Source organism: Salvia splendens, chromosome 15, assembly GCF_004379255.2.
Source record: "Salvia splendens isolate huo1 chromosome 15, SspV2, whole genome shotgun sequence".
Classification (NCBI taxonomy): Eukaryota; Viridiplantae; Streptophyta; class Magnoliopsida; order Lamiales; family Lamiaceae; genus Salvia; species Salvia splendens.
The window spans coordinates 27854475-27925733 of NC_056046.1; the positions used below are offsets into that span (position 1 = coordinate 27854475).

The window sequence follows — 71259 nt, forward strand, 5'->3', positions numbered from 1 at the left end:
GAAGAGCTAGATGCCTATACGAGTCGTGAGGTTGATCGATGGATGCAGAGTTATATGCAGCCGCCGGTACCTCGCCCACGACCAGTTGTCCGCCGTCGACAAGTGGTTGATCGTGATCATGTAGCTGCACATCAGAGCCTGTTCACAGATTACTTCGCAGAGGAGCCGCGTTTTAACGCCAACCATTTCAGGCGTCGTTTTAGGATGAGGCGGGACTTGTTTATGCGTATTGTTAACGGTTTGGAGCAGCGATATCTGTATTTCCGCTTCAGGCATGATGCGGCTGGCAAACCCGGCCACACCCCTATTCAAAAGTGCACTGCGACAATCAGGCAGTTGGCCTACGGCACTTCGGCAGAGATGTGGGACGAATACCTCCATATCGGTGAGACGACTGCCCTCGAATGTATGAAGTATTTCTGTCAGGGCGTGATTGAAGTATTCAGTGATCAGTATCTCCGAAAGCCTACCCCCGAAGATTGCCAGGATCTGCTGCGGATGCACGGGAGCAGCATGGGTTCCCAGGAATGTTAGGCAGCATAGATTGTATGCATTGGGAGTGGAAGAACTGTCCCGCTGCCTGGAAGGGGTTCTACACGACCGGCTACAAGGGAAAGAATCCCACGATGATCCTCGAGGCCGTAGCTGATTACCGGCTGTGGATTTGGCATGCGTATTTTGGGATAGCCGGTTCGAACAACGACCTAAACGTCCTCAACTCGTCGCCCCTTTTCAACGAGCAGTGCCAGGGCGTCGGTCCGGCCATCAGTTTTGTCGCCGACGACAACCAGCATGATATGGGCTACTACTTGGCGGATGGGATATACCCTAGGTGGCCCGTCTTTGTGAAGACGATCCGGTGCCCATCAGATGTGAAGAAGGCCTACTTTGCGATGCGGCAGGAGTCGGCGCGAAAGGACGTGGAGCGCGCATTTGGTGTGCTTCAGGATGGGCTGCAGTTAAGGGACCAACGCGTTTGTGGCATGTCGACTGCATTGCTGATATAATATACGCCTGTATTATCATGCACAACATGATTGTCGAAGATGAACGTGTACAACTGACTGATTGGGCCAATGACGATGATGAAGCCGGTCCAAGCCACGGCGTCGCCGCCGCCAACGTACGAGGTGGGGTACCTCACGATGAAGAAGCCCTCCTCCAAGCACATGCCGACATGCGTCAGACGGAGGCTCATATTCGACTCCAAAAGGATTTAATTGAATAGTTGTGGGCGCGGAGGATTGGAAGGCATTAGTTTTTATTTAAATTTATGTAATTTTTTTTAATGTATTTTTTTTAAAATTATTGTACTTTTTGAAATTTTAATAGTATTATTCAATTTTCCTGTATTTATCTCGTAAATTAAATTCCGTATGTTGCTACAATTGTAAATTAAATTTATATAATTGTTATTAGTGATGTGGATAGACTATGTGAGGGCTATTTGATGTCCAGTTGCATGTCCAGATGATGTGACAGGAGGATTTTAGTGCTGGATGATGTGGCAGTGGGAAGGCTATGTGAGGGCTATGGGAGATCCTAGACCATTGTGGATGCTCTTAACATACCCGAGCTACTTGCAAGTAAAATTAAATTAAAATTTAAGAAAATTGACGAATTGCATAATTAAACTAGACACTCAGTCCTTTTTAAATAAATATTATGAATAGAATGAGATATTTATATAGTACTATTAGAATAGAAGACATTGGATGATATAATACTGGTAGGAATTTTTGGTTAACAGATATATTTGAACAATATATAGTAGATTTTTTAATATAAAATTACTTATCCAAATTTTAAAAAATTAAAAATGCCAAAAAAATGAAGTCCACTCACACTTTCACAGTAAGCTTCACAACTAACTCCGATTGGCCGAGTGGGGGCATATGGTGAAAAATGACGCATGACCGTTGTGAATGCTCTTATAAGAGACAACTTATAAACACCAAATAAATCACAAATAAAATTAGATTATAATATTTCTTTAATTTTCTCTAAATATTCCTCTCTTTTTAATTTGAAATAAACCCTCTCGATCTTATAAGCTTAATTATCTGAATATTATGACAATTTAATAAACTCTTTACACATTTCATTTTATATTCTCTTTAAAATAAGCTTGGTGAAGCCGTGAAGCACCACCTAAATCTTGACTTGAAAGGAATTAAATTAAGAGGTGAATTGTAGGCAATGGAAAAAGTACATTACGCTAACATTAACACGAAATGGATTATAGGCTGAAAATAATGCAAATGACATTAAAAACCCATAGCCTTCCACACACAAGTAGTTAGATTTAATAGCTATAAATACAGCCACCCAATTCTAACTCCAAATTATACTTGAGACATTTAGTATTACAATGGAAGGAAAGGGTTCCATATTGATCATCCTATTCGTGTTGTATTCTCAATCATTTTTGTGTTTGTCTCAAGATTTCGATTTCTTCTACTTTGTTCAACAGGTTAGGAAAGACTATGACTTAGTACATAAGTCGATTTTCGAGAAGTATTTGATTTTAGAATATTGAATATATATTTGGTTATTGATGATGTAGTGGCCTGCTTCATATTGTGACACTCGGAGAAGCTGCTGCTATCCGACAACCGGAAAACCCAATGAAGATTTCAGCATTCATGGGCTTTGGCCGAATTACAACAACGGTAAATGGCCTCAAAATTGTGACACCACAAGTTCCTTAGACATATCTCAGGTAAATCTAATTCAATATATATTCTATCAACTATGTCAGGCTGTGATCAATTACTAACTAATTAACAATCATAAATTTAAATTATTTTTTAGCCATTAGATTAGAAGATTAAGTGGTTGAAATAATGTGTGCATATATTTTATATTTACAAAAATTATTAATAAATTATAAAGAATAACAATATCAATTTTTATATGGTAATTAAAACTATCTATTTTGTCTCTCCTCAAATCATATCAAAACTTTAAATTAACATAACTGTCAATTTAAATGATTTTTTTTCACGAAAAACATATCAAATTAAAGATAATTTTATAAGAATTCTAACGAGATCTCAATTGCATAGGTTTGGATGACGTTCGGATGATGAAATTTAAAATATATTTTTTTTTTGTAAATGTTGATTAGCAGCTTTATATCAACAAAGGCATCAAAAAATTTTCAATATAATGCATGTAAAATACCAATAAAATTGTGTTGATGTATTTGTAATACAAAAAAATTGATATAAAAAACTATGAAAATTAGTATATTATAACAGATTGACTATATTACCATTTTGTTGATATTTTGTCTACCATTTTTGAAATATGTGAGCTTTAATTTCATCCACTCATTTTAAGGTCTTAGTTTTAAGATTATAAATATGATTTTCGTGACGAAATTATACACAGATCTCGGACCTGAAGAAGAGGATGGAGAAAGATTGGGTGACCTTAGCCTGTCCATCGGGTGATGGGATGAAATTCTGGGGTCATGAATGGGAGAAGCATGGAACATGCACATCATTGGATGAACACACTTATTTTGAATCAGCCCTTGACCTCAAGAGCAAAGCCAACTTGGTCCAACACCTCAAACATGCAGGGATTCAGCCTGGGAATTTTTTCACTATGGAGAGCATGAAAAGGGCAATTAAAGAAGGGGTGGGTTATGAAGCTTACATAGAGTGCAATGTTGATACACAAGGGAATCATCAAATATACCAAGTCTATATGTGTGTTGATAAATCTGCCAAAAATTTCATTGACTGCCCCATTCTGCCAAGTGGAAGAGGATGTGGCTCCCGCGTCGAGTTCCCTTCTTTGTCCCACCATTCCGGCTCCAGCCATGAACTCTGATCTCTTTCATTTGTTTGATTTATCCGTTCTACATTTAGTTGCTCCAATAATAAATGGAACTTGATTATTATTAGTTTGAACTATTATAGTCTATAGTTATTCTTCTTTTAAAAAATCAATTTATTTTGGAGAGCAAGCCCGCACATGTGAGACTCATTTATCATGTATATTTACATTGTGGAGAATAATTCAATTCAATTGATAATCAATTTATGGAAAGTAGCATAATACTATTAAATATGGAATTACTATATCAATGAATTGGCGTGAAATATACTCCAATATATAGGTATATTAACTTCATAATATAATAGTACTAATATTTTACACATAAAAAGTTAATCATATTCATAGAATTCTATTACTTTCAAGAGAAAAAATTATACTACTCCCATAAAAAAATATGTGCACCTTCCATTTTTATCTATCTCATAAAAATATGTGCATTTCATTTTTGGAAAGTTATCCAAATTTATTACCCTATACATCAACTTTTTTACAACTTATACCACCATTAAACACTACTAATAATGTGGGTCCCACTATCCACTAACACTATTTTCTAACCTTCTCATCATCTCTCTTACTTTACCAATTTTATCTTAAATCTCGAGTCATACCAATTGCCTATATATGGGACGAAGCGAGTATTATAATTGTTCAATAGTACTCTTTGGGGATTTGATGGGTAAGAATTTTATCCTTTGTTTTATAGTTATAAACAAAAAATTTATATTTATATATGAAGCCACATGTGATTTGTGTGTTGCTGCTGCTGCTGCTAAGTAAAAGTAAAATCTTAGGTCCAGAGGATTCACTAGAACACAAGGTCTAGGAGATCATGAACTTTCAGAATTCAGTCGTTGTCACAACAATCCCGCTTCAAAACCTCAACCCTCTATACTATTGGCTAGTATAGGGAAGTCGGGATCGAATCCACGAGGACAGGAGGGTTTCGAATGCATTAAGAGAACTTGGGAGGGGTTAGCTGCTGCCACGCAACGAGAGGGTTGAGTTTTACTACTAGACCTGAGAAATTAAAACTAATCTATTCTATCTACTGGATCCAGAGAACTGAAGGTGCTTCAAATGTAATTGCAATCATGATTTGAAATTGAAAATTAACTTTAAATCATTCACCAAATTTGTAATAGCCGAGACTTAGATTCTCGAGAGTTATGAAATAAAATGCGATAAATTTTATTAAAGAATGAATAAGCATTTTCATTTCTTGAAAATAAGTACAAGTACATTTTATATATAAATTATAAGCCTCGACGAGGGGAATAAATGAAACGAGATCCGTCAACTAGTGAACAATACATGTGTTGAAAATAAAACAAAAGAGAGTTCAAAGTGAACTACTACAACCGAGCGTTCCTAGAGAACTTCCTCGGCCTTCAACGTGAGCCACCCAAAATCCCAGATGAGCCAAGAGGGTGAGGCCACGAGGAGAGACAGCCTCGGCACCACAGCCTTAGCCCAGCCAAGAACCACGAAAGGGGATTAGAATGCATGAATTAAAATGCAACTAACATCATATTTTAGCAAAGGAAAGAAAATCAGTACCTTTCGAAAAGGTAAGAGAAGGCTAGGCCGAGAATGGCAAGATCAGCCAGCCAAATTTCCCCCTCCAACTGCAGCACTGCGAGGCTGCAGATAACAGCCTGTACCATCCCTTTCAAACCTGTTATGGTCAAGGAAATCAGCCACAAAGGTTATCTCCGATGTGCACCTGCAATAAGAGACAACAACCCATTAATTCACCAAGTACTAGACCCACATATGGAGCTAAAGTTGGTTAGCATGCTGCAGAGCGCAGCAGCCACACCAAGTCCACGAGTACGCCCCATAAGCCACCAAAATCGGTTATGAAAAGAACTGGAGGGCCAGAGTACTTGCACTGCAATGCCACAAACAGGTCAGCTGCTTTGTGCAGCCTAAAGGCCAGTAACTGCACACACCACAGCCTTGCAGGCTTTCAGTTACACCCCCCCTCTATATAAGAGATAAGCACTCAGCCTCCTCCACCCTCACCAGCACCACAAACAGACAATACAGTGAGCCAAGAGAGGGAGTGGCCGAAGCAACAAGTGGAAGTGAGGGAGACCAGGAGCCGAGTTACAGATAACAGCTAGAATCAATACACAACAGGTAATCTCCCAACAACTCAGTTTTCATCATATAGAGCAAACCAATAGCTAGAACATGAGAACTTAGGAACACAAAAGCTCAAGAACATAGGAGCATGCATTAGAACCCCACATCATATCAGATCAGTAAGTGAAACTTAGGATTAAGAACTCAGAACCACAAAACAATTGATCCACAATCAAGTTTCGCAAAGAAATCAAATAATAGATGATTACAGGACTTAGCTTCGGGTGGGCTTGAGAGACGACGAGAAATGAGCTGCGGTAAGGCAGCTGGAGCGAGCCAACGGTCCGGAAGAAGACCGCATGGTCAGACGCCGTGCCGAGTGCACGACGACAGCAGCACGGTCGACCGCGGCCAGGCTCGACGGTGACATTCCTCTTGCCTGCTCCAATGGCGTTGAGTCGACGGGAGAAAGAGATGGTCTCGAGCCAGCAGCACGAATCGACAGCGACGACTGAAGCCTCGCGAGGTGACGGAGAATCCTGCTGCTCCAGCAGCTCCGAGCACGTGCCGAAGGAGGGACGTCAGCGACGTCGTTTCTTCCTCCTATTCAGACCCCACCACAGATGGGAGCTAGGGGGCTTAGCGACTCGATTCCTCCTTTTGGAAGTGTCACGAGAAGACGGAGAGAGATGGTTCGCAAAAGGGGAGGGTCACCGAGAGGAGGCTAGGCTTCCGCCTCCATTTTCAATTGGAAATGTGGAATTGAGAAAGAGATGGGGGTGGGAGCTCGATGGATTAGGGGTGAGGACTTGGGCCTTGCTCATTTATTTTGATTTTGGGCCTTTGCAAATTTTAAAATAAACAGTTGGGCCTCAGTTTAAGAAAGTAAAAGAAGTTGTTCCATAAAGTTTTGGGCCTGAAGAAATAAAATATCTGTGCCAGATTAAATAAATCCCCTAGCTGGACCCGGAATTTAGTTGAAGCCATTTCCCTAGATTAATTCTAAGAGTTAATGGAATTAATGCCTTAAGCCACGGAAGAAACGAAATGTTAAGCCGTGTGAATTAATATGCGAAAAATATTTAAAGCAGACTTTATTAGTCACAGAAAGTATTTTCTTAAAATACCTAAGACAATGTGGGAAATGCTAATACCCGAACAGTTCGGCCAGTTCCGAATAAATTAAATCGCCGATTTAATTAAAGAATTTAGATATCTAAGATTTAGAAAGAAAGAGATAAATTAAAAGAGCACACGCTTAGGCATGCATTCATGCAAGATAAGCAATTATTTTAAAGCATTTAAGTATATTAATTTTTGTAAAGGAACGTCGTCGCTCGACGCGTAATCTCAGGAGAGGAAAGCACCCGTTTTGCAAGAGTTTAAGCAATTGAGGTGGACCCTTTCTCTCCTTTCTTTTAAAGCGTGTTTTATGTGAAAACATGATTTATTTTGAATGAGTTGTCATGCCATGTTTTGTTTTTTTATTACCTATCTGTTGGCTATGCCAAACTAGTTTAATCGAATTCGGGTCCCAGTAGGTCAGTAAATCCTTCTCGGACTAGTGTACACATATGGACCGTGAGCTAGCGCCAGGTTTGCTGGTCCAGGGGTCGTGAGCTAGCGCCAGGTTGGTCGGCCCAGTGATCGTGGAATATGGCCACATTCCCGATTCACGCATTGAGATATGGTATATCATCAGAAGTTTAAAAGACTGCAGTCTATTTTCAGAAAGAAATAACAGTTTTAGTGACCGGGACTTATTTTCAGAAAAACCCCGTGTTCACTCAGCTTGGCTGACAACTAAAAGAAAATAGTTTTCGGCATAAGCCCACTGAGTATATCAAGTACTCAGCCCTGCATATTATTTTCCTTAATGTGCAGGTTGATCAGTCGAAGCAGAGGAGGTGTTGGGACAGAAGACCACATAAGTAGGAAGATAGCTGGTGTAGTATGTCTTCATACATATCACATCTGTCTTGGTACTCTTCCGTTGCGCAAATTTAGAACTTTCATTTAGCAAAGACAATTTTTCCATAACTACTCTGATTCAGTATGATTTGTACCCTCAACACATTTCAGACATGTTTCCTTTGATTTAAGCATCCTATGATGAGTTCAGACAGTTTCAGTAAGTTTTAGTCGCGATTTAGCTACACTTTCTTTGACTAGGGAGATGTGGTTGTGACAGAGTGGTATCAGAGCACCTTTCTTTCGCTCTGACCCAAGAACCTTCCTTCTAAGCCCCAGTCCAGAAAAGATAGTACTAGGCTAGAAAGTGAATAGAATGTTAAGTACAAGATCCCAACACCTCAACTCGACACGATCAACTGCAGCAGAAACAGGGGTCGACGCCCGCTCGTCCAGAAAAGAGAATTTTAAAGAAAGAAAAAATATTTTCCATTTGAGAATGAAAATGAATTTTATGAGATATTTAGAAAAAGAAAAGAATTTTCACAGCCCTTTATGGGAACGAAAATGTTTATTCGAAATGTTTGCGTGATGCAACGTGATAGCTGATACTTTGCACGAGATATGCTTAATGCATCTGTGATTTTTATCAAAGAGCTTGACAGAAATGTATAGCTGTTATGTGGACTATGTATGCGAACCAAGAGTGCTTTAGAAAAGTACCATAGGTGAGACATATGTGACCAAGTACTAGCAGAACGAGAATTTGTTACCGCCTTCCAGGGTGACGAGACCAACTGAACTCATCAGTTAGGGAAAACCCCTAATTCCACGGGAATTTCGAGCAAGCAACAACGAACTAGAAAGTACCAACGTACGATCTTTAGACAGCAACGAAAGGAAGTCCATTCCTTCGAACACAGATTTTACGCAAATAGATATATATGTATACTAGCCGGTTATAAGATATAGCCACAGACAGACCTAGTACAACCTCTTCGAGAGACAGCGACTCAGTTCATACCATCTTTTACACAGCTTTGCATACTTGTATATATATACTTTCTTTTGTGAGCCGTTTTTGAGGGCCTTCTTTCTGTTCATGTAGAGATGGCCCGACAGCGCTATACCCACCGACGCCCTCTCCAGACAGGAGCCGATCCCGATGCAGTTGTGCGTTACTACAGGACGTACCGGCGCTGCCATGGGGACACACTCGCCGAATTCGTCGCCCACTATGGCAAGCTTTGGGACGAGGCGAATCGGCATAGAGTGAAGCCCTACGAGGGCATAGTCCGACTTGTAGAGTTGTAGAGTTGTTCCCACCGGAGTGGCAAGGGTGGATGGCGGCCACAGCACGGCTATACACTTCTTCACAGCCTCCGACCTATGAGCCGACAGGAGACATGCCGGGCATCCTGAGTGCGGTCTCGGCCGGGTGTTTCCACTTTGGGAATGGGCCTCGCCAGACACGCAGGCCCCGGGAAGCGAGCAGTTTCGTAGCCTGCCACCTCTGGCCCTGATGCGAGCGGCAGATGAGGTATTCGAGGAGGGACAGTCGTCCCGAGTTCCCGGCCATCGCAGAGATAGGGCAGAGATGGGGGGACATGTCGGAGTCCAGCGACGAGATTGAGCCGATGGAGAGTGGCACAGGAGGTGGAGAGAGCGAAGAGGATCCCAAGGAGGATCCAGAGGAAGAGGATCCCGAGGAGGGTCCAGAGGAAGAGGATCCCGATGAGGATATGGTAGGGGATGATGACGACGACAAGGAGCCATAGACTGGCGGCCTCGCGGACTTGATGACGGAGGTCAATCCACCACAGCCTCTGGAGCCTCCACCAGAGATTCCTCCACCCCCCATGGAGCCTTATCATGAGGAGCTGCAGCTGCCACTCCATCCGGTAGACCAGGCTTTCTACAAGGGCCTATATCTATACGCAAAGCATGTGGATCCAGACTTTGCCGCCGACCCCAGCGTACCTGTGGCGCCCTACGTGACCCCAGTAGTACCACAGCCTGTCGTCGTTTCCGAGGACGAGGAGGAGCTGTGGTCACCGATCGAGATGCCTTTCCCAGGGACGAGCCACGGCGACCCAGTATGGATCAGTAGCGACTCGGAGTAGGGTCGGTCGGACGGGTCATAGCCATGATAGCATAGTAGATTAGTTTCCCTTTCTTTTGTAGAACTCTGATGTCGTCATATGTAACAGATATTAAGTCCTCGCGAGAGGTAAATTTCCCTACTTTATGATGAATGCATATGAGGTTACTCAAATTATGACTCCTACTTGTTTATTTATGTATATGCATGAAAGAAAATGCATGAGATATGAAATGAATCCTAAGAAAAAAAAACAGACTGTGCGAATGAAGAAATTGAATAACTAGTACTGATATCGTCTTGTAAACAGAATGCCTCCTAGAAGACAAGCGGGCAGACCAAGAAGGTACGCGCAAGTACCAGAGCATGTGCCCCGGAGAGACCAAGCTGGGGAAGCAGGAGCCCCACAGCCACCTCCTCCTCCACCACCTCCTGCACTGTAGTAGAGACGAGTGGAAGAGACTTTTCTCAAACAGAATCCACCAGTCTTCAACGGTCTGGGAGACCTAGCCACAGCAGAGACCTGGATGCGTGCGATTGAGCGCATCTTCGATTTTCTTCGGTGCACCGACCGGGAGCGACTCTCATGTGTGAAGTTTTAGCTGGTTGAGTCCGCCGACTTCTGGTGGGAAGCCAGGCGAAAGATTATGACTCGTGAACAGTTGGAGCACCTGACGTGGGGGGAGTTCAAGAATGAACTGTATGGCAAGTACATTCCCAAGAGCTATCGCAAGGCCAAGGAAGTGGAGTTTTACAGCCTCAAGCAGGGAAAGATGTCGGTGACCGAGTACGATAGGTTGTTCTGCGATATGTCATGCTACGCGCCCGGACTAGTGGACACGGATGAGAAAATGGCAGAAAAGTTCTGCACTGGCCTGAGATCAGAGATAAGGATGGCTCTGGCCAGTCATGGAGGTCTGTCCTATGTCGAGTCACTGGGCCGAGCCCTGGACATCGAGGCAGCCATGCCCAAAGAGAGGCCGACTGCGCAGGTCACCACCGCCCCACCGCTGCCACAGCAGCAGCTCCCTCGAGAAAAGAGGAAGTGGGAAGGAGACCGAGTTTCGACTGATGCTAAGAAGCCACAATTCGCTCCAAGGCCACAGCAGAACGGTTGGCAACAGATTGCCCCAACTCAAAATGTGGAGCGCCGAGCTCAACCACCTCGATGTGCAAGATGCTCGAGGAAACATGACGGCGAGTGCAAGGCCGGGATAGATGGATGTTTCCACTGTGGGCAGAAGGGACATTTCGCCAGAAACTGCCCGAGCAAGGCGATCGGGACTGGAAGACAGCGTTCGCAACTGCGAGCACTCCAGGCTGAACAAGAGAAAGAGAGTGCAGCACTCCCTGCACCACAGCCTCAGCGACAACTACGTCCGAGACTCCCTCCACAGGCAAGAGCCTTTGCACTGCAGCAGAATCAGGCCAAGGCCGATAAGGGGAAACAGGAGCAAGGCAACCTGGCAGGTATGGGAACTCTCCTCAACGTACCTATTGCCATTTTGATTGACACTGGTGCATCGCACTCGTTTATATCAGCATCTTGTATGGATACTTTGAACTTGCCTACGGATGTGATGGAACATAGGATGAGGGTGTCCTCACCCGTAGGAGGCCTTATAGACATCACACGAACGTGCTCGAACATAAAATTTTCTATGGGAAACCTGAACCTAGTAGCTCATAACTTACATGTGATGTTGATGTGGAGCGTCGACATCATACTAGGAATGGACTGGTTAGCCGAGAACCACGCTACCATCCGTTGTAAGGAGAGACAGATAGCATTGCAGTACCCCGGGATAGAACCCGTAATTTTCCATGGGATCTCCATGAGGAAACGAAAGTCGATTGTTTCTACCCTACAAGCAACAGCCATGATGAGGAAGGGGTGCCATGCATACCTCGTCTACTTGAACGAAGAAGAAAAAAGGGACAGGAAAATCGAGGACGTAGCGATAGTACGAGAATATCCTGATGTCTTTCCAGGAGAACTACCAGGCTTGGTGCCATACAGGAAATTGGAATTCACCATCGATCTAGAACCAGGATCAGCTCCAATATCAAATGCACCTTATAGAATGGCCCCAAATGAGTTAGAGGAACTCAAGATGCAATTACAAGAACTACTAGACCTGGGTTTCATCCGACCCAGTGTGTCGCCGTGGGGCGCACCAGTACTATTCGTAAAGAAAAAAGATGGCACCTTGAGAATGTGTATCGACTATCGAGAGCTGAACAAGATAACCCTCAAGAACAAGTATCCTTTACAGAGGATCGATGACCTTTTCGATCAGCTGCAAGGAGCTGGAGTTTTCTCGAAAATGGACTTGAGATCGGGTTATCATCAGCTAAGAGTTCGACAAGACGATATACCAAAGACTGCGTTCCGCACTAGATATGGCCATTATGAGTTCACGGTAATGCCTTTTGGACTCACCAATGCTCCAGCTGTGTTCATGGACCTAATGAACCGCGTGTTCCACCCGTATTTGGACAGGTTCGTCCTAGTCTTTATAGATGATGTGCTCATCTACTCGAAGAACGAGATGGAACACGAGGAACATTTGAGGACCACTTTAGAAACGTTAAGAGCCAAGAAACTCTATGCTAAGTTCAGCAAGTGCGAGTTCTGGCTTAACGAGGTGAACTTCCTTGGACACGTAGTGACAGCAGAAGGGATCCGAGTGGACCCTGCTAAAGTTGAAGCCGTGCAACGTTGGCAGTCACCAGCGACGCCCAATGATATTTGAAGTTTCCTAGGACTGGCAGGATACTATCGAAGATTCATTGAGGGATTTTCTAAAATAGCGAGGCCAATGACTCAACAGCTCAAGAAAGGAGTTAAAGTCAATTGGACCCCAGAATGTGAAGCAAGCTTCCAGTTACTGAAGGAGAAGTTGACCACAGCGCCAGTCCTAGCCGTGCCAGAAGCGGAAGTTGACTATGTGGTGTATACAGATGCATCGAAGGTCGGACTCGGGTGCGTGCTGATGCAGAAGGGCAAGGTGATAGCATATGCGTCACGCCAATTGAGGCCGCACGAGTTGAACTACCTGACACACGACCTGGAATTAGCAGCAGTGGTACATGCTTTGAAGATTTGGAGACATCACCTCTATGGAGTCAGGTGTGAGATCTTCACAGATCATAAGAGTCTCAAATACTTCTTCGAGCAAAAGGATCTGAATATGAGACAACGTAGATGGCTAGAACTAGTCAAAGATTATGACTGTGGTATAAATTACCACCCAGGCAAAGCCAATGTGGTGGCAGATGCTTTGAGCAGAAAGACTGCACCTCAAGTGGCTACTTTCCTCACCCAAGAGAAAGAACTTATCCGAGAATTCGCCAAGATGCGACTGGAGATAGTAAGAGCCCCGGAGACCGTGGACAGCAGAATTTCCACCTTGGTCATAGAACCAAATTTAAGAGCCAGAATCATTGACGCCCAGAGATACGATGAAGCCCTAGAAAAGGTTCGTCTCCGAGTGAGGACCGGAAAAGGGGATAGTTACCGCGAAGAGGCGGATAATGCTCTCACTTTCAAAGGGAGACTGTACGTACCCAACGAGGAGGCACTTAGGAACGAGATCATGAGTGAAGCTCATGAGACACCCTATACTGCCCATCCTGGAAGTACGAAGATGTATCAGGACTTGAAGAAGCAATTTTGGTGGGATGGTATGAAGAGAAGCATATCATCGTTTGTAGAAAGATGCCTGACTTGCCAGCAAGTGAAGGCTTTACATCAACGACCCTATGGGAAGTTGCAGCCTCTCGAGATTCCAGGATGGAAATGGGAGTATATAGCAATGGATTTTGTGACAGGATTGCCAAATCACAGCGAGGAAACACTGCCATCTGGGTGATTATAGATCGCCTCACCAAAAGTGCTCACTTCATACCAATTCGTATCACATACGGATCAGACAAGTTGGCACAGATTTATGTGCGAGAGATCGTATGCCTACATGGTGTCCCAGTAACGATCACCTCAGACCGAGATTCAAAATTTACTTCTAGATTTTGGATAAGCCTACAGCGAGAGTTAGGCACTCAGCTGAACTTCAGCACAACATTCCATCCACAGACGGACGGACAGTCCGAAAGGACGATTCAGACATTGGAAGATATGTTAAGAGCCGTAGTGCTCGACCGTGGGGTAAGCTGGGAACCAGTACTTCCACTTATAGAGTTTGCTTACAACAACAGTTACCAAGCAACTATTGATATGTCCCCATATGAGGCACTCTATGGGAAAAAGTGTAGATCACCACTCTACTGGGATGAAGTTGGTGAGAGAAGGATTCTCGGACCAGACTCGGTGGAGGAAATGATAGAAATTGTCCGACAGATCCGAGGGAGAATCAAAGAAGCTCAAGATAGACAGAAATCCTATGCAGATGCTCGCAGAACGGATTTACAGTTCAAAGCAGGAGACAAGGTCTTTCTGAAAGTATCCCCATCGAAAGGGATAACCAGATTTGGCGTCAAGGGCAAGCTGAAACCGCATTTTATCGGACCTTACGAGATCCTAGAAACAGTCGGCCCTGTGGCGTACAGATTAGTGCTTCCGCCAAGCTTCGGGAATGTTCACAATGTGTTTCATGTATCACAGTTGAGGAAGTACGTGTTTGACCCCAAACACATAGTACACCAAGAGGAAATGGTGTTAGAACCAGATTTGAGCTATGAAGAAAAGCCGGAAGCAATTCTGGACAGAAAAGTGAAAGAACTGAGAAATAAAAATATTGTAACAGTGAAAGTCCTATGGAAGCATCACGGCCGCGAGGAGGCGACGTGGGAGCTCGAGGACCAGATGAAAGAGAAGTATCCACAGCTTTTTGCCTAACCGAGAATAAATTTCGGGACAAAATTTTTGTTAAGGGGGGTAGAATGTAATAGCCGAGACTTAGATTCTCGAGAGTTATGAAATAAAATGTGAGAAATTTTATTAAAGAATGAATAAGCATTTTCATTTCTTGAAAATAAGTAAAAGTACATTTTACATAATCTCAAACTAATAAATTATAAGCCTCGACGAGGGGAATAAATGAAACGAGATCCGTCAACTAGTGGACAATACATGTGTTGAAAATAAAACAAAAGAGAGTTCAAAGTGAACTACTACAACCGAGCGTTCCTAGAGAACTTCCTCGGCCTTCAACGTGAGCCACCCAAAATCCCAAACGAGCCAAGAGGGTGAGGCCACGAGGAAAGACAGCCTCGGCACCACAGCCTTAGCCCTGCCAAGAACCACGAAAGGGGATTAGAATGCATGTATTAAAATGCAACTAACACCATATTTTAGCAAGGAAAGAAAATCAGTACCTTTCGAAAAGATAAGAGAAGCCTGGGCCGAGAATGGCAAGATCAGCCAGCCAAATTTCCCCCTCCAACTGCAGCACTGCGAGGCTGCAGATAACAGCGTGTACCACCCCTTTCAAACCTGTTATGGTCAAGGAAATCAGCCACAAAGGCTATCTCCGATGTGCACCTGCAATAAGAGACAACAACCCATTAATTCACCAAGTACTAGACCCACATATGGAGCTAAAGTTGGTTAGCAGAGCGCAGCAGCCACAGCAAGTCCACGAGTACGCCCCATAAGCCACCAAAATCGGTTATGAAAAGAACTGGAGGGCCAGAGTACTTGCACTGCAATGCCACAAACAGATCAGCTGCTTTGTGCAGCCTAAAGGCCAGTAACTGCACACACCACAGCCTTGCAGGCTTTCAGTTACACCTCCCCTCTATATAAGAGATAAGCACTCAGCCTCCTCCACCCTCACCAGCACCACAAACAGTTAATACAGTGAGCCAAGAGAGGGAGTGGCCGAAGCAACAAGTGGAAGTGAGGGAGACCAGGAGCCGAGTTACAGATAACAGCTAGAATCAATACACAGCAGGTAATCTCCCAACAACTCAGTTTTCATCATATAGAGCAAACCAATAGCTAGAACATGAGAACTTAGGAACAAAAAAGCTCAAGAACATAGGAGCATGCTTTAGAACCCTACATCATATCAGATCAGTAAGTGAAACTTAGGATTAAGAACTCAGAACCACAAAACAGTTGATCCACAATCAAGTTTCGCAAAGAAATCAAATAATAGATGATTAGAGGACTTAGCTTCGGGTGGGCTTGAGAGACGACGAGAACTGAGCTGCGGTAAGGCAGCTGGACCAAGCCGACGGTCTGGAAGAAGACCGCATGGTCAGACGACGTGCCGAGTACACGACGACAGCAGCACGGTCGACCGCGGCCAGGCTCGACGGTGACATTCCTCTTGCCTGCTCTAATGACGTTGAGTCGACGGGAGAAAGAGATGGTCTCGAGCCAGCAGCAAGAATCGACAGCGACGACTGAAGCCTCGCGAGGTGACGGAGAATCCTGCTGCTCCAGCAGCTCCGAGCCCGTGCCGAAGGAGGGACGTCAGCGTCGTCGTTTCTTCCTCCGATTCAGACCCCACCACAGATGGTAGCTGGGGGGGCTTAGCGACTCGATTACTCCTTTTGGAAGTGTCATGAGAAGACGGAGAGAGATGGTTCGCAAAAGGGGAGGGTCACCGAGAGGAGGCTAGGCTTCCGCCTCCATTTTCAATTGGAAATGAGGAATTGAGAAAGAGATGGGGGTGGGAGCTCGATGGATTAGGGGTGAGGACTTGGGCCTTGCTCATTTATTTTGATTTTGGGCCTTTGCAAATTTTAAAATAAACAGTTGGGCCTCAGTTTAAGGAAGTAAAAGAAGTTGTTCCATAAAGTTTTGGGCCTGAAGAAATAAAATATCTGGGCCAGATTAAATAAATCCCCTAGCTGGACCCAGAATTTAGTTGAAGCCATTTCCCTAGATTAATTCTAAGAGTTAATGGAATTAATGCCTTAAGCCACGAAAGGAACGAAATGTTAAGCCGTGTGAATTAATATGCGAAAAATATTTAAAGCAGACTTTATTAGTCACAGAAAGTATTTTCTTAAAATACCTAAGACATTGTGGGAAATGCTAATATCCGAACAGTTCGGCCAGTTCCGAATAAATTAAATCGCTGATTTAATTAAAGAATTTAGATCTCTAAGATTTAGAAAGAAAGAGATAAATTAAAAGAGCACACGCTTAGGCATCCATTCATGCAAGATAAGCAATTATTTTAAAGCATTTAAGTATATTAATTTTTGTAAAGGAACGTCGTCGCTCGACGCGTAATCTCAGGACAGGAAAGCACCCGTTTTGCAAGAGTTTAAGCAATTGAGGTGGGCCCTTTCTCTCCTTTCTTTTAAAGCGTGTTTTATGTGAAAACATGATTTATTTTGAATGAGTTGTCATGCCATGTTTTATTTTTGGATTACCTATCTGTTGGCTATGCCAAAATAGTTTAATCGAATTCGGGTCCCAGTAGGTCAGTAAATCCTACTCGGACTAGTGTACACATATGGACCGTGAGCTAGCGCCAGGTTGGCCGGCCCAGTGATCGTGGAATGTGGCCACATTCCCGATTCACGCATTGAGATATGGTATATCATCAGAAGTTTAAAAGACTGCAGTCTATTTTCAGAAAGAAATAACAGTTTTAGTGACCGGGACTTATTTTCAGAAAAACCCCGTGTTCACTCAGCTTGGCTGACAACTAAAAGAAAACAGTTTTCGGCATAAGCCCACTGAGTATATCAAGTACTCAGCCCTGCATATTGTTTTCCTTAATGTGCAGGTTGATCAGTCGAAGCAGAGGAGGTGTTGGGACAGAAGACCACATAAGTAGGAAGATAGCTGGTGTAGTATGTCTTCAAACATATCACATCTGTCTTGGTACTCTTCCGTTGCGCAAATTTAGAACTTTCATTTAGCAAAGACAATTTTTCCATAACTACTCTGATTCAGTATGATTTGTACCCTCAACACATTTCAGACATGTTTCCTTTGATTTAAGCATCCTATGATGAGTTGAGACAGTTTCAGTAAGTTTTAGTCGCGATTTAGCTACACTTTCTTTGACTAGGGAGATGTGGTCGTGACAAAATTTCCTGGGTCAAGCAACATAAGATTCCTAAAACAGCTAGACAACAGAGCATAAGAAAAAAGTAACAGAACATATTTCCCTAAATAACTACCGACAGAAAAAGCTGCAACTAACAAACTAAAACAGATCTGATTCTAACTACCGATTATCTTCATCAAACAAACATGAACTAGAACGAAACAGAGCATAGAAACAAAGCATACTTCAAACCGAACATTAAACGAGACGATTAAGCTAAACATCACCAGATCTAATCTACCAGGTCAAGCAAATCAACAATAGCAGAAAATTCCATGCAGATCCAAAAGTAAGTACTCAGATTTAAACATTAAAGGGGAAATCTACACTAGATCCATCAGATTCGACACCAACAAAAACAGATCTACAACTTCCAACTCCCGATTCAACTCCGAATCAAGCCAACAACCACAAATCAACTCAGATCTCTCCGATCTCAACTTCAAGCGAATATTCAATTGCGAAAAGCATCCAAATCAGTAAAGTAAACACAAAACATCACAAATCAGACGTATAGTGACGAAAACATTTTTTTTGGGCGCGGACAAAAAAACTAGGGCTGTGAAAAAAAAGAGGTTGGGGCTATTGGGACGTCCGCGTTACAGTGGAGACTCAACTTCTTTCGGACATAGATAACTAATTTTTCCGTTTTGATTATTTTAAGGCCCTCGAATACTAGACATCAAATTTAGTGAATTATTATGGGCCATAATTTATAAACTTAGCCCAAAAAAGATACCGAAACCCGACCTAATCATTTGCTAGTTACTACCGGTGCCTATTTGGTGTCATCTCCGCCGTCCGATCAAATCAGAGACGTCATCTCAATTTCGATTTCACCTTAAACCCTCGGCACAGAGAAACCTCTCTCCTCCTGATTTCCCCTTCTCTTAGGTATTCCCACCCCTTTTATTGTCGACTGTTTTTTCTGAATTTGGGGAAGTTCTCAATTAATTGCAATCAGCTTCCTGAGCGTATCTCAGTGTGTTTTTTTTCACTGATTCGATTCCGTGCCTGCAGCGCTGATTGTAAATGGCGGGAGGTGGTGCTCCAGCTGCTGGTGGGGCGGGGAATGGGGTCAGAATTGTTGTTGCCGGCGACGCAAAGACGGGAAAATCGAGTTTGATTGTCACGGCAGCTGCTGAGAACTTTCCGACCAATGTCCCGCCGGTGCTGCCGCCGACGAGGCTCCCCGTGGACTTGTACCCGGAGCGTGTTCCTGTCACCATTATAGATACTTCTTCCAGGTATTGGTGCATCTTTGTTAATGTGTTTTGATTTGGAGGTGACAGAAATTTGGTAATTGCACGTATTCTGGAACTGGCGCGGTGCGAATTAGAATCCGTTTGTGTGTTTGTTGATATCTGTACTTGGAGATTATCAATTTCTATCGCTCTTTTATGCCTAAAATTTCAGCTATTCTTCTGTTCACATGCTGCTTCTGTGTAGGTTGAAGATTATATGCGAATCATGGTGAAAAACTTCACTCTCAATGCATGAATATACGCATTACTAAAATTTGAAATTTCTGTGCTTGTTAATTTGTTTTTGATATTCAACCTCGTGAAACAATTCATCAAATTAGTGTGTTTTGGTGTCTGTGATTGTGATTATGAATATACTACTCCATCCGTCCCTCTATAGTATAGGCGTTTATTTTCGGCACAGGATTTAGGAAATTGTGGTAAAACTGATATAAGTGAAGGGAAAATTAAGTAGGAAAGGAAAAAGGTAGAGAGATGAAGAGAGAATAAAGTAAGAGAGAAGAAATATGTTGTAAAGGAATATGACTCAGCTTTAGAGGGACGAAGGGAGTACTATATATGCACAAATAAGGGAGTATTATATATGCACATTATTTGCTATTTGATACATTCTGTTCAGAATCTCATGACACCAGTGTTGTTAGGGTCGCGGGGCGCACCGGGTCGATGAGGTGAAAATTTGGGTCGCGGGTCAACGAGTCGACGGGGTCGAGAGACCCACAAATCTAGGCTAATTTTTTTGCCTTTTAATATTAAATAAAATAAATATATTGCTCTAATGTTTATAATATATCAAATAATATAAATGTAGACGCAATTCATGTGAATAGAGATAAAGTGGAAAATAGAAATGATCAAAATATCAAAACAGTTCATAAGTCATAACACAATAAATAATTGAAACCATTGTCTGAAAATATCAAAACAAAGGAATATATGAAGGGTGGCAGCAAAAGATCTTTGAATTATTTATTTGTTTAGGAGTGAAGAGGCCGAATTCTAAAGTGTAGAAAGTAGGTTTGAAAAGTTTGATGTGGTGCATGCATATATATAGAGAATCATGATTGAGATAGTCAGAAAACATGTGAGAGATTTGAGAAAATCAGAGATAGCATGTGTTTAGGGCGACCCAGGCGACCCACTCGACCCAGGCCACCCAACGGCGACCCTGTATCTCGATCAACCCACCCATGTTGGGGCGGTGATGGTCTCGACCCAGGCGACCCGGGCGACCCGAACGACATTTTGACAACACTGCATGACACATGCACGGTTTTGCTGCTTATGTATCTTTGACTTATTATTCACGGACTAGTCCTTCTAAGATTATTTTGAGTAATTCTTGTTTCACCTTTTTGGAATGCAGTCCTGAAAATAGGGACAGGCTAGTTGAAGACCTTACAAGGGCTGATGCTGTTGTTCTTACTTATGCGTGTGATAGACCTGAGACTCTTGATAGATTAAGTACTCACTGGCTTTCTGAACTTCGCCGACTAGAGGTGCTGTGATGATTTACTACAACGATTGTTGTTTAAGGTTACTGTTGAGGTGCTGAAATCCATGATTTCTTTGTAATTGTGATGGAATTTTTTGTTCAATTTATCCTTTGTAGGTTAGAGTACCTGTTATCGTGGTGGGTTGCATGCTAGATAAGAGAGGGGATCAACAGCCAGTTAGTCTGGAGCAGGTTATGTCACCTATAATGCAACAGTTCCGGGAGATCGAAACTTGTATTGAATGCTCTGCATTAAACCATATTCAGGTGCAGTTTACTTAGTTTCCAATTAAATATGTGAAGCTGTACCACTTTTTATTTGGTCTGTATACAGATCCTTGGGATCTATAAATGGCATGAATTTCAATCTGTAATAATGTCAGCATCTTCTTTCCTATGGTAACTTTATACAACATATATTTCACCATTCTTGTATAATTACTTTCCTTCAATTTTTGCCTTATTGATTCTGGAAATTCAATCAACTTTAAATCTACTGTTTTATTTCACATCATCCTAGTGTTAGCGGCTATACATGCTTTGACATATTGAATTATCTTAAAGGATTTTGATCCTCTTTGTTTCCATTCCTTGTGGAGTCGGTAGAAGTTTTCTGATTGAATAATAGTTTTGTGTTGCAGATTCCAGAGGTTTTCTACTATGCGCAAAAGGCTGTACTCCATCCAACAGCACCACTATTTGATCAGGAGCAACAAGTTTTGAAACCACGTTGTGTGAGGGCATTAAAAAGGATATTTATACTCTGCGACCATGATAGGGATGGAGCACTCAGTGATGCAGAGTTGAACGATTTTCAGGTTATTTTATCCAAATTACATTTCCTGAATGTTAAATGAGTTTTCTGGTGTACGAAACAAGACTTTCCATGTTGCTCGAATAGTTTCTTCACAATGATCGACAATCTGATAGCCTAAGTAATAAAAATGCAGGTAAAGTGTTTCAATGCACCACTTCAAGCATCGGAAATAGTGGGTGTTAAAAGGGTTGTGCAAGAGAAATTGCGTGAAGGTGTCGATGAGCGTGGACTTACATTGACGGGCTTTCTATTTCTGCATGCTCTTTTCATTGAGAAAGGGAGGCTGGAGACAACATGGACTGTCCTAAGGAAATTTGGGTACAATAATGAGATCAGATTGTCTAATGATCAGTTGCCACCTCCAATAAAGAAATATCCTGACCAGGTAATTTTTCTTGTATAAATAGCTAATAAACTGATATCCTAAAACAATATTCTTTGGAGGACTGCCTGATTTTCGATTTAAACCCATTTTAGTTTTCTGATTGAATTTAGCAGAGCTTCTCTAATGCTGCCTTTTTCATGAAACACTATCCTTCTTGATGTGTGGATGTTCATTTGAAATTGACATATAAATCATGTGGCTAGTTGCAATAATAACTCTTTTCTGTTTGGGTTCTTCCTCCTTTAGGATCGCTTCTACCTTTTACAAGGACAAGTTCTTGTATTTACATATCTAACACCTAATTTTCATGTGTGTAGAGTGTGGAGCTAACTACGGAAGCTATGGAGTTTCTCAGAAAGATTTTCTTCACCTATGATGTTGATTGTGTACGTAAAGTCTCTTCCAGTTGATTTTGTTAGTTCCTTTTGCTTATGTCTTCTTCTTCAATGTGATTACGTTCAAGCTACTTAATTCCATTATGCATCTCCCCATATGAGCACTTTTTACACAAGGTTTCTGTTTCATTTTATTGATTGTAAATTCTAATTGATATCACGAGTCACATTATCTAGTGTACTGGATAAAAAATCTCATAAGATCAGGTGACCAAATTCTGCCGTCCATAGGATCTCTTAATTGGGTAGTCACCCTAGATTTGTTAATTCTAATAAGAATGGGATAGCCAAACACTTTATGTAAGATCTGTTACAGTTTTCTTATCGTATGAAATCCAGAATGCATAAATTTATTCATTGGTACTATTTTCTTAATGAATTGATAATCAGATAACTTCCAGAGTCCAGACATTTGTTTCTATTTTCTTGTCATGGCTCTTAGGAAGAATATACCAAAAATCTCTTGTACTCTATGATGTTTCCATGTTAAACTGAATAGCATACCGTGGCACTTGTCATCAGTATCAACTTGGATGAAAACTGATGTAAAATATTGCTCATTCATATTCAGTTCAATATTGTTGCTGAAATTCTCAATCATGACTCCGTCCTTGCTTGTAGAATACCTTAGTATGAAGCCAGTATTGTTACCTAACCGTGTACTCAGTGACATTAATATCACTTGTTTGATTATTATATTTGTATCGTTACTGGCTCTTAGTAAAATTAGTTCAACTGTAAGATGTTGATGCCTATTTCTTTTAAATTTTTTTTGATGATGTTGCCAATTCCAAGCAATTCCATAAATAATCTATGAAGCAGTTGAATATTCACTCCATTGATTCAATAACATATATTTTACTCCACAATATGCTACTCTTTTTCCTGTATCAAATGCCGATCTATTTCTTTTCCTATTGATTTGTTATCTCTTGAAGTCTCAAAGGCTTAATATTGTTTTTTTATGTTCTCCAGGATGGAGCCCTTCGATCCCATGAGGTTGAAGATTTGTTTTCCACAGCGCCTGAAAAGTAATCTATTTTGTTCTAGATTAATAGATTTGTAGGTTGTTTAGTATGTTAATGTCCTTGTCCAATCGTTTTTGAACTGAATTTAAGCTTTAACTTATCTATTTCCCAAATTAAATGCTTCCCTTTTTGTATCTGACTCTTCCGTTAAAGTAGTTGTATCTTCACTCTTTGCTCATGTTGGTTTACTCCTTGAAATTTAGTCCTTGGAATGAAGCTCCGTATGTGGATGCTGCAGAAAAGACGGCTCTTGGAGGGCTATCCCTTGATGGCTTTTTGTCACTGGTAACTGCTGTGTTTCTTTCTTATAGTCAATCAATTTATGAATTGTTAGTTATCAACAGTGTACAAACTGCTAGTCTCTTCAGCAAACATTCTTTGCAGTTTCACTTGATTGCCAATTACAATTTGCCCTGCTGTCCACTATCTCTAAAACCTTACTGGGTCTTTGTTCTGAATATCAGCTGTGTGCATCAATTATTAAAGAAAACTAGTTTTGCTCTCCCAATAACAACAGCAAATCATTTTTAATACAAATCAAGAAATACGTGCTGTGAATACTGCTTTGCAGAACATTAATATAAATTTGAAACTCTCCATGCTGGCTGGCATGATGCAACAACCTGTCAAAATCAACCAATACACATTATGAATATCAGGAGGTTTTTGGAATTATTATTTTCTCTTTAGGGCGTAGTAGCATGTAGGTAAACAAAATAATTTAATAAATGTTCAAACGTAAAATGTATTTAGTGGTGGAAATAAGTTCCATTTTTGAACATATTCACAAAGAATATCTTTACTGATATGTGCAATATCAAATTAAAAAATTGTTGGCAGGTTGTCGTTTAATCTGTTAAACTTTTTGTTTCGTATAGGTTGCCATGATAACAATTGGGATACATAGGTCTAGATGCCACCCAATTATATTTTTGTCATATTCTTGAGATATTATTGTGATGTGCCGATCTAAGATCATGTTTTGCCTACTAAAATATCTTTTAATGTTTAAACTGAGAATTAAATGTGTTGCAGTGGGCCCTTATGACTCTTTTGGACCCAATTCATAGCGTTGAAACCCTCATATACATAGGATATGGTAGTGATCCGTCATCTGCTATTCGTGTAACTCGAAGACGACGATTAGATCGCAAGAAGCAACAAACAGAAAGAACTGTATATCAGTGTTTTGTTTTTGGACCTAAAGAATCTGGAAAATCTGCTTTGCTTAATACTTTTATTGGAAGGTATGTTTTTCGATATTGACAAGAAAGTATCATTAAATGTGATTTTCTTTCATGTACTTAGATGTTATTCCTGTTCTCTAAAACTCTGCTCATCAAATAGGCCTTTCCCTGAAGAATATGTTCCAACAACTGGCAACAGATATGCTGTAAATGTTATCAATCAACCAGAGGTAAGTTCCCTTGCTCGATTGGTTTATATTGGAGACATGCCAAAGCATAAAAAACCGTGTCACGTGTTATGTTTAAGTTGACAAATATGTATATCCAAGTATATGAAGAAGCAGCTCGCCCAATTATATAGCCTGAGCTCTATCTCACAGCCACACTCGATGTCCCCACTCACACTAACAGTAAGAACAGACAAAATTATATCATGTGTTATGTTGATATCCTTGTTTGATGATTAAGTTAATGGGGAGTTATTTAAAGTTAACAGGTAGTTATTTGAAGTTAATGGGGAGTTCATTTCTGGTTACATCCAATAGTTATTATTGTAGTCCTTATCTTTATTTTCATATTAGTATATAATATAGGTCCCTTGAGGTTTGAGAGGGATGTGAAGTGTTGAGTTTAGTTTAAAGACGGTAATTTTACTGTTGGGCCTTGTTATTGGATTGGCTTCAGAAGAGGATTATCATTGTTCATTTTAGTTCATATATCTGTTTGTGAGTTCTCACTTTTCATGACTGTTGTGTATTGTGCTTCTTATGCGTACATTTTAGCGAGTGCATTCGGTGGAGCCGCCTTTTAATCTGTGTCATATGTTCAGAGTGACCTGAGACCAAACTTATACTAAATCTGTGGCTAACGTGAGAATGACTTTTAATATCTGCTAAATGCAAGATGCTTTGAGTATGAGATGGCTGTGTGTTGCTGAATGCTCCATGTCCTATTTCATATGGAAGAATATGCTTACAGGGACTTAAGAAGACTCTTGTATTGAGAGAAATTCCTGAGGAAGGGGTTAAAGAGTTACTGTCAAAGAAGGATGCTTTGGCTGCATGTGATGTGGCTGTGTTTGTTCATGACAGGTAATTGATTTTCTTCAAACTGTTGCATTGATTTCACTGAGCACTTTATAGAAAAAATACTATTCCTTTTTAACTAATTTTTTATATCAATGTAGCTCTCGTGAACCATCTTGGGAGAAAGCAACTGAGATGCTTGTAGACATTGCAAGTCAAGGGGAAGCCACTGGTTACGAGGTGCCTTGCCTCATTGTTGCTGCCAAGGATGATCTTGACCCATACTTGACAGAAATCCAGGATTCTACTAGGGTACTAATCCTTTATAGTGGGCACATTAGAATATTTTTGTTCAACCCCTGTCCCTTTATCCGGGTGGATTTCATTTGAGTGCCACTGATGAGTCAAGAGTTTTGTTTCTCCTAAAAAACCTTCCAGCTTGAATCCATATATGTGGAATCTATTTCCTGCTAAATTGAGCAAATCTGGTCAGGAGCTTATGAAAATGGAAAGATTTTACCGATTACCATGGATAGCTTGCCTATCAGATTTCTGAACACATTCATTATCTCTGTTTTTGTTTTCAATTCTATTGTGGGTCTGTATCTTACATGCCATTGAAAGAAACTGGTCCACCCATAGAGTTATGGAACTACTACAAAAAGATTGGTAATGTTTGTGCCTCACTTAATATACCATTTAAACTGTACTTCACTTAGCAGTGTCATTGTGTATTTTATATGGTATTTAGGAAGAGCTATGCAATTTACACTTGAAGCTCAACGACTATATTTTATATACATATATTGGCAGTTGTAGTATATGGGGTTTGAAAATCTGACATTGTTGTGAATTCAAACAGGTAAGCCAGGACATGGGGATAGAGGCCCCTATACCTCTCAGCACAAAGCTCGGAGATTTCAGTAACATATTCCATAGGACTGTGAGGGCTGCTGAGCACCCTCACTTGAGCATTCCTGAGACGTCAGCTGGGAAAAGCCGTAAGGAATACCACAGGTTGCTTAACCGCTCCCTAGTGTTCATATCCAGTGAGTATGGACAGCATATTCTGATGAATCTATTTGTATCCATGCATAGTTTATTCAACATAGTATTGAATTTTTCTATTTTTCTTACAGTTGGAGCTGCAGTTGCTGTTGTTGGATTGGGTGTTTACCGGGTTTATTCTGCAAAAAGGAATTCTTCTAGTTAGGGAGGGGACGACGGTGAGTCCTATCTGCAACTCTTCCTCTTTGTGGCCTTGGTGGTTTTTTTTATTTATTTTAATTTTTTAAATATTTTATTTGGAGACAAAGTGAAATGGGTTAGCGCTGGGAATACCTGTTGCTGAAAATTATATGTGGTAACTCTCCACTTGTAGGGGGTTGTATTTTAAGGTTCGGACTCGGAAAAAACAGATGCATTTGAAGAAATTGATGATATTTCCACCTTGGATTTTGTTTACTCTTCTCATTTACTCGAAGCTATAGCTTGCATTGCTAAGGTCCTTTTTGGTATGATCGAGTGAAATGATATTTCTATTTCTATTTCTATATTAGTCTTTCGCTTGGTATATTTTTTCTTTAAGAATCACCATTTTATCCCCTTTGCAAATAGACATTCCTTCCATTTTTACCAAATGAATGATCATTTCTTTCTCATTTCTTTTTTTCATGTTAGTTTTTAATAAAGTTATGCCTATTTCAATTCAATATCCTCAGAATTCTATAACTTTTAAATTTTATAATATTAATATTTTGAAATTTCAAATAATTGAAGAAAACATATTTCAAATACTACGCATACACTTCCACACACCCCTACACTTCTACACACACAATATTAACACACATTGCACTCACAATACAAAAAAAAACATGCACACTTCCACACACATAGCATACTAATACATTTCCATTTTCCACACAATGTACATATAACACACACAACACTCACCCAACATAATTTATACACTAATTTGAAATTTGTAAAAATAAAAATTAAACATATTTTGAGAAATTTTAAAGTATGTTTTAGAAACAAAATATTTCTTACGTTAAATATTTTCTCTGTCCCAACTTAAGTGAGACATTTTCCTTTTTGATACGTTTCAACCTAAGTGAGACGTATAAACTTATCAAAGTGAAGATCGTGCAAGTTAAGTATCGAAAAGTTTGATACTGGACTTGAGGGGAGTGTTGGAATGAAGAAATCAATTACAAGAAACTTTGAAGATGTCTTTTGCAAATTGAGCATCGGATATCCCACTGCTCAATTGTGAGGGGGAGTGTTAGAGAAAGAAAAGATATTAGCTTGGAGATCAAGAAATGTATTAGCTTGGTGGCTAAGAAATACATTATCTTAGTGTTCATGAATACTTAGAGTACAAGCTTTGTGATGCCCTATATAAGGGTGTCATATTATTGAAGAAAATCATCAAGCCATCTATTAAAATGTAGTCTTCAAAATATTGGCAAATTCACCTAAATGAATCGAGCGTACTATTGTGTGTGTGTGACATACTTATTGTCTTCTTCTACTTTATCCATCCCCCACTAATTGGTGCCATTTTTTTTTCCATCCCCAGTGAATTGACACCCTTACTTTTTACTATTTTTGATAATGGGCCCTATATTCTATTAACTCATTTCCACTATATTTCTTATAACCCATTCCAAATCAAACAGTGAAAGTTAAATGGGAACGGATGGAGTATTAATCAGTATGAGTAGCCGTACCAGCCCTACCAGAGGGAAATGTATCTGAGTAGAGAATCTATTTTTGCAGAGAAAGAAATTAGCATTAGTTTGTAAATTACGTACAAATCATATTGATAACCCTATCATTACACACACTAGTATTCAGAAACAAACAATCTAAACAAATACAGAACTAGTTACATACAAAGTTCAGGCAAAGACACAGCCAATCCCATATCTCGTAGTGGGAAAGACAAGAAACAAGCCACTACAAACAATCCCAATCATCGACGGGAAACTCTTCATGACTTCATCCAACTCCTAACTCCTTGGCGTGGCCGGGAAACACACACCTGGTCACCCGATAGTCAGAAAATGCAATGGCAGCGATGACAAGAACAGACATCATTGCATGCACAAAGTCACTGAGGCCGACCCTGAACTTATCGTCCCTGGGCACGTCCACCCTGAGGCCGGACTTGAAAACAGCGAGGCCTCGGGGGGTGACGAAGCCGTAGTAGACCTTGCCGTCTGGACCCTTGAAGGAGTCGGTGAAGTGGAAGAAGAAGCAGGAGAGGCCGCAGAGGGCGTAGATCATGTGAGTCTTGACGGGAGAGCACTCGCCGTTGGCGTAGATGGAGGGAAGGACCATCTCGAAGGTCAGAAGGGTGCCTGTTGGGAGGAAGTTGGCGAGGAGGGAGGTTTTGGAGAGGGTTCTCTGCACGCCGTTGGACATTGCTCGCCGCTTGGGACCGCCGTCTCGCCGCTTGGGACCGCCTGGTGGGTACGGCGGGGGTGGTGGTTGGCTGTAGATTCTGATGCCGATCCTTTCTGACGCTGATTTCTCCATTTTTGGGTTCAGTTTGAAGAGAAGAGATTTTGGGTGATGGATGGGAACATGTTTTGTGTCACGAAGACTTACCATAAATCAAGAAGGCAATTAGTGCATAATTGATACTCATTTAATAGGATTGATACATAATTACATTGTCTAGGAATAGATTATTCCCTACCATATGAGAATGTAAAAGTGGCCCTATATCAAGGCTCCCTATCGAATGATTCAACACACAAGAAATATTACAATCTTTCAATCTTTCAATATGGTATCACGAGCGGGTAAGGATTCAGAAAATCATCATCATCATCCCTAAACCTTTCCCAACCCTTTGGCAAAATCAGCAAGCATGTCGAACACGGAGGAAGTCAACTCCGGCGACATTAGAACCCAAGCCACGGAAATATCCACCCAAAATATGATGGTGTTTCCACCGAAACTAGCCGCACAATTCGCGGAGTTCCTAAAACAAACCAGCCTCAAATCAACCAGTGAACCAACCAAGGAAAACGCACCACCACCATACCACCCTCATCACCCAGAATCATTGGGTGAGATCACAGTCAAGCCGAAACTAAACGGAGAAAACTATCCTCTCTGGTCAAATCTGATGGATCGAGGAATCGGGGGAAAGGGGTTGTCGTCTCACATAGATGGAGTTACAAACCCCCCTGCCCGAACCGATCCATTCTTTCCGAAGTGGCAACAACGCGATCACTGCGTATTCAATTGGATAATCAACAACATAGAGACAGACCTGATCAATGAAGTATCGCAATATGAGACGGCGTATGACATGTGGGAAGGTCTCGCCATTACATATGGCAGCGGGGGCGACCCACTCCAAATTTAAGACCTACACCGACAAACAAACACAGTCAGACAAGATGGAGCATCGCTCGAAGCCATATGGAATAAGTTCCAAGGACTATGGATATCAATTGATCGACGAGAATTGAAGCCGATGGACAAGCAGACACTACGCCTCTATCAATTTCTCACCGGATTAGACGATAAGTATGATGCAATCAAGAAGGAGATAATCAGGCGCGACCCTTTACCAACGGTGCGCGAAGCTAACGGAATAGTTCGCCGAGAATCAAACAACGATGCCATACTCGGAGTCGGATCTGGAGGAACCGGGAAAGACGAAATAGGCTCTGGCCACGCTGTCATCGACCGTGGACGCCCAACTCAGCCACCAACCACCGCCAATCGACCATGGAACAGGCGCTCCGACGAGGATAAAAGCCGGCTAACGTGCTCACACTGCGGCGGAAAAAGGCATACCAAGGATGGGTGCTTCCACCTCATCGGATTCCCCGACTGGTGGGACGATATGAAAAAGGCAAGGGCGGTGCGAGCGCTGAACAGAAATGGCGGTGGTCGAGCGGCGATTGCGATTGCTGACCGGGCTGCCGACACCGGAAATCCGGCGGGTAGCACCGACACAGCAGGCCGGGAGACAGAGGAAGGAGGAGCGGTCCACACCACCGACGAACCAGCCAAGGCAGCGGCGGCTAGGGTTGTTTGGGAAGGAGGTAGTATTTTGTGCAATTTAATCTCAAATGTTTCCGAAATCGCAAATCTGCCCCAGAATTCCTATAAATGTCGCCTAGAACCAACCAACTCCCAGTATTCACGATTCAACTCCCGAAAAGATTGGAAACCCCAAATACACCCACATACTTCTGGAAATTGTCTAAATACACCCACTAGCTCTTGTGTTTTCGCAAGAACACCCTCAAATTACCTAGAATTGGAAATTAACCCCAACATCCCTTGCCACAATAAATTCCAAGCCCTTGCACATTCATCACTATCTGAAAAACGACATACAGAGCATGAATGGATCTTTGACTGTGGTGCTACTGATACTATGTCTTATGAACTTACTGATTTTACTAATATCTCTGCTCCACATAAGAAATATGTTCAGACAGCAAATGGGAGTATAATTCCAGTCTAGGGGACAGGCACAATCAAGATCACTCCAACATTGCATATCTCGAATTTCCTATATGTGCCGTTATTAGCACACAAACTACTCTCAGTTAGTCATGTAACTAGAGAATTAAAGTGTAAACTTCTAATGGAGCCCGATTTGTGTGTCTTACAGGATATCAAGACGGGGATGACAGTTGGGCATGGCACTGAACAACAAGGACTGTATTATGTGGACAAGATGGCCCAACCCGGTACTGCGATGCTGACTCACGGAACAACAGAATCACAGGGTTGGCTTTGGCATCGCCGGTTAGGACATCCCTCCATAAGATACATGCGTATGCTTTTTCCCGACTTAGCCAGTACTCAATTTTCTTTCAATTGTGATACTTGTTTTTTTGCTAAGAGCCATAGACACTCATATAAGCTCAATAATTCTCGTGTGGACACCACATTTTCCTTGGTTCACTCTGATGTCTGGGGCCCAGCACCCGTTTTGGGTAGCCTTGGATTTAAGTATTTTTTGTTATTTATCGATGATTGCACACGTTTAACATGGGTATATTTTTTGAAATCTAAATCTGATGTTTTCGAGAAGTTTACTTTGTTCTACAATATGGTGCACACCCAGTATAACAAAAAAATCAAAATCCTTAGGTCCGATAATGGGGGGAAATTTGTGAACTAAAAAATGCAACAGTTTTGTTCTGAGAGAGGTTTAGTTCATCAAACTACGTGTCCACACACTCCCGAGCAAAATGGGGCCGCTGAGCGGAAAAACAGGAAAATCCTAGAAATGACTAGAGCCCTTCTAATCGATTCACACGTACCCAAAACCTTTTGGCCTGAGGCAGTAGCCACATCAGTATACCTACTAAATCGGTTACCTACCCATATCCTAAACTTTAAAACTCCCTTCGACGTCTTCTCTACGCAAAGTCAAATACCACCACCTCTTACCCTTAAACCCAAAATTTTCGGGTGCTCTGTTTTTGTCCACATACCTAAACACGACAGAACAAAATTTTCTCCATGCTCCATTAAGTGTGTCTTCGTGGGTTATGGGAAGGATCAGAAAGGGTATCGATGCTACGATCCAAAAACCAAACGCCTCTATGTTACCATGAACTGTGATTTCGTGGAAAACGAATATTTCTATAACCAACCTAGCGGTCAGGGGGAGGAAAAGGGTTCTGAACCCGTTAGTGACCCGCTAATTTGGTTCCCAAGCCCAAATCCAGATAACCCACTTACTCCAGACCACACACTCTCCCTGATGCCATTACCAAGGCCTGTGACAGAAGATGGTCCAACAGACGATGCGAGCTGCGGTACTACCGGGCCGTCTTCATCCCATGATACACCAATGAACTAGTCTAATTGTCAGACTCGTCTACGATTCCTGAGGTTAGTAATCCTGAGAAAGATTCCACCTCTCAACTTAATACTAACCATGGGAGACAGGAAAATGAGCCAAACGAAGAGCCAGGAGTGAGTGGCAGATCGTTCGAACTACCACCAAGGAGCACAAGAGGTGTACCTCCAAAGAGATACTCACCAGACTAGAAGGGACGCAAAATAAAGTACTCTATGGCAAACCTCTCCGTTGGACACCTAACTGAGATGGCTCGAGCTTTTGAAGTGGCCTTGTATGAAGAGGATCTCCCACGATCGGCTGAAGAGGCAATGAAACATCAGCACTGGCAAGAGGCGATGAAAAAGGAGATGGATGCACTTCTCAGAAACAACACCTGGGAAAAATGCAGTCTACCAGACGGAAAGAGACCAGTAGGATGCCGATGGGTATTCACCATCAAATGACGAGCAGACGGATCTATCGAGAGGTACAAGGCAAGGTTGGTGGCAAAAGGATACACTCAAACCTATGGAATAGACTACGGGGAAACCTTCTCCCCAGTGGCAAAAATGAACACAGTCAGAACCTTACTTTCAGTTGCGGCCTGCAAGGATTGGAAGCTGCATCAGTTTGACATGACAAATGCCTTCCTACACGGAGAGTTGAAGAAAGATGAAGAAGTGTACATGGAAGTCCCTCCAGGATACTCGAACGAATTTGGAAAAGGACGGGTGTGCAGACTAAAGAAGACTCTTTATGGGCTAAAACAGTCACCCAGAGTATGGTTTGGGAGATTCTCACAAGCCATGAACAAGTATGGTTACTCCCAAAGCCAATCAGACCACACATTATTCATTAAAAGAAGGGGTGACCGAATAGCTTGTCTAATCATCTATGTGGATGATATGATCATAACCGGGAATGATGAAGAAGAAATAGAGGACTTGAAGAAACACTTATTCCAAGAATTCGAGATGAAAGATCTGGGGGCTCTCAAATATTTCTTAGGAATTGAAGTGCTTCGATCCAGAGAGGGGATATTCCTAAGACAAAAGAAATATGTGCTGGATCTCCTCGCAGAACCGGACTCCTCGACTGCAAGCCTGCAAATATACCACTTATGGTAAACCAAGGCTTAAAGTTTGAAGACGGAGTTAAACTCGCCAATCGAGAAGAATACCAGCGTCTAGTCGGCAAGCTAATATATCTCGCCCATACAAGACCAGACATATCCTATGCAGTGGGAGTTATAAGCCAGTTCATGCATACACCTCAAGAACATCACATGGATGTAGCACTAAGGGTGGTCCGTTATCTGAAGAGGACTGCAGGTTATGGGGTATTGCTAAGGAAGAATGATGATCTTGAAGTAGATGGATTCACAGACGCTGACTGGGCAAGCAACCCGATAGACAGAAAATCTACGGGAGGATACTTTACCTTTGTTGGAGGAAATTTGGTCACTTGAAAAAGCAAAAAACAGAAGGTAGTAGCCTTATCAAGTGCTGAAGCCGAATTTCGAGGGATCAAAAGTGGTCTAACAGAGATCATGCGGCTAAGACGTTTGCTCACTGAAATTGGTCTTCCTCCCAAAAGAAGAAGTCAATTATTCTGCGACAACAAGGCTGCTATAAGCATCTCTGAGAATCCGGTCCAACATGACAGAACTAAGCACGTAGAAGTGGACCGTCACTTTATCAAGGAGAAAATCGAAGGAGGGATCATAGAGTTTCCATTTGTCAGATCAGAAGACCAGCTCGCAGATATTCTCACCAAGGCAATAAATCCTAAGATGTTCAAAGAAGTCTTGAGCAAGTTAAGCATCGGAGATGCCGTTGCTCAACTTGAGGGGGAGTGTCACGAAGACTTACCATAAATCAAGAAGGCAATTAGTGCATAATTGATACTCATTTAATAGGATTGATACATAATTACATTGTCTAGGAATAGATTATTCCCTACCATATGAGAATGTAAAAGTGGCCCTATATCAAGGCTCCCTATCGAATGATTCAACACACAAGAAATATTACAATCTTTCAATCTTTCAATATTTTGGAATTAAATGAAGAGCGGTTTATTAAATTCAAATAAGTTTAACCGCTAAATACCATCCAATAACTACATAATTACTCGACCCAAAAATACTACCGCTGCTAATTCAATTTAAAATTAAAATGAAAACTAAAAATCATATTTATCCATTAGATATTGTGATTCGTATATTGACAACCATGCCCGACAGGCTAAAGTTGAATCTGCTTTTAAATCTAAGGGTCATCATTGGTGTTAGGTTGTCATTTTAATTTAGATTGTAATTTTAGTACAATCATATGATATAAAATATTACTCCCTCCGTACACTATTAAAGAGTCCTTTTGACTCGGCATAAGTAATAAAAAATTATTTAACTTTGTGAAGAAAAGTAAAAGGACAAAGTGAGTGGAATGTGAGATCCATTTAAAGTACTCCCTCCGTCCGTGAAATGTTGTCCAGTTTTGCCATTTCGGTTCGTCCGCGGAATATTGTCCACTTTACTTTTTTTCCATTTTTGGTAAATGGTCCTCACTTTCCACTAACTCATTACACTCTCATTCTATTTTAAAACCAATATATAAATGTGGGACCTACATTCCACCAACTTTTTCCACTAACTTTTTTCACCTTTCTTAAAATCTGTGCCGAGTCAAACATGGACAATATTTTGTAGACGGAGGGAGTATTAGTTTTATATTGGATTGTATGTTTTAAAAGTTGGTGGAATGTCGGGTCTGCATACTAAGAGTGGAATAAAACAAATGGTTTCATAAATCATGAACAACCCAAAATGATAAAATGATTCTTTGAATAGTGGACAAAGGGAATATCAATTTTTTATATGAACATATGTAATTCAAGAGTCCCAATATATGTAAATCCACTCTTTATTGCAGAACCGCAGAATATACCAAATTAGGGTTTTTAGATCTAGTTTTTTATGGATGAGATGCACAAATGTATAAATTTTTTTCGCCTTCATCCGAGCCTATTTTACTTCAGGCCAAGGAAAATAAGTCATAACATATTAGGAGGATTTAACTTCATTCCAGAATATATTACTTCATTCCAGTACGTACAGGCGGTTTCACCATCGCGTACCGTTCTTTCTCTCTGCAATGGCTATCACCGCCACCACGACGCTGACAATAAAATAGAATGATAGCCTAATTGAATGGTGTAATAACCACATGGAATGATGTAATAAACCATTTGAATGTAGTTTTATATTGGATTGTCTGTTTTAAAAGTTGGTGGAATGTGGGGTCCGCATACTAAAAAGTGGAATAAAATAAATGTTTTCATAAATCGTGAACAACCCAAAATGACAAAATGATTCTTTGAATAGTGGACAAAGGGAATATCAATTTTTTATATGAACATATGTAATTCAAGAGTCCCATTATATGCAAATTCACTCTTTATTGCAGAACCGCAGAATATACCAAATTAGAGTTTTTAGATCTAGTTTTTTATGGATGAAACGTGCAAATGTGTAAATTATTTTCTCCTTCATCCGAGCCTATTTTACTTCAGGCTAGAACAAATAAGTCATAACATATTAGGAGGATTTAACTTCATTCCATAATATATTACTTCATTCTAGTAGGTTTTTACTTTATTCCAGTACGTACAGGCGGTTTCGCCGTCGCGTACCGGTCTTTCTCTCTGCAATGTCTATCACGGCCGCCATGACGCTGACAATAAAATGGAATGATAGCCTAATTGAATGGTGTAATAACCACATGGAATGATGTAATAAACCATTTGAATGTAGTATGTGTAGAAGCATTTGAAGTCCTACTGAAATGAAGTAAAAATCTTGTTCAATGAAGTAATAAAGTTTTTGAATGACGTAATAAACCTACTGGAATGAATTGTATTTTTTAAAAGTGAATAAAGTAAAAACTCAGTTCAATGAATTCGAATGAAGCATGTGTTGAATCATTTCAAAACTTACTGGAAGTAAGTAAAAACATGATATAGTTTCAAGGTACGTAGCAGAATGAAGTAATAAACCTACTACAATGAAGTAAAATGAGATTGTAATATAGACCGAAATAATTTATACATCAGCGCATCTCATCAAAAAACTAGATTTAATGGCCCTAATTTGATCTCTAGTTCGGCCTTTAAAATTAGTTCGACAATTAATACAACTCTTAAATGATCAAACTAGTTAGGTTCCTCCTAATTACTCTTTGATTTGATATATTTATAATAAAAATATTTTAAATTAAGAGAATTAAAGTGTAAAATAGTTTTAAGAGTGAAAAAGTGATAACTGTCTGTCAGATTTATTTTCGAATTTTACCACGAAAGCGATATTTTTGTAACTATCGACTAATAAATTGATTGATTCATAATTATTAGTTTAAAGATTTATACTAGGGGATCACGACCATATACATATCTATCTATATACTCCCTCCATCCACTAATATAAGGCCATGTTTAACCAGACGCGAGTTTAACCGGACACGGGTTTTATTCATTTTAATGAGAAAAAATTATTTTAGTTGCATTGTGTTTATAATTTATTTTGAATAAAAGAATCCAAATATTGCATTGTACTCTGTCCGCGAATATGAGTCCCGTTTTTCCATTTTAGTCCGTCCGCAAATAGGAGTCTCGGTTCACTTTTACTATAAATGGTAATAGGGTACTACCTTCCACTCATATTTCATTTAAAACTAATATTACAAGTGAGACTCATATTCCACTAACTTTTTTCCACCATCTTTTCTTCACATTAATTAAAATCCGTGCCGCCAAATAATGGGACTCCTAATAGCGGGCGGAGGGAGGAGTAGAATAAATGGTTATTATGTCATCACTAAAGGATCGCTTACCCAGTTTTTTGCAGAAATAAATTGATATTCATTATCTAGCGTGAAAAGTTGTGGTATCAAACCTAAAATCATCTTGGGATGACGAATGATAATGGTGTGGTTTGTAACATTGAAATGATCCGCAATGAGATAAGTCTTGATTACTTAAATACGATATCTCAACAATTATTATTTCTAAATTAAAGTTTGTAACATTGAGAATACATAATTAATTTTCTATTGCTTTGATTTGTCCGAAGATTTTTCGTTTCCCAACTAAATTATGTCCGGATTAATATTCCCTCCGTCTCATAATAAATGTCGCACTTTTCTTTTTAGTTTGCCCCATAAAAGATATCACATTTTCTATTTTGAAAAAAGTTTTCTCATATTAATATAAATACAATAATTTCTCTTTCCGCTCAACATATAAAACAACATCTCTTAAATTTTAATGTAGTATGACATCTATTATGGGACAGAGGACGTAGTAATTATTGACTATAGGTTCTAGGGGCTGCTGTTGCATTAAATTGTATCTTGACCAAAGTTAGGGACATTATATCTCTTAGGCCATCTGCAACGCTGTCTCTTATCCGTCTCTTAAACGTCTCATCTCTTCACTATTCATGGGCCCCACTGTACTTTTCATCCCTGATAAGGCTCATTTCATGCATCGGTTTAAGGGTGATATACATGTTACTTGATTGGTTTATCGCGCAAAACAAGTGTTAAATGTGCAGAAATACCACTTAACCAAGGCATCAAGGCCGAACTGATCAAGCAAGTACAAAAGGTGATAAAAGGCCAAGAATCGGGGGAGTTAATAAAGGGGGAGCGATCAAGCAGTTAGGTGGGGACTGCTGGCTTCTAGAAGAAGAACACGTGAGAAAATGAGCTGGATATAGCGCACCATTCTGTTATCAAGGACGACGTTCTAGAAGGGGACACGTGCTGGAATATGAGACGCAAGGACGAAGCTGAGTCATGAATCTGTTACCAAAAAGCGTCGTCATTCTAGAAGAACAACACGTAGCAATCAATGAGTTGCTCACTCTCAGAATGAGCGAATATTCCCTGTCAAGATCGTTATCCAGCTGGCGGTCGAATCGAGCTTATAAATAGAGGGTGTGCCACCACAAGAAGGCATCCGGGACTTTACTTTCCGTCTAGTTTAGCTTAGCTTAGTTCAGCTCTCTAGCTTAGTTTAGTTCAGCTCTCTAGCTTAGTTTAGTTTAGTTCTCTAGCTTAGTTAGATAGCTTAGTTTAAAGGGCGACCGAAAGGGAGCGCTGCAGAATACTCATTTCTGTTGGCGTTATCTTAAGTTTCCCACTGAGATTTTTCTCAGTTTTTACCGCTTTCTTAGATTCTAAAGTGTTAGCTTAGTTTAAATTTCACGTTGTACTCAGCTTTTAGTTTAATCAAAGTTATTTTCACTTTTAATCCGCTCATTTACTTTTCTGTTATTACCTGCAATTCACTTGATCCAGTAGTTAAATTTCCATTGATCAAGCTAGCTAGTTTAATTCTGTCTAGATTAAAACTAGTAGTTAAAAACTCCCAAGTTAAAGCGTGGCAGCAGCCAACCCCCCTGTTCACTACTCACACACTCGACACACCAACTTTTCTGTGGGATCGACCCCGAACTTGCCGCTTTACTGTTAAAGTTGTGCAAAATTGGGAGTTATAAATTACTTTGGCAAGACGGAAAGGGCGAGAGCTAGATTGCATTGATTAAGTGGCAACGACATTTGCTAACTGATCCAATCGGTTCGGTTATCATTCCATATAACTTGATCCGCATTCTATTCGTGTTTTCGACCTCTTTCCAAGTCCTTCCAATCCCATCTCTTAACTAAGAGACATCACCTGCAACCCTCCATCTCTTAACCGTCTCTTAACCATCTCATCCATTAACTATTCATTCAATTTCATTTTTTATTTTTTTCCAATAAATTCAATTAATAAAAAACACACTTCATTAAATAAAATAAAAATACAACTTAAAATAAATAAAAAAATACATAATTAAAATCCTAAAAAAATTTAAAATTACATAATTTAAAATACAATTTTATAGAAATTAAAAAAACTACTCCGCCGGTGAATCATCTCCCGAAGGCGGTGGTGGTGCACTCAAGCTACTTGGAAGCGGAATACCAATTTGTCTTGCCATATACTCAATTCCGGCAAGATGGGCTTGGTATTGTGGAGGCGTCATGCGGGAAGTGTCCGCCATCGTGGTGGTCAAGTACATGGACAATAGGGTGTTCGAGCCCGAGCCCGCCTGGCTTGATTCGCCTCGGCCCCTCCTCCCTCTAGCCGCCTTGGTCCCTTGCGGCCGACGGCACCCACGGGAGGAGCCCACTGCATCGGTGGCCGTGCCCTCAACCTCTCGTGAGGCGCTTCCTGACCCGCCCTCACTAGAAGAGTATTGGCCACCCGCCGTGTGCTTCGTGCGCTTCGAGCTCGAGCCCTGGCTGGATTGGACACCGCCGGCCCACCTTTCAATGTCTTTGACGACCTCCCAAACATCGACATGTTTGAATTCTTTGTCGTTGTCGTTGTCGGCTCCACTGGCTCCGCTTTGGTATTGAGCTGCTTCATTCTTGTATATGCCGCAAAATTTTTTGACATCTCTGTCGACGCGGTCAAAATGACTGCGGAGTATCTTCATTGTACGGCGGTGGGACCGAGCCGGCTTGTTCTCGTTGTAGGCGGCGGTGACCTTTTCCCAAAAATACTTGCGGGTTTGTTGATTCCCGACGATAGGATCGTACGAGACGCTGACCCAAGCGTTGAACAGAGTCATCGTGTCCGCCCGGCTGTATGGATGACGGCCTATATCCTCCTCCTCCTCGGCCGCCTCCTCCTCTTCCTCCACGGCGTCGAATGCGCGACCCCTGGAGCTTCCACCGCCGCGTCCTCCTTCCGGATTGGGTTCATCCGGAAAATCCTCCCTAATTTGGGATAATCCTTGTGAATGCCCATACCTCGGGGCGGAGGGATGAGAGTATGCATCCACATCAAAATAGAGTAGTTGTACTTGAACTGCCAAACGAGTTCAAGTCATATCCGCCGGAGCCGCCCTCATTTCCGTCGCCAGACATTTTTGAGATGAAAATTGGAGATGTGAGATGAAAATTGGAGAGGAAAGAGAGATGATTTGAGAAGAATAGATGTGTGTTTGTGTGTATAAAATGAGGATGAAAGAGGAGTATTTATAGAGTAAAAAGAAGAAAAAAATAAAAAATGGAAAATACCGTTGAAAACGGTAAAAAAAACGATAACATTACCGTTTATATTTTTAATTTTTTTTTTAATTAAAATCGAATTTTTTTAAAAAATAATTTATTGCCTCAGCGTGACGACGCCCACTCGCGGGCCGGCGAGTGGGCGTCACGCCTAGCGCCAGCGCGCGCCAGCCGTTCCTCCGGGACGAGACACCCGCCGAGACGAGACCGAGACGCTTCCATACAACGCCGTCTCGCTGTCGTCTCGTCTCTCTGAGATGAGATATAGACCGCAACGAAACGCGTTGCGGATGCTCTTAAGGTGTTTAAGTACTCCCTCGGTCCCATATAACACGGAAATTAAGACAAAATTGATAAAATGAGAAAGAAAATTAGAATGATAGTTAAAGTAGTGTTATTGGATAGTGAGATTCACATTATTATTAGTATGTAATGTGGTAATAGTTATAAATAAGTTGATGTATAAGAGTATTAAATTAGGATAATTTTTCAAAAATGGAATGCACATAAAATGGAAATTGAACATATTTTTAGGAATATTTTATTGTATATTGATTATGGCTGGCTTAAATCTAACTCCAATACAATAAATAATTGGTTTGATCTAGAAAACTTTGTAAAGTGAGTTAGTTAAATTAAAGGAGCAACAAATTTATTTAAGTAATAGATACATTAAAGATGAACGTGGGAGATTAAGTTTCGACAAAAATTCAAAATAATTTTTATTTGAACTAAGATTAAATTGGAGTTTAATTTCATCAAATATTTAGCTTGACGAGAAAGCTGAACTTAACTAATTATTTATTAGCTAACGTGAAAGAAAAGAAATATTTTCGTGGAGAATTTTTAATGCAAATACACTGCCAAAAAAAAAAGTTGCTAAAAATTGACTACAAAAGAGTGACGCTTTTATAACCACCACCACAACTCGAATTTATAACTGCTGTAATTTCTATTTCTAGAATTTGTAACTCTAATTTCTTTTGCTCCACCACGAGGCTTGAATAGCCAAAGAGCCACTTGTGACATTTAACAAAGGGTATCTAGAAACTAAATACCATGGCAACAACCAACATACATACCACAACAACACCACCAGTAATAAGTCACAATGAAGCCAAAATAAATAGTAAGCTGCACAACTCATGACTCATTTCCCATCCCTTTCTATCTCTATACAAAAATTCTACATTCTCTTTTAGTTGAAACTTGAACCCCCACTTGTCTTGGAGGAACCAGCAGCACCATGTTCACATGAACCGGCATTTCCCTTCAACGAGAGGTTCTTCCGCAATTGGTTCCTGTTAAAGGACAACAACGTGTTTCGACTCGGTGTGTGCAATGCTCCTTCAACACAATCCCCTGCTCGAACACAACCCCATTGCTTGGATGGCACATCTTCAGCGAAAGGTGTAAGACGAGGGAAGGTGTTCCTCAGTTTGGAAAACATTCTCTGGTCTGGCGAGCACTCTTCTTCGATCTTGATGCAGATGGGACACGGAGGGTCATTCTTACGAGCTCTAGGCGTTGTTTGGTCCAAGCACTCTGCATGGAAGACATGGCGACATGAAAGGACTCCAGTGTCCGGCATATCTCCACTCTTGATAATCCTACAAGAGCTCCACAGAGATCTCTGTGAAAGGAACCTCTCACACAACCCGCATCTGAAACAATCTGCACGAATCCGAGGCCTGTTTGGAAGATCACATTCAAACATCTCAGGTGCTTCAGTGATATCAATACCAGTACTCTCTCTTCGTGGGGTCACTCTTTCTGATGGAAGGGACAGAGGATGAATAGCTTTAGACATAAAGCAACGACGGTTACGATGAGGGGTATGTGACTTGACCATGTATTCATAATCGCAACTACTATCTGATCGAGGTGATGTGGAGCCTCCGCTGTCCCTAGCTGCTGATATTCCCTATAAGATTGTTCGGTTTTGTGAGCAGCACATTTAGAGCAATTAAATGTTGTCAGAACATCAAGATGGACATGGTTACAGTACCTCCATTGTGGGAGAAAGGGATAATGGCCTCCAAACTACATCTGAAAAGGAACATTCAAGTATAAACATTAGGTGGTGCTATTATACCATAGAGACCAATATTTAGTGCCAAAATTTCTCAGGCTTTTATCATACTGTATAAAACCTATAGAATCAATGACAAAGCTTCAATAATTATATTGAGCCCTTAGCAAAAGATGTAAACATACGACGAAACAATGAATTTGAGCATAGTTTACGCATACATGTGAAGCAATCTCAACTTAAGCTATGAGGATATGGTGAAGTTATGAGATACACATGATCCAGAACAATTTGTGTAAGGTAGAAAGGCAAGAGACCTAGAGTTTAAACAAATGTTAGCACACTAGGAAATTATAGTACCATGTAAGAATTAAATACCAACACCACAAAGGAGAAAAATAGATCAAGATTCTGTAGTGTATATACCAAAATACGAAATAACAAGAAATTCATTAAATATACCTCTCGTAGAAGTTCCACAATCATCGGTGCCTACTTCTTGTATTGTGGGGGGTGTCCATTGCTGCGAAGGAGATATGTCAACTGGACTGCTTAAGTAGGGACCAACGCCATCAGACACGAGAAACTGATGATTTGTCGGATTGTTTCCGATCACCCAACTTCTACTTTCTCTACTATTGGATGATGCGGAAGATCCATACAACTGAACACCATCATGGGAACCAAATGACACCAGTTCCGGTTGAAATTGTAAGTCCCATCTTGAAGGTGGAGGAGAAAAGCTTGTATTAGTTCTCCAGTAGGGCTCGTGTGGCCCTACAGACCAGTCCTGGCTGGGCGCATTAGATCCATGTGGCCTTGCAGCCACACAACAAAGGGACCCCGTTTTAGCTATCTTTCACAACACACCAGACTTCTTTAAGGCGCAAACTATCCCCACACCTCCAGAAACTTCACAAATCTAAGATGGACAAAAGCAGGTCAGTCCATTGCCGGCTTATGAGAACACTTCAATAACGTCCATCCACATTCACCGTAGCACATAATATAGTATATACTCCCTCCGTCCCATAAAAATAAAGACACTTTCCTTTTTTGTCCATCTCATAAAAATATCCCATTTACGTTTATGAAAAGTTCTCTCAGACTCATTGCACATATACATCAATTTATTTCCAACTTATACCACTAGAGGACCCACCATTAAACACTAATAATAATGTGGGTCCCACTATCCAATAACACTATTTTAGCCATCCTCTCCTCATCTCTTTTATTTAACAATTATGCATTAATTTTGGTATTGTTCCAAATGTCCTTACTTTTTTTGGGATGGAGGGAGTATTTATTTATACTGTTTGATCACTGAATGAAAGCAACTATACTTGCCTGCTACATACAATTAACAAAGGTAGCACTACTTACTTACACCAGTGTAACTATAGTGTTTAATCAGTTTTGTAATTTAAACACCTACATATCTGCAAAAGTAAAAAAGAATGCATTTTTCAAGGGAAAGCATTTAAAGGATAGAAATCACAAAGCATCTCGTACGATTTTTCACCCCAAAAGTTAGCCACGATAATGATCTTTTATAAAAATTAAATAGAAGTCGTTCAATTATTTCAAATTATTGCAGTTACAGCTAATGTAAATGGATGCATATCGCCATAGGAAAAGGAAAATAAAACTAAAAAACAAAAGGTTGAGGATAAAACTAAAATTCGGTAAAGATAAGAACGAGAAAGAAATGGAGAAAACAGTGTGTACCAGCCTAGAAATATGAAGCTCGTATATCTTGACATTTCTTCAATAAGGACTACCAATAACTCGCATTATGCATACATATACAATAAAAATACATACTAATATTACAGTAGAGAGAGAAAGCATGGTTGTCTGAAGAGAGAATTGTGCGCGTGAGTCAAATATACGAACCCTAATTTGGCGGAGAGAAGAACTATATTTTCACTTTCGCCCCTGAGCTATATGGTATTTCTGTATCATACCCAATAACTTTATTAAATAATTGCCCCTCCCAAATTGACTTTATTTCGATTTGGTTCTTCTATTTCTGTCTTTCTTGTCTATGTTTTTAATATACTTAATTGTTATTCAAAATATAGTGAAAGTATTTTTTAAGTTTCTTTATATATATTTTTTTCTTTGTATATTATGGTATTTATATTCTGCTTTTTCAGTCTCATAAAGTTTAAAGGAAGTGGTGGTTTTGTTGTCACAGTCTAATGAGAATTTGAGATTAGTTCTTCACCAAAGAAAATATCTAATGAGGATTGTTGAAATGAATTAATTTCATTAAACTAATCAGTAAAACAAAGATAAAGGAAAAAAGGGCCAACAACAAGATTCCTGAACTGAAATGTTGCAAATGCCAGGCTATGAAGATTATTCTTATCAACATCACTACAAAAAGGGATTCTCCAAAATCCCAAAAACAAACACACTGATAAATACACAAGAAATCTCCTTACTATCCCAAAAATGGCAGCAAAAACATGGGAAAAAACTAGGTCAAGAAGCTTAAAAACATACATTTGAAAGCTGTCCTTTCAACCCCTCCAGTATCCTTCTTGCCATGTTCCCTTCAGTCTTCTCTCTGACAGCGACAATGGGTAGATATCGGCACAAGTCAGGAAGCGGGTGATTCGAATCTATTCCCTTGGGTCTTGGTATCAACTTACAGCAAGATCATTTGTATTTCATGAAGAAAAGTAGAGCTGAGTGTGAGTCTATTTATAGGCGATTCCATAGACGTGGGGATTGATGAGCGAGGCTGTGGATAGAACGGCTTGATTGACATGAAGATCTGCAAAGCCGGCTCTGGCAATGTTGGTTGCCGTGTCACGGGTTAGATGGCACCCATCAGCAACAGTTTGCTGCAGTGGATCAAGAATTCCTTGAACAAATCTTAGAAGTGTTCCATCTGCACATAGTGAGCATCAAGATGTTAATGTTTGATGTGGAATTGATTTCAGTTAAATGATATCTCTCTGTTTTTATAAATGTGGAAGAAACATCACCTTTTGCTGCTACATGCTCCACAAATATGTACAACCCCCCTGGCCTGAGCACCCTCCTCACTTCTGTAGTCATACTCATATCAAGTTAAGCAGCTTAAACTAGTATCTGTAATCCAAATTGCTCTAGACCAGAAATTTGGATTTTCTCCAATTCTTGAGGCTCCATTCGGTATCACAGAATTGGGGTTGTGGAATTGGTGGAATTGGAATTGGTGCCTTTAATTCCAAATCCAAGGTTTGGTACCGCAAAATATTCGGATTTGGAATTGAATTATAATTCCAATTCCTCTCCATTCCATCATTTAAATTCCATATCAAAATAGAAAATTGGAATTCCAAATAGTTATAAAATTGGACAGTGTTATGGAGTGTAAAGGCAGCTTAGAAAAAGTATATAACAACTCGAAGATAAAGATCGGAAAATAACTCTCAAGCTTTTGTAAACAAGAACCAACAGAACTCAGGAAATAAAACAGATAATAATCCTCTCACCGAGTCCTCGGTTTTCACCGACTAATAACTTTGATCTCTCTAGATACATTCTTCAAACTCCCCTATGGAATATATAGGAGTGTAGTAGACAATAATTCCATCAAATTTGTTCTAATTAATTCAATTATCCAATCAATCCCCAATTTATTCAAATCCCATGAAATCCAAACTTAATTTAAAACAAATTAAAAGATAATGCAATAAGCCTAGAAATCAGCAATCACTTGGGATCCAATCACCATCCTTTCCATTCCTAGTAATCGATATCAGATACTTTCACACACCATCCTTTCCATTCCTAGTAATCGATATCAGATACTTTCACACACCATCCTTTCCATTCCTAGTAATCGATACCAGATACTTTCACACACCATATAAACACAACACACTTACACACACACATTTACACACAGACAAATACACACAATCACACACACACAATTACACACACAGTCACTACACACACACAGTTATACACAGTTACACACACAGTCACTACACACACCCTTACACAGTTACACACACTCACACACACACACACACACACTGCTCACACACACAATCACACCCATACAGTCATTACACACACATGCACACTACACATACTACACACTCATGTGAGTGTGTATAATTTCTTTAAATTCAATTACATATCAATAACATCATTTTACCAATCAAATGATTTGAACTGAATTCTAATTCAATTCCTTCCAATTCAAATCCGTAGAATTCTAATTCCAATTCCGTATACTTTACATTGAATCCACATAATTTCCACATTGAAAGCAGCGTGTACGGGCTTTGAAAACAAAACAACAAGCAAGAAAATGATATACCTTGCAGTGCCTGATCAACATCTTTGACAGAACACAGGACAAGAGTTCCAACAACAGCATCAACAGAAGCATCTTTTAACGGCAAAGCCTCAGCAACCTTCACAAGGAGTATTGAGTAATGTCAACAAAATTTCTTTTGAGTAGCCATGTTTTGTACACTGATGAGAATATGCATTAGTGAGCAGATACTCCACTTTTGTTCGTTAAGCCGAGCACAGGTGACAAAACAAAAATCAAAGCCAACCATAGCGATTCTACCTCCAAAAACCTTATTTACCAATAGTCTAAACATTTTGGTAACTACTTTCTGATACACAACAATGCAGGCATAGAATTCACTCAATGTGATAAAGGCAAAGTCATTAGCATAAGTCCTCAGTTCTAGCTAGTCGTACACGGATGAGCATGTCAAAACATCGGTAACAAGAGCAGTTATAAAAAACCAATGTCTGTGAAGGCACAGCAGAAAGAATGGGCAAAACAACACAACATATAGGATAACTAAAGAGAAATTTTAAACAGATGCATACTGCAGGCATAAAGCTAAAATTCGAGGGTGGGAGGCCGGCAGCCGTTGCTGCTGCCTGTGCATATTTCTGCATCTTCCTGTTAGGATCAACTCCATAAACAAGGGTATGTGGATAATCTGCATAATATTTGAGATTGGGGCCGGTGCCGACCCCAATCTCCAGTATCCTTTCCGCCTTTCCTCTCAAATTAGCAAATAACTCTGCCTTGTAACCTGCAATCTTACCAACTCTGAATGGATTTTAGATGCTGCATTATTCAATAAGACAAAAAAAATAGGGTCTTTGAAAAGTGACTAACCTCTCTTTCATAAGATCTCATTGTTTTATCCATAGCCGATGCGTAAAACTCCTCGTACCAGTCTGGTCTTGGAGGATGGATGCTATTCAACACTGACTGAATTCAACAGAGTAATCAAATTCATACAAAGACTTCCACCAGCAACACTCAACTAATGTACTAATTCATTATCAAGATTGGATTTTTTTGTAATGGAAATTAAAGAATCATGCCTTTGAATCTTCTTCCGAGGCAAATGAGGGCAGAATTGGAAGTAAAGCTGCAGCTGCTCCAACAAAATGTCTTCTGGGACAACACGAGCAGTATTTGTTTTCCGACAAATCTCCAACAATTCTCTTTGGAGCGCACATTGATATCCCTGTATTTTTTCTGATGGTGGGATTGAAAGTGACCCACGAGGTAAGATTGGGTGAACGTGGAAGCGCCGTCATGGAGATGTCTGGGGGAGTGGATTAGGATTACTGTGAGGATGGCCTTCCGTTTGACTAAAATATATTCCTCGTCTCAACGAAAAAGTGGATAGAAAACATTAGTGAAATATAGACCTTCTGTTTGACTAAAATATATTCCTCCGGTCTATGAAGAAAAATGGATAGAAAACGTTCATGAAATATAGACCCCCACTTATGCCATCTCAAATCATAAACTAAAATCTCATTTTATGTGTAGAAAATTTTTCCAATCCTACTTTATACTCAAATTCATTTTTTCGTTTTCTATTTAGCAACATTAAATATAGGTTCGTTTAATTGGCCTCCCATGATAACAACGTTTATTATACTTTCTTCATTCCCTGATAGTTGAGTAATTTTTTCCATTTTGGGAAGTTCCCTCGTAATTGAATCATTTTCATATATCGTGTACCATCGGTCCTAAAAGAATATGCACTTTAGGTCCAACACGAATTTTAATACAAAATTGGTAATATAAGAGAGAGATTGAGAGAAAAGGTAATTAAAGTATTATTAGTGACAAATGAGTCTCATCTCATTAGAGAGAAGAGTTTCCAAAATTAGAATGTGCATATTCTTGTGGAACGGACTAAAAAACAAAGACTGTATATTCTTGTGGGACGAGAGGAATAATAATTAATATTTTTTTCTCACTCTTACTTTACTCTCTCTTACTTTATTCTCTTGCTTTATTTACTTTCTACTCTATACTATCTACTCCCTCCGTTCACCATTTAAAAAGTCATTTTGACTCGGTACGGGTTTAAGAAATTGTCTGACTTTGTGAAGAAAAGTAAAGGAAGAAAGTGATTGGAATGTGGGACTCATTTAAAGCATTAGTTTTATATTGAATTGTGAGTGTAAAAAGTTTGTGGATGTGAGGTCCGCATACTAAAAGTGAAATAAAACAAATGATTCTATAAATCGTGGATAAACCAAAATCGCAAAAGGGTACTTTAAATGGTGGACGGAGGGAGTACCTTTTTCTCTTTCTCATTTTTCTATCTATCTACTTAATACACTATACATTCCTTTCTTAAACTTCGTCTCAACTATGAGGGAACGGAGAGAATATTTGATACTCACATCTTAATATAAGCACACATTAATTATAGTGAAAATGTACCACTACAGTATGTGTATAGTACTAGTATTTATAAAGTATGAGTTCTTTTATATTACTTGATTTTCAAATACTAAGTTCCCTCTCTTTTTAACTGAGAATTAGTTAAAAGGAAAATGACTTATATTTTAATTTTTGAGTATAATTTGAATTTAAAATAATAAGCATTTAGTATATTACTTACTTCGTATGTAGATTTGCTTCATAATTTTACATTTAAAATTTAAAAATATCGAAAAGTCATTTTCCATAAGATTCGATTTGAAGATTAGAGTCTTTTACATTAATACTGGCAAATACTAATTTGATGTTTGTATAAGAACAATTGGATACAAAAAAAATATAGTGAAGCTTGGCTTAAGCCCAATAACATAATTTATGTCACCAAAGTTGAGATCTAAATCCAACAAGAAGATATCAACCAAAGTGTGAATTCATCTCTCAAGATGACTTGAGAGAAAACAGTAGCTAATGAAACTCAAGAAAAAAGAAAAAACATCATTCCTGACCATATAATTGAAGCAATGCCCCAATAGCTTGCTTCTTCATCATCTTCCCATAAACCCCTCTCCCCAACTTGATCACCTTCTCCATCTCCACCACACCATTAACACCTCCTCCACCTCTCCTCAGCCCCTCCACCAACACCCTCACGATCCTCTCGTCGCTGCCAGCCACGTGCACCACGCTATCCACGACAGCCTCAGCCAACGGGATCTTCCTCCCCCACTTCCTCATCACCTTCTCCGATCCAAACACTTTCTCATAAGCCTCCCAAAATGAGGCCCTCAAATACCCTTTCCCTCTTCCTCTCACCATCCATCTCCTCATCCCCTCCTCCAATCTATACACCAAGCTCCCCACATCCACCACTCCTTTCCCCATCGCCATCTCCATCTCCCTCATCTCATTCTTGAAGCAAACACCATCTTCAAACAAACACCTCTTGCATCCACACACAAATCCCCAATTGTCAGCCATCTCCCTTCGTTTCTCACAAGGCGCCAGCACATCAAAGTAGGCCAGCGTGAGCTCCTCCCCGGCCTTCATATCCCGGGCCGCGTGGACCACCATGTAGTCGCCCACATGCACCCGCCTCACATTCGGTTCACAAGAATGATTGATGAATGAGGCCAATATCCATAAACCTACTCCTTGATAATCTGCATTTCTCCCCAAAACCTTGGCTGAAATAGCATCTTCAAGAACTGAATTCACATCTAAAATGCTAAGCAACCTCTCCTTCTCCACCCTCCCACCAACATTCCCGATTCTAACATCTGCCTCTGCCCGGAAAACCTCCATGTCTGGAGCTTCGAAAGGCTCCTCGCCTGCAGAGAGAAAGGAAATCAAATTGCTGACATACTCACAATTCTTGGCGGTCTCCACAACCTTATCAATGAAGTTCTTCCATATAACTAAATGTGCATTCTCCCCTGAATCTTGAGGCATTATAGCCCGATCAACCGCCACAGCTCTCGTCACCACCATCAACGTCCCGCTCTCGACATTCCTCGTCGCAAACAGACCGCGCCCGCTGATCTCAGAATTCTTGATCTCCACCGCGCCTATATACTCCGCGAGCTCCGGCGTTTTTCCCAGGAAACCGCCGAGAACCCAATCGGAGATGTCGAATGCGCCCAATCTCGACAAAGATTCGAGCTTTTTACACTTCTTCAACAGCCCATTAACCGTATCGGAATTCTCAGTGGCGTACGGATCGAGATTCGCCTGCTTGAAGCAATCCAGCGCGGCGGCGTAGCGATTCAAACTCAGGAGGATTTTTCCCTTGCAGAGAAGGGTTTTGAAATGGGATTTGTCGATGCTCAGTGCGGCCTCGCAGTCTCGCAGGGCTTCGGAGAATTCCGATTGACGGGCCCGGGCCTCGGCCCGGTTGGAGAAGGCTAAGCAGAGGGTTCGTTGGAGATTTGAGAGATGGGATTGGGTGGATTTAGGGGAAATCGATTCTTGGCAGAGAAATATGATTTGGGAGTAGGTTTTGATGGAATCGTTGTATTCTTCTCTGAGGAGAAGCTCTGTAGCTTTGGATCTCAGAATTTTAATTCTCTCTTCTTCTACTGCAAATTCAATTGCTTCCTCGTTTGATATTTCTGCTTCTCTCATTTTTTTGTGATTGATTGCTTTGGAAGTATTTGTGCAGTTTTACTGTAGTTTGTAGAGATGAAAGTTTAAATGTGAGAGAATGTAACGGTCGAATTGGAGAGCAATTATCCTTTTTTAATTATTTGAAAGTATCATCCTTTTTTAATTGGTTCTCTTATTTTGTAACGTCTATTTATAGGGCTCGTTTATTACCCATGTTGGGCCAACATGGGTTAAGAGGTTGTAACCTCCAATAGCAGGTTTAGTGGTGGAGTTAGTAATCTTCGCTCCGTGTTTGTTTGTACAGACACATATCTCCCTAACCGTAAACACTCTGTTTGGTACGCCCTTTAGAAACTATAGATACACATGTGCATTCCCGATTTTGTCCTCATTGATTTTTCAAAATGCCCAGATTGCCCTCGTTTCCCCCTTTTGGCGCTGAACTCCCATTTTTCGTGAAACCCTACTGCCCGCCAACAAATTACATACTCTCCTAATTATACTGGCGACTACGGGCGTGTTCCTGTGAATCGGCTCATTTGAAGTTCAATCCCAGCGGTAATCCCAGGTATGTATTTCGTCGATGAGAAGATCCAGCCACCTACTTGTGGTCGCCGTGCAATGTGGAAATTATGTATAATTTTGTTGTCCGATCGTCTTACTCTGGGCAATAGGTTAATTTCTAGCATTAGTTAGTTGGTTTGTGGCCAACATTGTGTTTATATTTCTTGTAATTGTGATCCTTTTAGTGAATATGCGGCCATATTAATCTGATGGCTTACTATTTGGTTTGATTAGTTTGTGTGGTGTCAGACATACGACAAACATAATGGCTTCTCAACAGCACAGCTTTAATGAAACCGACGGCAGTCCTATACCTGAGGGTAATGCCTTCATCTATGCGCCCTTCCTCTTCGTCTTAGCTATCGACGTTATACAGAACTACCTTTTCTATGCAGGTTGCTCTGATTTGGTATCGCACAAAGGAGTAGTTGCAGGCGTCGCTAGACGTTGTTGGACAGAACGCGAGGAGGCCATCCTCATGGCAGCTATGAAGGAGTTGGCTGCCACTGGCTGGAAGTCGGATAATGGCTTCCGTTCGGGATATCTAACCCGTGCACTGGAAGCACTGAAACGTGAATTTCCAAAAACTGATATTGTTGTTCATCCTCACATCAAATCGAAAATCACTTCTTGGAAGAAGAATTACTATTCGCTAATGCAGATCCTTGACCGCAGTGGAGTTGGTTTCAATGCGGATGGTGAGTACAAGATAGATATCGACGATGAACAATGGGCACAAGTCGTGCAGATAAAACAAATTGGCTTGCATATTGTGTCTGTTCCAAAATCACTGAGACAGTCACTGGGAGACCAAACACACACAAGTCTTAGGCCTTATGCATTTTCTGTTCGAATTTTAGTAGAGTCATGCAACCTGCAATAATACTATCATAATCACTCTTACCATATTCAAGTTTCAATTGGTTGTAATCTCTTTAACTTGTGCATTTGTTTAACTTTGTGTGGCAGAAAGATAGCAATGCCAAGTATATGAGGACTAAGTCGTGGCCTATGTTGAGTGACTGGAAAGAGATTTTCGGCAAGGACCGTGCAGAGGGGCTTAAGGGCATGGACACTGGGGAGGCGGTGCAAAAGATTTATGGGTCAAATGCTGCGGTGGGTGAAAGTTCAGCAATGGATTCTCCAATTACTTTAGAGGAACTCTTCCCTGATGAAGTGTTCCCGAGCGGTGTTATGCCAGAGATGGTAGATGAGTGCACTTCCGCACCGGGGCATGGGCGTGCAAATCCGAGGGTGTATAACAAGGCACCGAAGAAGAGGAAGACTGAGGAGAAGATGGATTGTGTCCTTGCTCTTATGAATCGCATCCACGAAGACACTAATGAGCGTTTGAAGGACATCTCTAGCCGAATTGGGTACGAGTTTGATCTAAGCACGAAGAGAACCGAAGTCTTCAATCAGCTGAAAGTGATGCCCGGACTGACCATCAAGCAACAATTTTATGCCGCAAAAAAGTTGGTCAAGGAGCCTGAGCTTATGGATCTGTTTAGGGGTTTGGATGAGTTGGCTCGACCGACATTTGTGCTCGACCTGCTAGAGACAGATGGAATGATTTGAAAAGGTTTGAGTCCGTGTCTTATAGGCTTTTTTGTTATATATCATGGTTTAAACCTTAATCCATGTAGCTATGAAGTTCGTTTGTGATAAACTCCTGTAGTATGCAGCTTATCTTTTTGTTGTTTAACATGGGGATCCTTGGACAATGTTTATATTTTGGTCTTATTGCTCTTATCACTCAAGCACTTTTGCACCTACTGCCCATATGGACATTTGCCTTCATTTTTTTAATATTTGGTATTCGTATAAAGACGTTGGGCAGTGTACTTGATTTCTCATCGTGGAGTTGTTGGTCGCAATCAACTGAGACTTTGTAATGAATCTCACAATGCACTAAATTTTCGAACATGGTAACATATACGCAGGTGGAGATGCACATATGGATCCTTACGTGGTTGCATTAATAGACATACAGAAAATTCGCACCCCACAGAGTTCACGCACATAAACAAACACAACAAACCCTAAGACTTAACTAAGATCATGGCCGAGCCACAATGAAAACACACAAGCTTTTTATGGCCGATCAAACCAAACATAGAACTGGATATCCTGCGCATCAACGAGTTTAAAGTGGCAACGAACACCCGGGAACAACGCGTTGGCATCCTTGAAGCGGCGCCATCCATGCTTGACCCAGATCTTGCCCGAGCTATGCTTGAGCAAGATCCGCCATGTTTGCCCGTCGACTAGAAAATGCACGACACTCTGCTTCGGGGCGGCACGTAGGTGAAGTTGCCAAAATTCATTAGGAATTTCTATTGTTCGCTTGGTGTTTGATTTGGTCAGCTTCAACGACCATGTGGGATACTCGTCTTCATCAAGCGCACTCCTATCGCGTCGTAGTCACTGTCGTCTGCTGACTCGGATTCCACGTCGGAGGGGGGATAATCGTCCGACGAATCAATGTCAGGTGTGTAGACCTCATCGTCCTCTTCCTCCTCAGTTAACGCTATTTCACAAATATGAGAAAGGGCAATGCAGACGACTATTTTTTTAAACTTAAACAAGGAAAACATGTTCAGCTTCACACGAGACTCACCTTCGCGATCACAGCGTGGCGGACACCCGGTCCCCGACTTATATCTTTTTACATGGAAAATCCCCACATCGACGAGAGTGAAGGTTAGTTTTTCACCATGGGAAATATTATTCCCGCGCCGGAATTCCGACCATCCAACGCAAAAGTGGCATCCACTGGCTATTTTCAGCGCGCGGACTTGCCAACTGGATCCATTTGGCATAACGAGCCGACAGTCGAACGACAGGTCATTCCCATATTCTGCAACCCATTGTGGAGGTAGCCGCTGCACAGAATCAACAGAAGAAACACATGTTAAGGTTGCTCGATAGATCAATTCGACAATGTGAAACGTGGAAGGACTATGAAGCATACCAATTCCTCTTTGTTGCGGGAACCGGAAATCACTTTGATGAAGGAAGGAAGCCTATGGTATTCTCCGAAAGTTGTGTTGTCCGCCATAGCTAGATATCAACTTGTTCCACATAGTGAGGCATCGGCTCACATATTTATTGTCATTTTTCCACGGTGGATCAACAACCCCCACCCCTTTTAATACTATGATAAGCCGAGTCAATGGCAAAGGCTGCAACAAAGTAGAAGTGGTTGGTTTGCATTTGATGAGTGCATTTAAAGGAAGTGTGTATCCAATCGTGATCACTGTGCGTGGATGCAGTTTGGACATTATAGTCATGTGGCCATGTGAAAAAATGTAGTCATAAGACTATATCCCAAAAAAGCCACTTAAATTGAACACACGATACGACGTGGTTATTCGAACTCACCAACATAATCACATGCAATATAATAAGATGACTGAAATTGGACAAGCTGAATTTAACATTAATCGAAAATACCCATACATTAACCACACTGATCAAGGCACTAACGGAGGTAAAATGAAAATTTGCCATGATCAATAAAGCGTACAAACCGGGCATAATCACCTACATTACCATAATCAGATGCTAACTACTACCGAATATAGCTAACGTACGTACTTCCAATGATCTAAGGACGTTCAATCCCCACATGGAACTGGACAACAAACGCATCAACGAGCTTAAAATTGCACCGCACCCCTTCCACCAGATTGTTTTCGTGCTTGAATCGAGCCCACCCATGCTTAACCCAGATAGTCGTCGAGTTGTGTTTAAGGGTACAATGCCACATCCTCTCATCTGTCACCAGATACACTCCTGCTTGTATTGCACCCATCGGGATATGACGTTGCCAAAAGCCATATGGGATCTCAAGTCTGCGATTGATGTTAGTCGGAGTGAGCGTAACTACGAATGTTGGGAAGCCATCGATGTTTAGTGCCCGGCTATCGTCTACGTAATCTTCATCCATTGTTGTCTTTGATTCAGTTCCCGATGGCATGTAATTGTCGGACGAATCGATGTCCGGGCCGTGGCTGCCTTCTACATTGTCGTCTTCAACAACTACAAATAAAATGTGTTTGAGTATTAGGCCGGGATCTACAAACTATATGATTTCAAGTTAGATTACCGTCAACGTCTCCCTGCGGGGGACAATGTGTTTCGCTATCAAACCGTTTAACATTGAAAATTCCCACATCCACCAATGTGAAAGTGAGAAGATCGCCATTTACGATCCCGGTAGCACGAACAAAATATCTCCATCCCGATGCGAAGAAGAACCCATGACCAAGCTTTAGAATTCACACTCTATAGCGTATTCCATTCGGCCAAACGAGCCTACAGTCGAACGGTAGGTCATGGCCGTGAAACCCGACGAATGCGTCGGGAAGTCGCTGCATATTATAAGCCGACGTGAAATCAAAATTCGTCCAATATCATTTGTAAGACATCAACACATAAACGAGCTTACCATGTCATCATGGAATCGCCCCTGCTCGAAAACCGCCATGAATGCAGGGAGTCGTTCGTAGGCCGGGTCGACGTTAGGGCCGGAGTTTGAACCACCAACTTCCATTTTTCGGTTGTTTGTGCAGCAAAGTTGGTGAATTTTTCGACTAAGAGTGGAGTGTAGGCTATCCGTCTATACACCTATTTCCTATATAGCCTTATAATGGAGAAGACAATCGTATGCATTAAAGTGAAAGGGTGAGGAAGGTGGAGAAAATTTATGATTAATGCATCGGTGGGTGAGCAAATAGGCGTGCCGTGTGAAAACGCGTGTGCATTGCTTCTCTCAACCCCCAATAATAATTCATCATCTTGTCATACATTATTTATTAAGGTTCCACTTGTTGCTTGTTTGTAGATGCACAACGCAAGACATTTCATTGCTTTATTAGTGAGGAAACAATGTATGCTAATCTATGCATACTGATGATGACATGAAGAAATTATAAGAATATGCATTATCAGTAAGATCCGCCAAAATATGGTTCACCCTCTATATATCTATGGTGAAATAAGTTGATATTGTTAATTCATAACAGTTAAATATTTTTTCCCATCTAACTGTTTTATATCGTGTTTCCAAAGACATACAAACATATGTAGTAGCTAAGCTGGTTTGATATTCCACCTTTTCTTTCCAAGTCAGAGGTTCGAGTCTTAGCAACAACAACAGTTTGGTTCCTTTTTTTTTTATTTTAGTAGGAGTAGTATTACATTTCCTCAAGAGAACTCATTTCAATTACTCTTGAATCTTAATATATACCATTTGTATGTACTTTAGCTTTATCATTTATTAAATTATTACACTTTCTTTATAGTTTATTTTTTAATTTAGTACTTTATTTACAGTAGTTATTATTCTGGCTACTAGCTTCTTAATTTTTAATACTTAAACTATAGTAATTATTTAGAGTTGTAGTCTATTTTTTAAATTTATTTGGAATGAGAAATATTATATGCTTTATTATTCTTGCTACTCGCTTTTTAATTTTTAATAGTTTAACTATAGTAATTATTTAGAGTTGTAGTCTATTTACTAATTAAATTTCTAACGACCTTAAATGACGGTAACATCTTCGAGTCTTGATTATTTGATGGCTGAGTTTCAAGAACACCGAGCATACAATATTAAAAATAAAATAAGCTCTGCTCGTTCGCCACGATCATACATTCACATGAAACAACTTAGAAACTGAAGCACAAATTTTTTTTAATACCGGATATTTGTTCATCAACACTTGTTGCTCGTCGCCTCTTCATGCTTGAGGTCAAATACCGGAAATTTGAAAATATTTAATTTAATAATAGACATAAGTCCATGCAACTAATTTTAACGTGACATATTATCGTATACAATAAGATTAAAGCGTAGCCGTCGCGTTTGTTTTCAAGAGAATAAACAAAACAAGTAAGATTGAACCCAGCTTATAAATACTGATCAAAATTTCCTTTTAATCTCAACAAGCACAAGAAAAATTTAGACACACATCAACAATTGCAATAATACTTAAAAATGATATTATATGCTTTATTTGATGTTACAATGTATAATCGTTATAAGAATTGGTTTTGTAAGATGCAGAAACGGCCATTTTCACGATTTTGTGCATTTTTACTGTCAATTCATCATATTGTGTAAAATATCCTGGCTTCGTATCTGGATGTCGATCCTTCTTCGCGGGAGACGATCAAACAAAGCAAGTGCATGAACAAAGTGAATCAAATATGTTGTTGTTGTGAAGTATGCATGAATTGAATGCACAAAGGAAGCCATATGCCCAATTAGTTTATTGTGTGGCTCAATGGTACTTTGAATGGAGGGACACTTGTAGCATTTATGGCATTGGTAGATAAGTGTCAATCAAATTTACTCAAACTCATCTAATTGAAGAACACCATGCCGTTGCAACAAGCTGACTTCCGCACCAACACATTATATGCATGCATAAAATAATAGAGTTAAATATAGTTGTTGCCTAGTATGCTAGCATCCGAGCTCGGCGGAAGAAATAAATTTTTTCTTTGATATTACCTTAATCTAACTAGAGTTAATACGTCTATAACAACCACTGTAACAATTGCATCGATGGGTACTTCCTCAGCTATTACATAAGGAGCTTGTACATCAGTTCGAAACTTCACCATCTTTGTAACACACAACTAACAACAAAAGCGCCATGAACCCACGTATCCCTAATCAAGCGACCTTCTTCTACAAGGGCAAGTGGAACGCATCGATGGATACATTGCTACTGGATACTGTAATCAAGATGCGAACAAGCATCTCTTCGACTGATGATACGGTGTCCGACTCGGTGCTAAACGAGGCATGTAAGGTAATAAATCTTCATTTTGCCAATGCAATAACTTGTGCTGATGTTGTCAGTCGGTTGGAGCTACTCCGTATTCGCCACAAGACTTTCAACGAAATTGTTAGTACACCGGGAGTCCGCTGGGACCTTGACGAGAAGCACATCGCTGCGGACGACGAAACTTGGAAATTTATATTTCGGGTATTGACTCAACTTTATTTTACCCAAATAATACCCGCAAGTGTACGGGGTTATCGTAGCAAATAGCAAGCAAGAGTATATCGTATCCCACAGAGAAAATTAAGTGTAAACTTAAGTACCACGAACCAATTTCAACTACTATCCAGACAATCAGAAATTTTTGGTTTTAAAACTAACAACTACTAAAAGCATGTAACGTCAGAGAATAAAATAGAACACTTAAACACGAAAGCAATTAAGAAAGCTGTGTAAGATGGTGGAGAAATATGCAGAATTCAAGGATCCGATGCACAACTCATAGCCTAACCCAATTGAAATCGATTTACCATTTAAAGTCTCTAGAATTATTGAATCAATCACACATGTAGATTAAACCCCCTCCCGAGGTGAGAAACATGTAGATTAAGTGTAACAATTGAAGTCCCCTTCTAATTCTTAGACCTAACTCCCAATAGATCGATTAGATAACAGATTCCACTCAAAACCTCAACTCTCCCGAGTTCTATTGAATTAAGGTTTAAATTATTCTTCCTTCAAGATTAATTATTTCATCTCCCGATTACTCTAAGAAACCCTACACTCCCAATTGGTGATCAAGCAATTGTTAGGAAAAAGCACAAGAATAATTCAAATAATTACAAGAGCAAGATAAAAACGAAGTCAATTGGATTAATAACTATGAATCAATGCATCTTCACCAAGAATTCTACACAAAGTGTTTAGCTACTCATGTTCAAAGTAAAAAACAAACAAAAACTAAAGAAAACAAAAGAATTCATGATACGGAATACAATTGGCGAATGAATTGAAGCTTGAATCTCCAATCTTCTTCCAAGAGTGCTTCCTAGAGAGAGAGAGAGAGAGTGTGTTTTTGCGGCTTGTAGAGAATGATTTTTCGTTGCCGTAACTTCTCTCTTTTATTTTTCCTTCAAAAAAATCACGTTTGGGCTAAAAATCGTCAGTCAGACGGACCCAGCCGGGTGGAATTATTGCACATAAAATCCACCCGGTCGGGTAGAAGTCTCTGGACTCTTTATGAACAAAATTGGCCACCCGGCCGGGTGGAATTATAGCACATAAAATTCACCCGGCCGGGTATCTCCCGGCAGTCCGCGCGGCTTTCGTAGATCGGTCATATCTCTCTCATCCGAACTCCGATTGGGGCGTGTGAGGTACCCACGCGAAGCTCTTTCGATGATGAAGACAATGGTACTCTCAAAATAGGATTTGGACCCCATCTTGATAGGAAGATTAACGTTTGAAGTAGACCCCAGTCACGGCTTGGCTCATTTTGACCCTTTTTTACCTATTTTAACTTCACACACTGGATAAACTCATCAAATCACCTTTGTAGTGAAATATGGACGTAAACTCAAGTAATATGCATTTAAACACCAATTATCATCACGTTTAAGTCCCAATAAAACAGTTAAAATACGAGTTTATCAACTCCCCCAAACTTAATCACTTGTTTGTCCTCAAACAAGAGGCAGAAGACAACTAAATATAAACTCGTACAAGTGTGTCGGATATCATCATTGCCTCAGTAATCAAACAATATTCATGCATCAATAACTTCACACACATGTAAACCAAACTGATCATTGCTTCAAGTTACTAACACGTATGCAACCTTGTCAATTTGCCCTCACAAGATAGATATGTAGTGTAATTCTCTCACTCTCAAAGTGTATAGGTAAAATACAAGCTCTCAAATCAATCAATCATGTATAGTTTACCATAGGCTTGCTCGAAATCTAACCTCTCCTCTACTATTTTGTGACTATAAATCAAGGATCTGAAAGGTCTTATTTGTAGGTTGTAATGTAGGCTTTTTGGTTAGGTGAGGAAAATTTGGCCAAAGTGACTTATAATCCCTTTCGAAACTATAATAACTTCGTTCTTTTAACAACTCAACTCCTCAGTAGTCTTTATAGACTCTTCTCATCTACCAATTCTCCCCCAAACTTGGTTTCTTACGCACTTCTAGACTTCGTCTAGCTTATACCACCAAATTATTCTTTTTTTTTACAACTCTTTTTTTTTCACAACTAAAAGCATACATCCACTTTCCCAAAGATATTCAAGCCAATACTTCATCTTTAAACTCTTCTTATCATCCAAAAGTGTTCTTTTCCCCCAAACTTATTTTCAAGCATATATACAACCCCAAGTTATCAAAGGAAAAATAGGCTTTTAGGCTCAAACTTGGCTAACAAAGGATTATCAAAATCTTGTATTTTAGGGTGAAGATCTTAATAGGCTAGAATGGATGGCCTAATGTCACTTCCTATCTCTATATTCACGATGTAGACTCAAGGAAGATCGCGAGCAAGTTCTAGAAACATATAACACAATTGATGATAAATCACACATTTAAAATTGTAGGCTCAAATCTCACAAGGTTATGGCAAAGGACAAGGCAACGAGCAATCCACTTTAGACAAATCACAATAAGGACATACAAGCATGCTTGGTCATATCAACAAGTTTTCACAAACAATTTAGCACATAGCATCATTAGCAACTCATCCAACAAACATGCTTGAATTCAATTCAAATTGATCCGACCCCCCATTCAATTTCATCCACGGGGTTTATTAATCCTAAAACTAAAATCCTAAACAAAAAAAAATTTAAAAATCTACTCAAAAATAAACTAAAAAAAACAATAAAAACAGTAAACTTCACCATCCACCATATCACCCCCCCAAACTTATTCAAAGCTACGCAAAGAAATAAGTTTGAAACGTTGGTGGAGAGGTGATGCTTACTTAGCAACAACACCAAAAGAAATACATAAAACAATAAAAGATACCTTCCATGGGTTGCCTCCCATGGTAGCGCAACTTTTTACCGTCGTATGCCTGACGTCTCTAAATATCAACCGAGATCCTCTTTCATCCCAGAGTTGCCTCCAGGTGATCGCTTGGCTCCTCCTCCATGAGGAAATAGATCATTCCAAGTCTTGGTGAGCCACCACTTTTCAGGCTCTCTCGGGATAAGCTCCTTCAGTGTTGGAGCAGTTGTCTTTCTTCCCTTGGCAGCAGTTGGTATTTTACCCCCCATCCTAGGGGGTGCAGTAATGATCACCGAGTGCACCGGTGAAGGGCAACTATGGTCTGCATCGATCCATGCTATTGGCTCCGAGTTAGTGGAAGCCATCATCTCCATGTGAAGCTCATAAAAGTCCTTCTGCTTCACTTTTCTGACTGCACTCGATCCTCCTTCTTCAGTAATCACTTGGTGCTTCAGACGCACCACTTTGCACTCCTCAGTTCTTCCATCCATGCTTCTCGGTTTGTGGGAAAACGTTTGACTTTCTTCTCCCATGAAGATTGTCAACTCTCCCTTTTTCACGTTTATATTTGCCTCGGCAGTGGCAAGGAAGGGACGTCCTAGCAGTAGGGGAACTCCCTTGTCTTCTTCCATGTCCAAGACCATAAAGTCGATGGGAAAAATAAATTCCCCGACCTTAATCAGTAGGTCTTCCACGATGCCCTTTGGATACACGACAGATCTGTCTGCCATCTGTAGTGTGGCTGAGGTGGGCTTCAGAGTACCAATGTTCATTTGCTTGAACACCGATAGTGGCATTAGATTAATGCTCGCGCCTAGATCGCAGAGAGCATTCTCCACCTTATAGCCCCCAATGAGGCAGTCGACAGTGAAACTTCCAGGATCCTTCAGCTTGGCAGACAGTTTCCTTTGCAGCAGAGCACTGCAATTTTCAGTTAGATTAATAGTGTCAACCTGCCCCCAACTGGTCTTCTGGGCTATCACCTCCTTCAGAAACTTAGCGTACTTAGGCATCTGCTGCAGTGCCTCGATCAAAGGGATGTTCACATGCACCTTTCTGAAGATGTCCAGAAATCGAGTGAACTGTTCATCTTTCTTCTTCTTCTGATTCAGAAGATGTACCTGCGGGAATGGCACCTTTACTCCAAAAGTGGTGCCAGTATTCTCGTTTTCAGCCTCCTTTTCTTTCTCTGCCACGGCAGCCTTGGGCTCAAGAACGGTATCAGATGTGGTCGCAGGCAGTGAGAGAGCTTCATAAATAGTGCCACTCCTTAGATGCACAGCTTTGCATTCTTTGGGATTTATGATGGTGTTCGAAGGGAATTTTCCCGATTGAGTAATAGTACTCACAGTCTGGGAAATCTGGCTGATCTGTGTGTCGATGTTCTTCAGATGAGTGGCCATACTTTGCACATCTGTCTCAACCTTCTCCATCCTTTGATTGTTCTGCTCCATGAGCTTGTTGGACTGTAGCATGAAAGACTTGAGTATGTCTTCCGTGGTCATCTTCTTCGGATCATTAACCACTCCATCAGTAACTGTGAACCCCGGGGGTGGTTGCAGAGCATTATTTGGGTTTCCATAAGAGAGATTGGGATGCCATTTGTTCCCGAACTGATTATATCCTCCACCCTGAAAGTTGGGGCGGTGATTATTGAAGTACCGGTTGTTGTCCCCTTGATTCACATAGTTCACGTCCCCCATTTTTCCTTGGGGTTCTTGAGACGGTTGCCCCATTGCTATACAGTCGAATTTCATGGTCAGCGCATCCAACTTGTCGGATAGGGCGCTCATAGGATCATGATCTGTAGTAGAAGCCACCCTATGCACCTTACTCCTGTCGTTGCTCCATCCTTCGTCATTAGATGCGAGCTCCTCAATCACTTCCATGGCTTCATTCACTCTTTTCTTGAGAAAATTACCGCCTGAGCTCAAGTTCAACTCCCGTTGTGCTTCAGGCACGCATCCCTTGAAAAATGTAATGACTTGAACTGTCGGGGTTAACCCATGGTTGGGACACCGTTTCATCAAAGATTTAAACCTCCCCCATGCGTCTCTGATATTCTCTGCAGGAGTCATCTGAAAGGCAATGATCTCGTGTTGCCTCTTTATAGCTTCACTAGGGGGGTAGAATTTCTCCAAAAATTTTTCCACCATAGCATCCCATGTTCTAATCGATCCTGGCTCCAAACTCTCCAACCAATCCTTTGCTGAATCCTCTAATGAGAAAGGAATCAGCCTTAGTCGAACCTGCTCATCTGTAACTCCATTCATCTTTGTTGTGTTGCAAATCTGGATGAACTTGGTGATATGCTTGTTAGGGTCGTCAGTGGATTTGCCCCTAAAAGCAATGTTCTCCGCCATCTGGATTAGTCCTCTTTTCAGCTCAAAAGTATTAGCCGCGATGTTGCTATGAACAGTTGGATTTTCCTGGCCTTGGTATACATATTGATTCTGTACAGGCACAGGTGGTCCACGGTTGACCTGTTGACGCAACTCCTCCAGCTGTCGTAGAAGCTTAGCATAATTGGGAGGAGGGGGTGGTGGACCGTTGTTACCTTCTTCGTACTCCATCAGACTAGGAGAAACGGGATCAAACAAAATATGGTCCTGAACTGGTGATCGGATGGGTGAAAGGTCACTTTGAACTGAAGATGCTCCTATGCGGTTAGGCGAAGAAGCTTGAATTTTCTGCGTGAGTCTCCTATAGGCGTTCCTCTTCCGGTTTGTTGCTTCGATCTCCGGATCGAAAGGTTCTAGAGGCAAGCCTTTAGAACGTGTGTGCATACACCTGAACAAGAAACACAAATGTGAGAACTCAAAAAAATTAAAAATGAAGTAAAAAGAAACAAAAAGCAATAAAATCTGAAGTAGTAATCTTGATTATTATCACGATATCAAGTTACATAACACAAAATTGTCCCCGGCAACGGCGCCAAAAACTTGACTCAACTTTATTTTACCCAAATAATACCCGCAAGTGTACGGGGTTATCGTAGCAAATAGCAAGCAAGAGTATATCGTATCCCACAGAGACAATTAAGTGTAAACTTAAGTACCACGAACCAATTTCAACTATTATCCAGACAATCAGAAATTTTTGGTTTTAAAACTAACAACTACTAAAAGCATGTAAAGTCAGAGAATAAAATAGAACACTTAAACACGAAAGCAATTAAGAAAGCTGTGTAAGATGGTGGAGAAATATGCAGAATTCAAGGATCCGATGCACAACTCATAGCCTAACCCAATTGAAATCGATTTACCATTTAAAGTCTCTAGAATTATTGAATCAATCACACATGTAGATTAAACCCCCTCCCGAGGTGAGAAACATGTAGATTAAGTGTAACAATTGAAGTCCCCTTCTAATTCTTAGACCTAACTCCCAATAGATCGATTAGATAACAAATTCCACTCAAAACCTCAACTCTCCCGAGTTCTATTGAATTAAGGTTTAAATTATTCTTCCTTCAAGATTAATTATTTCATCTCCCGATTACTCTAAGAAACCCTACACTCCCAATTGGTGATCAAGCAATTGTTAGGAAAAAGCACAAGAATAATTCAAATAATTACAAGAGCAAGATAAAAACGAAGTCAATTGGATTAATAACTATGAATCAATGCATCTTCACCAAGAATTCTACACAAAGTGTTTAGCTACTCATGTTCAAAGTAAAAAACAAACAAAAACTAAAGAAAACAAAAGAATTCATGATACGGAATACAATTGGCGAATGAATTGAAGCTTGAATCTCCAATCTTCTTCCAAGAGTGCTTCCTAGAGAGAGAGAGAGAGAGTGTGTTTTTGCGGCTTGTAGAGAATGATTTTTCGTTGCCGTAGCTTCTCTCTTTTATTTTTCCTTCAAAAAAATCACGTTTGGGCTAAAAATCGTCAGTCAGACGGACCCGGCCGGGTGGAATTATTGCACATAAAATCCACCCGGTCGGGTAGAAGTCTCTGGACTCTTTATGAACAAAATTGGCCACCCGGCCGGGTGGAATTATTGCACATAAAATTCACCCGGCCGGGTATCTCCCGGCAGTCCGCGCGGCTTTCGTAGATCGGTCATATCTCTCTCATCCGAACTCCGATTGGGGCGTGTGAGGTACCCACGCGAAGCTCTTTCGATGATGAAGACAATGGTACTCTCAAAATAGGATTTGGACCCCATCTTGATAGGAAGATTAACGTTTGAAGTAGACCCCAGTCACGGCTTGGCTCATTTTGACCCTTTTTTACCTATTTTAACTTCACACACTGGATAAACTCATCAAATCACCTTTGTAGTGAAATATGGACGTAAACTCAAGTAATATGCATTTAAACACCAATTATCATCACGTTTAACTCCCAATAAAACAGTTAAAATACGAGTTTATCAGGTATGTCGTTGACGTGTGAAATGTGTTGGCATTATCTTTGAAGCATATTGGTTTTCACAATGTGGTTTGCATACCTTTGTTTGCAGACTAACCCCCTCGCCGGAGCTTATTATTACCGAGACGAAGCGGAATATGGCCGCTTAACGACCGTGTTTGGGTGTACGGGGGTGAAGGAGGAAAATTCGCGCGAGGTGATAACCCTATCCGACACAACGGAGGTGATCGTGATAACTGATTCGCCCGTACCAAATGCACCAACTCGTGCGAAGCATATTCCTTCGCCGGGTGATATGGACGAAGTCAATTCCCCCTTCATCAATCCATCTAAGACGGTTATCCGGAAACTTTTTGATGAGTCATCGAGCAATACCGAACAAGGCTCGCCAATCAGGGCTGGCGGACTTGTTGGACGCATGGATCCAACTCGGTTGTTTCCAGTCAAGCAAGAGTACTCATCACCGAAAGGCTCATCGTGCGCGTCTTGGAGTCCGGCCGCACCATCGCGCAAAGCAGCACCGTAAGTATCTACGTTGTGCCCCCGACCAGTCTCGATATCTTTTGTTAACGTAGTAATATTTTGATGTATAAGTGGAATGAAGTAATGGTTGTTTCTGTGTGTTTAAGGGAAGTTTTGGTAATTGTGATGTAGAAGCGAGACTGCTCAGCTTGGGTTTGAATTTATATTTTCTATAATTAATCGATGAAATGCAATGTTAGTTGAACATTACATAGTACCCAAAAAAGGCGAAAAGCAATACCAATGTCTATAAAGATGTAAAACAAATACTCATTACAACAGACAAAGTGTGTTAAAAAGTATGTTATTACACATATCAATGCATTAATATAAAGTGATCTGTTATCTGATGAATAATCGCACCCCCATCGATCACACGCTTGCCCTATGTGCCCACATTGCAGCAGCAAGGTCGTCCCTCTTCTTCATCCACATTGGGGTTGGCGCAACCGTATTGATAGTGGGCAAGACGGGGTCATCATGATCACTCCCATACCCATCTTGAAGCTCAACTCCTACCAATTCATCATACGGGTCCACCTCCATGTTAGTGAGAATAAAATTGTGGAGCAAGAAACACGCAATGATCAATCCCGTTTGGACCTCAATAGGATAGAAGCTTGGACTGCGAAGTATTCCCCAACGCATCTTCAAAACTGCAAAAGAACGCTCAATCACATTACGAGCTTCAGAATGCTTCAAGTTGAACAATTCAATTGCTGTTTGCGGTGCTTGGGATCCTTGACCCCACTCCTTCAAATGGTAACGAACGCCCTTGTACGGAGTGATGAATCCCTCGTTGTTGGCGTATGCACTATCACAGAGATAATAGCAATCTAGAAATGAGAAACAATGTGAAAAGGTGAGTGTCCATCATATCCACAATACTAACGCAAATATCACTATGTGTGACCTTTGGGTACTTTAAGCCCGAGAGGCCGGCTTATTGCATCACGTAATATTCGCGAATCACCAGCTGAACCCTCCCAACCTGGCAGCACATACACGAACCGAAGTTGTCGATCACATACTGCAAGTGTATTTGTTGACACTTGCCCCTTTCTATTACGATAACGTGGTGTGTCAACAATGGGTACTCGTACGGGTATGTATGTCCCATCTAAAGCTCCTAGACAACCCTACACACGTTTTTGGATCGCAGGGTCAGCCATGAGTTTGGTACACGAATAAAACTGGCGGCCAACAGATTACACATACCTTAAACCACTTCCATCTTGAGTCCGTGCAATCATCACCAACCGGATCAGGTTTCACTAACATAATCTCATGCAAATTAAGCACCCCACGGAGCACCATATGTGTATACTTAGACACTGTTTCAGATGAACGCATGAAATCGTGACCCACAACCCTTGTCTTTTTGTGGTGAGCTAGGATGGACAAAAACATAGCAACTTGTTCCTCCACCGTGACAAATTTTTGGTCTATTAATCCTTCCTGGTCACGAAGAATTCGACATAATCTACCAAACGTGTTTCTATCCATCCGCAAATTGTCTATACATGAACGATCATTGACCCGGACAAGCCTATCCAGCTGCTTTACATGCGCCGGAATGGAGTCAATCATTACTTCTTCGGTAACTCTCCCCCCCGTTTCCTACTCCGTTCGTTCGATCTGAACATTGTGATAAACATGCTAACAAGAAGCATGTTTAGCCGATGGTTTCGTATTATTTCCTCAAGCAAGATCAGTAGCTCGGTTGGCTCCTTTCTATCCAACTACATGAGCAAATATCAGCATAGCTTACTGAAGGTGCTACAAATACAACAACATCATATCAAATGACAGACAAGCACAACTGAATCATCACATTACAACGTCAACAAAAAAGCGTTAATACTGGATGGTATTTGTGAAATCCTAAAATCCATGAAATTGTATGCAACAAAATTCATACAATCACCCCCCCATAGCAGAAAGAACCGCTCCCAATTGGACACTGAGGCACAAATTGTGAAGGATATGGGTGTTCATGACCAAATGTATTTCTTAGTTTGTTTACAAAACCACAAAATGGCCAACGTATCTAATTTGGTACTCCATCGTTGATTTATAGATAGAACACAAACTGACTTCAATATCAGCAGTGCCAATTTCTGGAATGACGTCTACTTATTCAACCAAATTCATAGAACCGAAGTTGAACACATATTACAACCTATAGGCGGCCACTTAGCAACAAATTTAAAAGGCCATTTCGGCTCAATAGCAACCTAATTTAAAGTCAGGTGCCGAGATATGCCGAACATACCTGCTGAATATCGTCGTGGTCGGACATGGCAAGCACGACGTACGAGATACCAAGGGCGTTAGCTTGCAACCTAACAATCAACGCACACGTGGTCAGAAATTCGAATTGGGTAAGCCCATTATGAAATTCTAAACAACAAGTGCAACAACGACAACCACGATGTTCGACCCAAGGATCCTCACAGAACGCGTCGAATATGAGCAATTGGTGGTTGATTGTGGCGGAAATTCGATGGAGATGGAGTAAATGGAGCTGATCTGAAGGGTATTCAAGTCAATTGGGTGAAGTGCGAAATCTTCACCGCGATTCTTCCTCCCTATCGCGTGTTTCAGTAGAGACAGAGTTATCTCTGTTTTGATCACCCGTATCTTACGGTGAGTCGGGTTCTGGGATAGATGCACCGGGACAGGTAGATTGCTAACATGGAAACCAAACAAAGAAATTAGGGTAGATAGGGAGGCCTATCTATGCCTAACATGGGTAACAAACGAGCCCATATAGTTTTACTTGTTACTTCCATACGCGTATCCTTTTTTAATTATTTGAAAGTATCATCCTTTTTTAATTGGTGCTCTTATTTTGTAACGTCTATTTAAATAGTTATATTTGTTACTTCCATACACGTCAATCAAAGTTTCCTGTTTAATGGGTTTTCTTCCTGTTTAGTACCAAATTTAAAATAAATAGCAAAAAATATTTATAATGATTATTAATATTAAAACTTAAAAGTCTAGGATTTTTAAGTGATAAAAGAATTGAATATTTTTTTACATATGTTTTTTTATTAATAATTAAAACTCAAGATTAATTAAATAATGAAAAATAAAAAAACAAATAATGAAATCGTATCGAAACATATATTATAGGTGTTCATGCCAGCGAATTTCAGACGGAGGAGAGCAGTGACAACGACAAAGAGTAGCAGTGGTACTTGTCTGCATCCATTTTTATGTTTAAATTAATAGATACATCACAAATTTTAAGTTGTTGGAGATCATCCTCAAGTGCAAAGTGAAGTGTTGGATGAGAAAGCATGCAATGCAACATTGCATGAAGATGTGCTGTTGATGAGCACGTGAAAGCAAAGGAAGCACGAGATAATGTTGGAGCCCTTGCTAAACCACCAGCTGTGCACTTGGACCACAAGAGGACTTGGAAGGACGTGGCAGTCCAAGGATTGATGAAGAATGGTTGTTCTTGATTTAGTTTGTTAAAGCAAAAAGTGTAGGTGATAGTACATGTGATTAATGAGCAATTCTAGATGCTTCGAATGGTTTGTATAAGAGTGTAACTATCATCTCTTTTATGCAATTAATGAAAAACAGAGATTCAATACTCTTGCTATTTACAGAAAATTCTATCTTTACTTTCTTCATCATGCTTCGGACTGCATCTTTTCATGGTATCAGAGCAGGATCTCATTGATCATGTCTCTTCCTGCCTCTTGTTTTAAATTTATTTTCTTCCCAAAAATGGCAGAATCAAACGATTCAAATGCCAATGCTTTTCCTCTTTCAGCACTGCCAATTTTCTCGCAGTTGCCACCCATTTCTGTCAAGTTTGCAGATGGGAATTTCTTGATGTTGCTGTGTATGGATATGGTCTGGAGAATTTTCTCACAGGAAATGCCAATCCCCATCCCCAAATGATCCCAGATCCAGCTAAAGGAACCATGGTATTGAATCCAGCATATGTTACTTGGCAAAGGCAAGATAGAAAAGTTGCTGGGTGGCTGCTTTCTTCTCTTTCAGAGGCTGCTCTTGTTCTTGTGGTTGGCCTCAGATCTGCGAGGGATATTTGGAGTGCTTTAGAGACCAACTTTGCTAGCCGTTCAACTGCAAAAATGATGCAGTATAGGCAACAAATGCAGAACCTCAAGAAGGATTCATTGCCTATGAGTGAATATTTAAGTAAAATGAGATCATATTTTGATCTTCTTGGCTTTGTTGGATGCAGGATATCAGATGGTGAGCAGATCTTGCACCTCTTAGGTGGTCTTGGACAGGATTATGATCCAGCCGTGTGTACTGTGACTTCCAGGTCTGAGCCGTGGTCTATAGCTGATGTGAGCTCTTTCCTTTTGAGCTTTGAGTCAAGGATGGAGACTTCTAGATCTCATGCTGCAAGTGTGGAGGGTTCTCAGCCTTCACTAAATCTGATCCAACAATCTGGACAGAAGAGAGATTCTTCTTCTTATGGCAACAAATTTGATTCTAGAACATGTAGAGGTACTTTTAGAAATCAGAGGGGAGGCCGTGGAGGAAGAGGTTTTGGAAGAAGAG

The 71259-nt window shown here is 40.6% G+C and overlaps 6 protein-coding genes and 1 pseudogene across 14 annotated transcripts; 2 read left to right on the forward strand and 5 right to left on the reverse strand.

Annotated features, from left to right (window-relative positions):
* Positions 1 to 2339: 2339 nt before the first annotated feature.
* On the forward strand, positions 2340 to 3979 carry LOC121767762 (intracellular ribonuclease LX-like). Its single transcript, XM_042164089.1, has 3 exons — positions 2340 to 2473; positions 2567 to 2722; positions 3397 to 3979. Exons 1-3 carry the CDS (start codon positions 2372 to 2374, stop codon positions 3841 to 3843), a joined length of 705 nt encoding a protein of 234 aa, XP_042020023.1. The 5' UTR covers positions 2340 to 2371; the 3' UTR covers positions 3844 to 3979.
* A 14782-nt stretch (positions 3980 to 18761) lies between these two features.
* LOC121768962 (mitochondrial Rho GTPase 1-like) lies at positions 18762 to 28111 on the forward strand. 8 transcript variants are annotated; one of them, XM_042165583.1, is made up of 16 exons: positions 18762 to 18888; positions 19015 to 19241; positions 20626 to 20758; positions 20872 to 21021; positions 21396 to 21572; positions 21705 to 21956; positions 22274 to 22342; positions 23327 to 23382; positions 23583 to 23664; positions 24415 to 24626; positions 24727 to 24796; positions 25545 to 25657; positions 25753 to 25903; positions 26454 to 26644; positions 26731 to 26817; positions 27712 to 28111. In XM_042165583.1, exons 2-15 carry the CDS (start codon positions 19027 to 19029, stop codon positions 26798 to 26800), a joined length of 1941 nt encoding a protein of 646 aa, XP_042021517.1. In that variant the 5' UTR covers positions 18762 to 18888; positions 19015 to 19026; the 3' UTR covers positions 26801 to 26817; positions 27712 to 28111. The 8 variants fall into 8 exon arrangements, with proteins under 8 accessions (XP_042021517.1, XP_042021514.1, XP_042021516.1 ...); XM_042165580.1 differs by having other exon boundaries at positions 26454 to 26640; XM_042165582.1 differs by lacking the exon at positions 27712 to 28111 and adding an exon at positions 26973 to 27055.
* Positions 28112 to 28500: 389 nt separating this feature from the next.
* LOC121766950 lies at positions 28501 to 29140 on the reverse strand (annotated as a pseudogene).
* A 12415-nt stretch (positions 29141 to 41555) lies between these two features.
* On the reverse strand, positions 41556 to 44476 carry LOC121769318. Its single transcript, XM_042166087.1, has 4 exons — positions 44319 to 44476; positions 43050 to 43509; positions 42564 to 42604; positions 41556 to 42479 (listed from the first exon to the last, which is right to left on the reverse strand). Exons 3-4 carry the CDS (start codon positions 42567 to 42569, stop codon positions 41754 to 41756), a joined length of 732 nt encoding a protein of 243 aa, XP_042022021.1. The 5' UTR covers positions 42570 to 42604; positions 43050 to 43509; positions 44319 to 44476; the 3' UTR covers positions 41556 to 41753.
* A 439-nt stretch (positions 44477 to 44915) lies between these two features.
* LOC121767916 (methyltransferase-like protein 7A) lies at positions 44916 to 48292 on the reverse strand. Of its 2 annotated transcripts, none has more exons than XM_042164244.1 (6): positions 47961 to 48292; positions 47749 to 47844; positions 47451 to 47669; positions 46921 to 47017; positions 45590 to 45652; positions 44916 to 45492 (listed from the first exon to the last, which is right to left on the reverse strand). In XM_042164244.1, the coding sequence occupies exons 1-6, from the start codon at positions 48177 to 48179 to the stop codon at positions 45299 to 45301; spliced, it is 888 nt and encodes a 295-aa protein (XP_042020178.1). In that variant the 5' UTR covers positions 48180 to 48292; the 3' UTR covers positions 44916 to 45298. The 2 variants fall into 2 exon arrangements, with proteins under 2 accessions (XP_042020178.1, XP_042020180.1); XM_042164246.1 differs by having other exon boundaries at positions 47451 to 47679; positions 47961 to 48006.
* A 1377-nt stretch (positions 48293 to 49669) lies between these two features.
* LOC121767606 (methyltransferase FGSG_00040-like) lies at positions 49670 to 51473 on the reverse strand. The gene has a single exon (XM_042163925.1). It carries the CDS (start codon positions 51445 to 51447, stop codon positions 49822 to 49824), a length of 1626 nt encoding a protein of 541 aa, XP_042019859.1. The 5' UTR covers positions 51448 to 51473; the 3' UTR covers positions 49670 to 49821.
* Positions 51474 to 54362: 2889 nt separating this feature from the next.
* LOC121766951 (B3 domain-containing protein REM20-like) lies at positions 54363 to 55054 on the reverse strand. The gene is made up of 3 exons (XM_042163177.1): positions 54968 to 55054; positions 54614 to 54878; positions 54363 to 54523 (listed from the first exon to the last, which is right to left on the reverse strand). The coding sequence occupies exons 1-3, from the start codon at positions 55052 to 55054 to the stop codon at positions 54363 to 54365; spliced, it is 513 nt and encodes a 170-aa protein (XP_042019111.1).
* Between the last annotated feature and the right edge of the window lie 16205 nt (positions 55055 to 71259).

What these genes read in the sequence shown, in the direction of transcription:
- LOC121767916 (XM_042164244.1), bottom strand. Translation starts at nt 48,179, where the DNA reads ATGACGGCGCTTCCACGTTCACCCAATCTTACCTCGTGGGTCACTTTC. An exon ending in ATTTTAGCTTTATGCCTGCA is followed by an intron (nt 47,018 to 47,450) that starts GTATGCATCTGT and finishes CTCCTTGTGAAG; the next exon opens with GTTGCTGAGGCTTTGCCGTT. An exon ending in GGAGCATGTAGCAGCAAAAG is followed by an intron (nt 45,493 to 45,589) that starts GTGATGTTTCTT and finishes CACTATGTGCAG; the next exon opens with ATGGAACACTTCTAAGATTT.
- LOC121767762 (XM_042164089.1), top strand. Translation starts at nt 2,372, where the DNA reads ATGGAAGGAAAGGGTTCCATATTGATCATCCTATTCGTGTTGTATTCT. An exon ending in TCTTCTACTTTGTTCAACAG is followed by an intron (nt 2,474 to 2,566) that starts GTTAGGAAAGAC and finishes TTGATGATGTAG; the next exon opens with TGGCCTGCTTCATATTGTGA. An exon ending in GTTCCTTAGACATATCTCAG is followed by an intron (nt 2,723 to 3,396) that starts GTAAATCTAATT and finishes AATTATACACAG; the next exon opens with ATCTCGGACCTGAAGAAGAG.
- LOC121767606 (XM_042163925.1), bottom strand. Translation starts at nt 51,447, where the DNA reads ATGAGAGAAGCAGAAATATCAAACGAGGAAGCAATTGAATTTGCAGTA.
- LOC121768962 (XM_042165583.1), top strand. Translation starts at nt 19,027, where the DNA reads ATGGCGGGAGGTGGTGCTCCAGCTGCTGGTGGGGCGGGGAATGGGGTC. An exon ending in ATTATAGATACTTCTTCCAG is followed by an intron (nt 19,242 to 20,625) that starts GTATTGGTGCAT and finishes TTTGGAATGCAG; the next exon opens with TCCTGAAAATAGGGACAGGC. An exon ending in AAATCCAGGATTCTACTAGG is followed by an intron (nt 25,904 to 26,453) that starts GTACTAATCCTT and finishes GAATTCAAACAG; the next exon opens with GTAAGCCAGGACATGGGGAT.
- LOC121766951 (XM_042163177.1), bottom strand. Translation starts at nt 55,054, where the DNA reads ATGGCGGACAACACAACTTTCGGAGAATACCATAGGCTTCCTTCCTTC. An exon ending in CCCGCAACAAAGAGGAATTG is followed by an intron (nt 54,879 to 54,967) that starts GTATGCTTCATA and finishes GATTCTGTGCAG; the next exon opens with CGGCTACCTCCACAATGGGT. An exon ending in GCCACGCTGTGATCGCGAAG is followed by an intron (nt 54,524 to 54,613) that starts GTGAGTCTCGTG and finishes TTTGTGAAATAG; the next exon opens with CGTTAACTGAGGAGGAAGAG.